At 39.6% G+C, this 72,089-nt stretch overlaps 2 protein-coding genes across 4 annotated transcripts; both read right to left on the minus strand.

Moving 5' to 3' along the window:
- Positions 1 to 4,204: 4,204 nt before the first annotated feature.
- On the minus strand, positions 4,205 to 7,298 carry LOC141468646 (uncharacterized). Its single transcript, XM_074153784.1, has 2 exons — positions 7,137 to 7,298; positions 4,205 to 6,177 (listed from the first exon to the last, which is right to left on the minus strand). The coding sequence occupies exon 2, from the start codon at positions 6,149 to 6,151 to the stop codon at positions 4,205 to 4,207; it is 1,947 nt and encodes a 648-aa protein (XP_074009885.1). The 5' UTR covers positions 6,152 to 6,177; positions 7,137 to 7,298.
- Positions 7,299 to 13,226: 5,928 nt separating this feature from the next.
- ATP13A3 (ATPase 13A3) lies at positions 13,227 to 48,264 on the minus strand. Of its 3 annotated transcripts, XM_074154060.1 has the most exons (32): positions 48,214 to 48,264; positions 46,068 to 46,241; positions 45,045 to 45,211; positions 44,656 to 44,748; positions 40,909 to 40,989; positions 39,219 to 39,288; positions 38,248 to 38,382; positions 37,396 to 37,468; positions 36,492 to 36,623; positions 35,362 to 35,541; positions 32,861 to 33,018; positions 32,012 to 32,200; positions 31,053 to 31,114; positions 30,326 to 30,476; positions 29,746 to 29,862; positions 28,685 to 28,702; positions 28,431 to 28,584; positions 28,224 to 28,344; positions 27,506 to 27,630; positions 26,419 to 26,597; positions 25,837 to 25,959; positions 25,674 to 25,753; positions 24,959 to 25,001; positions 24,752 to 24,861; positions 23,812 to 23,908; positions 22,865 to 22,937; positions 21,856 to 22,033; positions 20,657 to 20,850; positions 20,125 to 20,213; positions 19,846 to 19,926; positions 15,997 to 16,086; positions 13,227 to 14,479 (listed from the first exon to the last, which is right to left on the minus strand). In XM_074154060.1, exons 1-32 carry the CDS (start codon positions 48,262 to 48,264, stop codon positions 14,282 to 14,284), a joined length of 3,786 nt encoding a protein of 1,261 aa, XP_074010161.1. In that variant the 3' UTR covers positions 13,227 to 14,281. The 3 variants fall into 3 exon arrangements, with proteins under 3 accessions (XP_074010161.1, XP_074010162.1, XP_074010163.1); XM_074154061.1 differs by lacking the exon at positions 40,909 to 40,989 and having other exon boundaries at positions 14,282 to 14,479; XM_074154062.1 differs by lacking the exon at positions 15,997 to 16,086 and having other exon boundaries at positions 14,282 to 14,479.
- Positions 48,265 to 72,089: the final 23,825 nt, after the last annotated feature.

Below are 72,089 nucleotides of genomic sequence, written 5' to 3' on the forward strand. Positions count from 1 at the left end.
TGGCTCCCTGCCCTGGGCTTTTTTCATCCAGGCAGACACAAAGACACAGCTGGAAGCCTGGCATGCCGGGGGAAACACGACAGCCCTACAGCAGTGATTGCACAAGAGGTGGCAGGGTGTCTCCGGGTGCCGCTGGAGTGGCACTCACCCACCATGGCCCACAAGAGACTTTGCCAGGGCTTATCTGCCCAAAAACACCCAGGAGGGGAGGGGATGTGAACTCCAACTCCAGCTAGGAAAAAGGAAGCGTAATACCTCCATAGGTGGCCCGTCTCTGGACATAGCATGGACAAAGCAGGAGCTTCAGGCCTCCTGATCAGTTTGTAAACACTCACAACCCCAGTCTTGTCCCATGGGTACGTGCCTTTGGCTGCGTCTCCTCCCAGCTATTCTGTTATCCCTAGGAAATGCCGTGTTCCGATATCACGGCTGCTGAATCAGCTTCCCCAGGCGAGATGTGCTGGTTGGAGGCCCAGAGCAGACATGGCCAATGCTCTGTAAGGTCAGGCAGGGGATCCCAGAGCTCCTGCCTCGCAGCCAGCAGTCACACACGCTCCTGAACCATGGAGCGCTGCTGTGTGTCTTCTCTGAGCACATCTGCCATCACCAGGTTTCTCTTTGCCATGGGGAGAGGAAAGACCCGAGGTGCAGGCTCCGATCTTGCTGCTGGGTGCTGGAGGGCTGAGCTGCTTTAAGTAGGCACCTACCTGAGCTCTCTCCCCTCTGCAAGCAGCGACAAGGGCCCTCCAGCAGCTACTGGCCGCTTGTGGCAGAGGTGAGATGGAAAGGGCAGAGACACCAGGGACACAAGCACAGGACGTTGGTGCTGGAGGCTTCGAAGGGTCCTGCAGGCAGAGAGTTGCTGGCACTTATGGCAGCAGTTAATTCCCTCCTCGTCACCGCGCTCTTCAGGGACACTGGGCATTGAAGTCCTGACAAGCAAAGGAGAGTGGCACCTGCAGAGACATCAGGCTGGAAACACGCAGTGTTCTGCATGGTCTGGCACAGGGGGTCAGAGCTCCCACTGCTCCAGGATTTCCTAAAGCAGGGAGAGCAGGAGCATCTGCCACGGAAAGGAGCATGTGAGGGAACCGAGAGAGTTACAGAAGACCTTGGGCTCCGCTTTGTTGGCAACATACCCCAAGCACTCCCAACTAGGATGCGGCCCCAGGGGCATCTCCTAGACTCGGAGGTCTGGCTAACATGGAGGGCTGTTAACCAGGACTCTGCATCCTGTACAGGAGCCGAGGATGTGGAGCTGATCTCCTCAGCCACTGAGTGCAGAGATGCTTTGCATCCATCCTTTCCCCAGCAGCAGGGACCCCCAGGACGAGGGAGTAGACACCTCCAAGCTTTTCCAGCCCACTGTCCCACCAAGTCCAGCCTGGTGGTGAAGGTTGGGCAGTAGATCATGGAGGAGTGGTCTGCAGGGAGCGGGAAAACCTTTGCCAATAGAACTGGCAATGGCAAGCCATGGGTGCAGTGGGACAGCAGCAAGGCAATGCTGCCCAGAGAGGGTCCGAGGAGCCCTCCCCCACCGCCTCCCCACCTGCCACAGCCACCCTCACGCTGACCTGGAAGCACAGCAAAACGGAGACAGGGTATAAATAAGCACTTCCCTGGATTTCCCAGTCCAGGGAATTTTGCAGGAAGGGCTGAGCTCTGCTGGGCAACAAGCAATGAATCAGAGGCAGCTGAAAACAGGACACCTCAGAGGAAGAGTTAGTAAAACACCCCAGGCCCTTATTGCTCCAGCCTTTTGTTGTCTGCTGACTTCACTTCCCCGTCCGGTCTGGCTCAGCGCAGGGAAAGCCCGATGACAGCACGTAAAGACAGATCATCATCCTCCTCCTCCTCCCAGCTCTCGCCTGTGAGCAGCCGTGAGCCAAAGCCCCACGTGCCAGAGCTCGGCCGCTGCCCAAGGGGAGCCAAAGGAGCCGCACGGAGACCCAGCCAGCCCCAACGCGGGGCTGGGGCGGTCAAAGGAGGGCTCACGAAGATGGCAGCTGCTGCTCACCCTGTGCTCTTCCAGAGGTCGGGCATCAGGGTGTTGTATACCCATATGGCGACCAAACTGCTGATTTTTCTTACAAATCAGACAGCGTGCATTTGAGTGCCTGTAGCCACGAGACAATAGCCAGCTCTGTTTGTAAAACAATTCCCTCGTTAGGCCGGATTATACTTATCTCCTGCCTGCTGCAAGCAGATGCTTGCGTGGCACCGGTACGACGGCGCTGGAGCTGGCACAGCACTAAGTGGTCATTATAGCTCTCCAACCAAGAACCTAAATTTGTCATAACTGCCTCCTTTAAAGCACTAGCATGTAACAACCCAGAACCACCACCAAGAAAGCTTTGCGTTGGTTTTGTGCTTCTCTCTTAAATATATTAAAATAAATATTCTGGAGCTTCTGTTTATGAATCCAGTCCCAGTTTGCTTTGCACCAGCAGTAGTGACTTGTATTTCTCCTTCTTTAGAGATGGCTCTAATTACCATTTGGCCAGGCTTCCTTAATTTTGTTAAACCTCACCAGCAAGACAATGGCTATTTAACACCAGAGAAGCACATTGCCTCTTTTCACAGCCTAGAAAAGGAATTCAAGTTAAGCAGCAAGAGCACCCTGAAACAACGCAGTCCATAGTTTATTCTCATTGCCCAGAGTAGCCCACAGCAGGGAACACACCAAAAACCTGCAGCAAATGCAAGCTCTCTTCACCTCAGGCTTCTAAGGTGCCATTTTGAGGCCACCCAGAGAAGACCTTGATATTTAGAAAGTCAGTAAGGCTAAAAAAGGGCCCCTAGAGTATAGGGTCTCAGTATCTGAGCAGACAAGGAACCACATCCAGGGGCTCTTTAATCCAGCCTTAGGCTTCGAGCACATCAGAGCTTTTAAGAACAAAGTCAGTCATATAATTAAGATAAAAACTAACAGTTAAATTCAAGAGCTACCAAAGAAGCACATGCAGTCTCACAGCCACCAGTCGACTTACAAACTAAAACGCTCATATCATTCAAAACATTTAAAAACATTTCCGTATGAAGACCAAAAACCCACACGATTGCCTTGGAGCTGCATTCGCACACCAACACTTGAATGGGCTGGAAGTCAGGGAGACGTGCTATGGAATAAGGTAAAAAGTCCTGAGGCTGAATATGACCAAATATGATACTGCACACCAAAATTTGACAGAGATACATACGTTCCCCAGCCAACTTCAGAAAAGGTGGCAGCGCTTCAGGGCCCTTAGTTCAGGCAGGCTCCCTCCCACTGTGCTGCACGCCTGCGCTTTGCTGCAAGCCCAGGAGACACCATCCCCTTCTCTCCCAGCTCACTCGCGACCAGCTCTCAAACCAACAATGCTGTTCTGGAGCTAAGCTGTGCTCCGGGGCATCTGCCTGGTGCTGCGGGTCCAAGACTCGCTCCAACAGGCAGTGAGTAACACCTTGCTTTTCAGACCACTGGGCAAAGTTTAAGGATGAAAGTGTTTACTTAAAATTCAGAGTCGTAGTAATGTTACAAAGTTTCCAAAAAACCAAAACAAACAACAAAATACATCAAGATTATACTCCCTAGCCCAGCATCTTGCTTATCTTGCTCTAGTTAAGCTGAAGGAAAGCACTGTTAGGTTTAAATGGTTCTCCTTCCTCCTGCCATGTCCTGGAAAAGGGCTAAGAACAGAAAGCAAAAAGTAAGACACTTGCACCGTATCATTCTGCCCCCACCCCCATTTTAAAAGGTCTTTTCCAGCATCTCCTCCCGAAAATGCCATTTATTTTCTCCACGAGGAGACAAAACATTGCAGGCAGTATAAGGCATATCAGCATTTGGAGTGCTGTGGGCAACCTCTAAAGCAGGGTTGAAGCAGCTTTCCCGTGTAGGCTGCCCTGCGTCAGTGTCACTTCCACCCGAGGAGGTGGTGTCGGGAGGGACAGGGTTCCAGTCCAAAGCGGGAAACCAGCAGCACACGCGTAGAGGTGACCACAGATTTTCTTTTAGTTCTCCCTCTGGGTTCATGCACCAAGTGCTGCAGCAACACACAGTGATTACAACCACTGTTGGCAAACCCTATAAGGTACAGAAAAGCACATACTCTTTATGCTGTAAAGACAAGGTCTTTATGGTTCCTGCTGTAAAGATTTGTAATCCATATCCAAATCAAGTGTTGACTGCCCAAACGCTCAAAATGCATCCAAAGCGGTGCTTCTAATCCTCTCCTTGGCTGGTATTGTCTATCTTAAAATTTATCAGAACTACAGGCTGAGCAGGAACATTTCTGGAGTGCAAGAGTTGCCTGGTTTTACCCATCACACACAGACTGAGCACAATGGTTACAGTCTGGAGTGCTAAAATCAAACTGTGAAGGCACAAAAATAGCTGACAATAAGCAACCCTGGTATTAAAATAGGGGTTAGCAGTCCTGCGGGCTGGCAGCTCATCCCACTGGGGAAGAGTAATTAAATCTGTTCCTCTGACACTGTTGCTTTCTACTGTAAGACTGGGAGAAATTTGGGTTGGAACGTTTGAGAAATGAAAGCCAGGCTGTCCAACATCTTCAACGTGTGAATAGGTGTGATCTGGAGTTGCACGAGGAACTGATGTGGGTGTGCTGGTATCCGGGCCGGACACCGCTGCCACAGTAGTCTCCCAAGATGATGTTAAGTGCTCCTTCACAAGAGAAGTCAAAGTCGGCGGATCGGTTGAGCTGAACATCTGGTATGTAAAGGCTGTGGTTGGCAGGCAGTTCAGGTGGTCATCTGTTAGACCCACAAGGGAAATATTCTGTAGTGCCGGTGGGCTGTCACACCTTAGGGATGGTGTGTTTTTAACTATCTCCATGCTCTTCTGGAGCCACTCTTGGAAGCCAAGAATTTGGCAATCACATTTCCAAGGGTTGCCATCAAGGAAGACTTCTTGCAGCTCAGGTAAAGCAGTAAAAAAATCTCCAGGAAGAGACTGCAGCTTCGTACTATTGAGGTAAACTTTCTGAAGGAGCTTGAGATTACGAAAGAGGTTTCTAGGAAGAACCTCAAGCCTCGTATCATAAAGCGAAATGTTGTGCAGTTTCTGAAGGCTCAGGAAGATGCCCTCTGGCAGACTGGAAATATTATTTGTATGCAGAGAAAGGCCCTGCAGTTCATTCAGACCACTGAATACATTCTTCGGAAGAACACTGAGCTCTGGATTAAAGCTTAGCACAAGAAGCTCCAAATTTGTCAAGTTACTGAACACAAAATCTGGTATTGTTGAGAGCTTTGTGTGATACAGCCACAGGCTACCAAGACGCCTCATTTCTCCAAACAATACTTCTGGAAGAGACTTCAGTGGGTTCCTGTACAAGGTCAATTTAGACAGGTCATGCAAATGCAGAAAGAGTCCAGGAGGCAAAACTTCAAGCCTGTTTCTGGAGAGCGTGAGGATTCTCAGTTTACGAAGACAATGAAACGCATCAGGGGCAATAGCCTGGATGTTATTGGAATGCAGGAAGAGTTCCAGCAGCTCCTTCAGGCTATCAAACATACCAGACTCTATTGAAGACAGCCTGTTAAAATACAACATCAGCTTCTCAAGCCTGGCTAATGCACTAAATATATTTCTGGGAAGTGCTGCCAAACAATTTCTTGACAAGTTCAGTACTTTGAGTTTGGCAAGTTTCTTCAGCGCGCCACTAGGAAGTGCTGTTAGTTGGTTTTTGTTCAAGAAAAGATCCTCCAAGCTAGCTAGTTTGTCAAACAGATTTTCTCCAATGGATTTCAACCTGTTATTTTCAAGGATCAGCTGCTGAAGTTGTACCATGTCATCAAACACTCCTGGAGGAAGTTCAACCAGCTTATTATCTAGCAGCTTGAGGGCTTTTAGCCTTCTCAAGCCTTTAAAGGCCATTGGTGAAATCAGAGAGATGTTGTTTGAAGACAAGATAAGATGCTGCAGTTCCACCATCCCAGCAAAAACATCTTGCAAATATGTTACACTGGTGCCTGTTATGTGAATTTCTGCCATGTTACAAGGCAGATTTAGTGATTCCAGGTCTTTTATGTGGGGACCGGAGCAATGAATTGCATTTTTCGAAGAGCAGTTGCATTTCTCAGGACAAATAGATGCATCCAGCTGGAAGAAAAGCTTGATCATCACTGACAAACGGAATATCAACATCCTTGTTGAAGTGCCAGAAACATCAGCTGTTGCAAGAGATGATAAGAGAGAGTCAGGATTTGATCACAAGTAGTTAATAACTTAGCAGCCAAAGTTGTGTGAATATATCATAAAACCTGCAAACATACAAAACTTCTCTTGGCTCAAAAGCAAACTTTAAAATCTCTATTACTGTTGACTGAAAATATTTCTGAGGTGCTCAGTTTACACTGAGAAGTACAGATAAAGCTCTTTTGTAAATCAAGTATTCCTTATTTATATTTGTACTAGGTCAAGTATAATAAAAGCATATGAAAATCATGATGAAACTCTAAGTAGTTATAAGACATATTTGTTTGAACACAAAAACATTAAGTTACACACAAAGTCTTTTAAAAAAGAAATATCAAAAGGTCCTGCTCCAACAATATTTTTTTATTGTAGGTTATCTGAGGTTTAAAAATAAAGTTGAGCCTGCAAAAATAGACAACAGAGGTAAAAAGGGTGTCCTTTATTTTCAGTGGCCAAAAGCAAAACAGCACACAGTTCTGATAAATCATCTCTCAGCATTTCCAAGTGATCGCTTCTTGGAACAGCCCAAGAACACACAAGAAGCAACAGGCTATTTTTGACGCTGCCTGAAATAACATACAAGAGCTCATGTGGCACAGGGCAGGAGTGAGCCTCTGATAACCAACGCGTCTCACTTCAGCAGCTTAACACAATACTCGGTTAACAGTGGTATTAAAAATACGATGAAATGAGAGGAATGAAACGCCATGAGGTTTGCTAGAAAGAGGTACCTATAAAGGTAGATCTGAATGAAACGCACCACAAAGTTGGAAAGTCGTATAGATTTCCAAACAAAAAAGGAACAGGAAGGCAACGGTTGTAGCAATAATGATAATATTTAAAACAGCAAGTCAAAGAGAAATCCACAGTTTAGAAATACTTCCTCAGTGAAATCAACAAGTCCAAGCGTATCAGAAACCTGGAAGTCAAGCACCTGGCTGATGAGGAGAAGCAGCAGCTGGGACTGCTGGATTAGCTGGACAAATTCTGCAGACATAACTGCAATAGCCAACACCGTGTCTTCAGCACCCAGAACACTGGGGGAGAGGAGGACTCCATCCCAACGTGCCATTTTCCAGGGGCAAGGATGAAGCTCTCCCACATCACATCCCCTCCCTCCCCCCCCCCCCCCCCCCCCGACATGGGTACAAACCCCATCGCTTAAAAAAGAAACCAGGTGGGACAGCAGAGCTTCTCACATGCCTGAACTGCTGACACCAACATACCACCATGGATCAAAACCAGCTGCTGCATCAAAAAAAGCAAAAGGAAGTTCTTAAAAAAAAAAAAAAAAAAAACAAAAACACAACAACAAAAAAAACCCCAAAAAACACAAAAAAATTTCTTGGTTAGGTTCAGAGTAGTGAAGACTGGTAAAATCTGCATCCCTTCCTTCCTTGGGAAGGGAAGGACACAGCATCTAGTGGCATCAACCACCAGCAACGTGGTGTCACAAAGCAAGCTCTCACTGGGCTTACAGTTCAAAGAGCTGTAGAGTTGTAGAAAATTTAAAAAAAAAAAAAAAAAAAAAAAAAAAAGACTCTGAGATTCATCCTTCCAAACTACTTTTCCAAGTCAAACAAGAATCTCTCAGAGAACCCCCACCCTCCTTACTATGCCCCCTGTCCCTGATCCCACCTCTCCCCACCTCAGCACGCCAATGCGGAGCACTTTCCCGCACACCCAGGGCGCGTACCTGAGCCCAAGGCCCCACAGCACGCGGAGCAGGTGGCCAGTGAGCTGCTTCTGGGGGTGCTCCACGCATTTCTCCATCGAGAAATTTGTTTCAAGCCCTAACTGGCATTTCAACCTGCACCAACTCAGCCCAGGACCACGGCAGAACTACAGGATTCAGTGAGGCGAGAGAAATAAGGATCCAGAGAACCAAACGGGGAAAAAAAAAAAACAAAAAACCAACAAACCCCAAACTATTATAACTACAGATCACAAATGCAGGTCCCTCCGAGGGCTTGACTGCAGGCTGGAAAATAAGAAAGAGGCTAAGGCTAGACTGCCGATGGCCATTTTCCTGGTCTCACAACAAAAAGTAAGAGTATTCAATGAGGCAAGGTCAGACACTCGGAAGTGCTCACGAACAATGGAATGACAGAAATTCTTTGCGAGAGGCCACAAGCGTATAACTGGCACAGGAACTGGATAATCCTATGGATCTCAAACATCTACAGCTGCTAATGGTTTGGGGTTTTTTTGATTAAGAAATAATTTAAAACTTCCACAATTGAAGATTTTAATAGTAGAGAACACATCGAGAGCCAAGTAAGGACCATACTTGCTGATTGCCACGTATTAAAATTTTCTCAGACCCTTGTGTGAGGCACCTGGCATTCCAGAAAGGACATCAGCCTGCCTGCTCATTTACCATGTTCTGGTCTACAGCCTCTTTCACTTTCTACCACCCTCTGAATGTTTCTCAGACTACGAAAAGTTGCCAGAAGCAATACATTAATTCTGTTCATATATTAAAAGTCACAAATCAGTTTTGAACTGAGTGTCATAGAATCCTGAGCACACGTATCATTTACTATGGTGCTTAACGTTTTTTACTTTCTTGCAAGTTTCTAAACTCCTATGACCGTGAAAAAGGAATTTTGACCTGTACCTTAGGAACTTATCTGCTTTTTAGAGGAACTTACAGGGAGCATAGCAGGCAATCGGGCTTCACCATGACTCTGCACTTCACATGGGAAGTAAAACAGCAAAACGCATCCTCTAGATAACACTTTCACCCGTATTTGCATAACTACTGTGAAAGGCCAAAGAATATTTTCAGTTTCAGAGCAGATTTTGCCTGCATTAAGTTGTGCAAACAACCAGCTTCCAGAGGTTGTACACAACTCCAAAAGTAGAACCGGAGGCCACTCACAAGGAGAAAGCCTGAAGTCACATACACAATAGCACAAAACACAGTTGTAGCTTCTTTGACAGTGATATTAGAATATGTGCTTCAACCAACCCCCTGCAAATCTGCTTAGAGTCAAATCTACATTTCAACATGAATTATGACCAGAAAGAAATTTCAAATTTGTTAAGACAGTTTCACCGCAGTCTGCTAACACAGGCGCATTAGGTTTTGAAAGAGTGGACACATTTACTTCAAACCACCAAGTGACTGAGATGTACCTTCACGAGACTGCTCTGACTTTTATTTTCTTGCAGGATCGGAGTCAAAGCAATTTGAGCAAGGAATGAATCCACTGAACTCTCTGGCTAAGCAATCCAGGGCTGACCCATGTGGCTTCTGCTTTTTCTCTAAGTCTTCTGTAGTCACAGGCCAACAAAACCTAAAGCCGGAAAGATTCTGAAGAGAGAAAAGCTTTACGTTTTCAAAATATTAGCTTGAAACTAAAAGATTAAGTTTTTGTATTGAAGTAACCAAACATCTTATCTTCAAGTTTAAAATAATGTGCTCTGTCAACAAATGTTTAAACAGAAGGTGAGCTGCAGGATGGAAAAGACGTTTTCACTTGTGTGATTTTTCTGAAGACGACCGCAACAACAGTGCCAGCTCACAGCCAGGAACATTTGCCCAAGAGTCTTTGCATTATAATGCCTCCCATGCGTCAAAGAACAGAAGGAACATCTGGATAACAGAAGGTGGGAACAAGATGCTATCACATGTACAAGGTCTGGCTTTAAAACAGCTTCATCTCCATCTTCAAAAACACAGGGGCACCAAACGAGACACCCATGAAGTGTTCAAGGCCAGGCTGGATGGGGCTTTGAGCAACCTGGTCTAGTGGGAGGTGTCCCTGCCCAGGGCAGGGGGCTTGGAACTCGATCTTTACAGTCCCTTCCAACTCTACCCATTCTACGGCATCAGTGGGAGTAAGTCTGTATTCTTCAACAAGCTTTGGATCTAACTGTATAAAGAAGAATTAAAAACAATTTCATGAAACTAATGAAAAGAGTTAAAATATCTGTTCATTTTAATTTTATTTTCAAAGAGCTTCAGTCACAAAAATGATTTACAATTCTATTTACAATTCTATTGTACAGTTATTTATGTATGCCTCTTGACAACAGGGTACCATTCTAGAGCAGCAATACATATTTTAAATACAAAGATGTAATATCATTTCAGATTTAAAAACAAAAGGAAGCTGAGCTTCTAGAGAGCGCTGTAATGACAAACTTTTCAATCTGTGTTAGGCTTGAGGAATTCATGACAAACTGAGTAGTTTCACATAATTATCAAACAAGCTGCAGTTTGTTGAAAATAGCTTTAAAAACCTGAAGCTTTACTGTATAAAATCAACATATTCAAGACTCTAAAAATTGTCAAAAACCCACAGCTTTCCCTTAGACATACAAAAACCTAAGTTTACAATTCAGAATTTCATGGGAGAAATCCTACAGAACTTTAGCTCTCTCTTTTTGTGATGACCAACATAAGCATTAAAAATTTGCAGCATAAAAAGGACTCCACATCTGGTTAGTATTATACTGCATACACATACACAGTACAGGATTATTTACCCAATTTGGGATGGCTGTTCAGCACAACCTTCATGAAGAAAGAAAAAAAAATAAATAGAATTTTAAATCCAACAACTTTTTAAAAGTGCAACAGTAAGAGTCTCCAATTTAAAGTTATGATGAATATGGTCAGTTCTGTGGGTGTTTTAGCCACTTCTACTCAAGCATTATTCGCAGCATTTTTTTTTTACAGTAGATTTAGTTCTATAGTACATGGAACAAGAGTTACAGCTAATTAAATCTGAAGGGAAGAGAAAAAAAAACCCTTTAAAAATAACCCTGAGGGATATACAATTTAATGATCTTGCAATTTATTTCTAAAAAGTAATATTATTTAGCAATTGCTTTTCTGGGTAGACCAGTCCTTTAAGTATGTGCATAAATAATATTTAAAAATCAGTAATATTTACAAATCCTAATACATCAAAGTAAAATACGTACAGATTAAAGTCTGCATACACAAATAATTTAATAATAAATCAAACTCCTCAATGTAAGGCCAAAATATACAGCAGGAAGAAAATGTCTACCAAGTATCTAGTGGAGATCACTAAATTGGTCTGTTCACCTGAATTTAGACTTCCAAGATGAACATTAGAAGAGATTCTTTTCACTACAAACTGAATTTCATCTTACTTCAAAGCAGAAACTGAATATGCTAGTGCAGATCTAGTTTGCTGCATTTCTGAAAACCAGAAAAAATAAACTGCTCAAAATGAGAAAAATTATAGGTGGCCAAACTCAGCTCTTGGGCAGGAAGGCATAAATCCCAATAATTGCAGAAGATGCAAAAGCTTATTGTGTGGCTGAACTTGCAACAACAAGAAGGATTCTCAGAAAAGCAGATTTATTATTCTTGACTAAGTGTCAAATAGGTCAGAGCTCAAGCATGCAACCTCAAGAACATTTACTAACTCTGAATGCATACCTTGAGGAAACTGGCTCCCATTTGCAAAATACTCAAGTTTAAGAGACTCATGACCCATGAGTCACCCAATCAAGTGGAGACATTTGGCAATTTCAATTTTAGTAGGAGTTCCCTAAAATGCTTTCCAAAGACAAGCCCACCTTAATAAGCTGTCTCCTCCTTGCTTTTCTGGTAAGTCTAATAAATTACAATAAGACAAAAGACTAGCTTCAGAAACAAGAGAAACTGCAAGAAATTACCAGTTTAGAGAAAGTATTAAGCAAAAGCATGTAAAAGGGAAAGACACTAATATTTTCTTTCACTTCTGATGGTACAACCAAGCTAAAACAGTCAATGAAATGGAAAGCAAAAGCTTATGCGTTTAAGGATAAGTCACAGCTCCCAGGTCCAAGATGCATAGCTTCACAACATTTTTCAACTAAAATATTATTTTTCTTTAAAATTTGAGTACTACTTACGCAGCTAAGAATTATTCTTCATCGATTATTCCATGCTACAATGATTTCATAAAATCAACATTGACAGAAGTTAGCCAACTGACTCAAGCTCATGATTAAGTAGTTTATCCAAGTCCACAATTGCAGACCCCTTAAAAAGCTACCGATGTTGTTCGATGTTTATGACCATAAGAAGCCAGGATAATATGACTTTTACATTGCTCTGCTGAATGAATGCCAAGAAAACCACTTTCCTCTTCCTCCTGCTCCACCCCTCAAAAAACAACAACAAAAAAAAAATCAGGAAAAGAGTTGACAGCTGGACAGGAGATAGTACACCATACGCATACTATTTATGAGGAGCAAGTGTTAGTAACTTACAACCCCAAGTTCTAGGAAAAAGTCTTCCAAACCATTTAGCTCCATTTTTAAATTCCTCATTGGCACAGTACGTTCAACACTGCAGAAACCGTAATGTGAGCAGTGGGGAGACACTGCCCGTACTGCCTTACAGAGCAGCACAGGGGAATTAGGCCCAACCAGAAAAATTCCCCTTATTAAAACAATGCTGGAATGAAATCGTCTCCACAGGAATTTAAAAAAACCCTCCAAATTCCATCATCAGAATACAAACAAGTCACACTAATTCCAGCCGGTTGGGGAGTTTGGGATCCTCCTTCCACAACTACCCTAAAGGACCAGACTTCCTTCTCGAAAGGATCTCTACAGAATGGTGACTTCTCCAGATCCCCTCCCAAAGCCTGGAGGTGCCTGAACCAGTCAGCTGCAGACTAGACAAAAGTCACAATTTTTATTATCTTCCCAAAGACGCTAAAGAAGACTTTCCTGACAGCTTAGCAAGTTAAAGATGGTTTGGAGATAAGTGATTTGTGGTTAAAAAAAAAAAAAAAAAAAAAAGAAGATTTAAGCTTTACAGGTGAAGACGATGCCTGCCTCTACATCTTTGCAGTTCTACTCTTCTAGTGGCCTTGTGTTTTGACACCACCTAATGGCAAAATGATGTATCACTACCCCTAGTGCTTAAGCAGCGTTATTGTTGATACAAGCACTTTTTTTTTTTTTAATAAGTAAAATCCACATAAGCCTTATAGTTCTGCAGCAAGACGGATTTTAGCTCATCTATTTTCTCTTATTTTTGTTTCATACAGCTACATATAGTGCTTAAGAAAGTGGTAGACTCTTTGAAATGCGTATGTTCTTAACATGCACAAATCCCAAGCGTGGGCATGTGAAAATATTCCCCCCTCCTACCCCCATTTCCCTTGCAGCAGTAACTCTGGCCTTACTACTTCAAGGTACATAGGAAAATTATCTCAACATTTAGATGAAAACATGGTCTACAAAGGGATAATCCAATCCTTCTGCTACAAAAAGCAAGGTCTGTGGAGAAATGCATAGCTAAATGTAATAAAACATGAGACAGAAGAAAGTATTAAGATTCTCCAGCCTTCCTTCTCCAAAAACTTCAGAGTGTAGCCAAATGCCTCCCCTCCACTGGAGGCCACCTAAGTCCTTCCTTGGGGTTAGCTAGAAAGGAAGCTAAGAACCCACTTGAAAGCAATGTGCTTTCTTCTTAAGGACAGAGCATACTGCTTTTATAGCATTCCCAGTTCCTGCTGTGGCAGACTAAAGAATTAAAACTTAAAATCCAAACTTTACACCTGGAAACACTCTTTACTAGTAGGGACAAACTTAGAGGTACACACATCAAAACTTCAGAACCGTTCTGAGGCACAAAGCTTTTCAAGAGTATCAAAAAAAAAACAAAACCCAAAAGGCATGACAAGGTCATGATGTGCCTCTAATATTACCAGGAACCCATCACATCATAGGGCTTACACAAACATGTGCCCAGGTAAGCAGGTTAGAACAATGATTGAGATACTCCAGGCAAATAAAGTGAACTTCTTTTAACTGCCCTGCAGTTTAAACCTTCAAATACATCTCATTTAGGAGTAATGAAATTTGAAAGAAGGTGGAAGGAAACACAATCATGTTTGCTCTGCCTAAGGTAACCTACATTTTTAAAATGTATAGCCAGAAGATGTCTGGCTCTGAAATTTGTATTCAGAGAGACAAAACAGTTGGAAATATTTGCATTAAAATTTGACATTTAGTGTACTGTAATTTCAAATAAAGCCTTAAAATTACATTCTTCTGAATACTACTGAAGACACATGCCACCAAGATCCACTGTTACGTTACAGTGATGATTTGATATGATCCGTTTCCTTGGGGTGGTGCTTTAGCTTCTGTTGTTGTTCTGGGTTTTGGTGGCCATTCTGGATCAACCAGCAGTTCCTGAGCTAGATGCATATACTTGGCTTTTGGTGTCTTCTCTCTACAACCAAACAGGGAAGAAAGAAAAGAGACTCCACACCGATCCACAGCCTCCTGCAGAAGTGAACAGATTTGAAAATTTGATTACAATAAGAAAAAAAAAAAACCAGTAAATCGATAGAATAAAAACTATTTTGTTTTCTAGTTTGCTATGTCATTGTCACATTGGACCTAGAAAGTAGTAGTACAGAAACTCTTCTGTTGGGTTCTCTCTTCTATACTGTGGTAGCAATGATATTTAAAAAACATTAAGAAAACCCAAGTATTCTATATTATCATAACGTCTAAGGTCACCAACAGCTTTTATGCATATGTTATATTAGTGTCAATAAGCACAGGTAAAACAGGCACCATTAATTGATGCTACTATTGAAGAATAAAAGCCTGCTCTAGAAAAAGCAGTCAAATTCCCAGAGTCTCAAAACACTTTTTAACCAATGAATTAACTAAAGGCAGCCAGGCAGCCACAAGTGGCAGTATTTAACTTGCTGATACTGTGAAACCTAAGTCCTACAGGTATTAACAGTTATTAAAACAGACACAAATTATTGAACTTAAGCCTGCCTTCCTATTTTTCCTCTCCTTGTCCCAAACGCATGTAGCTTAACTAGCTGGAGTAGAGAAACACCATTCCTCATTCTCAAGACTGGACCCCTTTCCTGTCTCAGAGCACCTGTAGTTCTGCAGGGCTGATGTTTAATAGAGATAATATTCTGTGGTTTTCTTCATGCTCAAAATTTCTATCAATTGGTGAACTGAACCAAACATGAGCCTTAAGCACAACCACCATTCTTCAGTGAATACAAAGCAATGTTTTCTTCAACAGCCTCAAAACGACAAATGTAAATCTGAAGTGAATACATTTAATGAAATTTAGCACTGAGAAATGAACCATTGTAATTTTAACAAAGACAAATGTACAACCAGCTAAAAGTAATAAGCCAACAGGCTTAAAAAAGAAAAAGCTAACTTTTACAGGGTTCACATATATTTCCTTTATGTATTAAAGGCAGAGGGGCAGACCAAGATTCACAGTCACCTGAAAAGCGGAAGCTAAATCCTTCAGTCTCCTAAACCAACTGAAGTAGTAATAACATACTTTCATCTGACATTTGGTTTTGTTTCATTTATACATGCTGTAAATTATTGCTGTCACGAGACAGTGTTCTCAAACCCTAAAACAAATTAATCTAATAAAGAACTGGGTTAGACGCAGCATCAGTAATTCTGCTTCCAAGCAAATCAAGACGTTCTCCAGTCCTAGCATGCTAACTTGCGACAACACAAAATTTGCTAATGTGCAAACTGAAGATAAGGTGAGAAAAGTCTTAAAAGCAATCCTCTGGGTTTGCTTCGCAGTTCTTGTATACAGAGTTATATTCCTTAAGCGTCAACACGGAGAGAAATATAAAACCAGAAGCCTTTCCTTTTAATATTCAAGTTACAGAAATCTAATTTAAACAGTCCTAAGCTTAAGATAAGGCAACAGACAGTTACAGATCATAAAAAAAGACAAAACTGAATTAATCAGCATGCACTTAAATGATGACAGCAAAATACTAGTCTCCAACCTGAGGCGGCTGGGGTATGGTGAGGCGATATTCTCCTTGTTTGTCTCGATTGAACACAACCTTCCAAAGGATCATATCAAGGAGGACATTCTGTGAGACATTGCAGTGAGCGGGAAGAATTAAAGAAACTAATGATCATTTGTTGTTAGTGTGCATATTACAAATAAAACCCAAAATAGTGTGTTAGGCGTAACTAATTCACTGCCAGGCAAAATGGAGAGTTTACGTTATTTGTCAGCATACTTAAGTGATAAATATTTTCATTCTTGAAGTGCTCACATGACATTTAAGAATATGAACATGTACTTTAAATCAATAGCAATAATGACCAAAACTGCATCCATCGATACAGGTAAAAATCATAAATACAGATTCTTAATGTGTTTCAGTACTCCAATAAACCTCTCATAGCTTGTTTTAAACCAGTGACGTTCCCAGAAAAGCTTCAGTGGGGTGGCAAAGCTGAGCCACCAGCAGGAATTCTGAAGGAATTCTGTAGGAGCCGTTCCAGATTTTGGAAAAGAGGGCAGAACTTGAACAGTACGTTCAGTACAGCTGGTTATTTCCATAGTGCTGTGTGGGCGGACCCGAGCCTTGAACAAATCCGACAACACAGGTGTGAACCTGTATCTTCCATGGCCTTGAGCGTTCAGCTCTGCTCTTTGGACAGATTCCATTTCTCACATCTGACTAACCTCCGCCCTTGAGAAAGGGGAGCTGATTAGCCAGGCTTTTATAATAGATTTTATAATGCTCCTGATTTTATAATATACTAGAATTTTATATTGCTTTTATAAAGCTCATGCCAACAAATCTTCAGCTTGTTAGATGTTCATTTTTGAAGCCAGTCTGGTTTAAGTATGTCTATATCAGGCATCGGGGTAAGGAGGAACATCTGCTAGGATCTGCCTTTGTTGTGCAATGTTTTCTATCATCTGGCAGAAAGAACACGCGTGCTTTGTGAACCTAATCTGGCACCCACATGGAAGGAGCAAAAGCTTCACACAGCATTTCGGAAAACATCTTTGGGACAACCAGTCAGAAACCATTCCTGTTGTAGAAGCAATTAAGAAACTACATACCAGAGTAGTGTGACACAAGTGTCAAACTGGCAAGTGTGACAAAAGATTGATCCAATCGCTCTTGTATCTCATCATTATAAGACAGTTAAAGAGGTAATTATTGACGGATTAGTCTCAGCAGAATAAGCTCTAGGTGATATACCTACAGAGCACCTTGCTAAAAGAAGTAAGGATATGCTACCAGCAGCTTTTCCTAGATACTCAGAAGTTGACCTGTGGTACCCAGTAACTCTGTAGGGAAAAGTGCAGTGAGCAGAAAATCCAGCCAGGCACCCGAGGACAGAGGGCAATGAGCTGGACTGGAAGTGAAAATGAAACAGCCTGTCATTTCCACACAACCCACTGGACCCAGTGAGTTGGCACCACATGAAAAAGCTTCAGGGAGCTTTCAGACACGCACAGATCAAAAGGTGGGACAAAAGCAGGGTAAGGTTATGGAAGGAGAAGCATATTATCATAGAACAAGGTTTGGGATTTGAGGATCACTAGCAATGCTTCTGTTGGACACCTGCTGTACAGTAAGACAACTTAGGTCTAAAGAAAGCATTCAACTAACAGCAAAAGTGGAAGAAATAGGTTTTTAGACAAAGTAGAACGTCCTAAACAATGTCAAGAAAATTAAATTCTATAATTCTTTTCCACTCCTAAAGTATGGGCAACAAGATAAATAGGAAAGTCTGGCTAAAGGGAATGTGACAAATCATCCTACCCATTTTGGTAATGACAGTGAAGAGACTGAAGTGTTGAAAGATACTAATGCAGACCTGCACAGGAAAGAGAGGGAGGTGGGGCTTGAAATACTGGGTGAAAGTCAAATGCTCTACAGTAATTATATTGCTTAGGTTATGGTTACTAGAAACTCAGACGTTTACAGATTGACACGGCAACCAACAAGGCCCAGGAGTGGAACCTCATGAACATTTAAACCAGAGGAGAACCATTTGTCCTCGAGACACGCGCTGATGCGCCGACTGACACACTGCATGGACTTTCTACTAGAGCCCTTACGTTTCCAGAACAGAAACATCACCAGATTGTATAAAAGTTAGAAAGACCATGCAGAACAAAGTAATTTTTCAGCAGAAGCTAAGTTTAACTTCTTTCTCTCAATAAAGTTTATCAGCAGACTGAAAATTGTAACGACCACCTATTTACACTCCAGGTGTCAACACAAAGCTCATTCCCAAGGAATAATCTTAGCGCTTCAAAAAAGCTGATTTCCCAGAGATGGTAATAAAAACATCAATACTGATTAGAAAAAGTAAACAGGAAAAAGAATTTCTATCCATAAGGTTTGTTTTAAATTTATCATAAGATAAAAAAGCCACAATTCCACATCTTCAGAATAACTATTTTGTTTCAGTAGCAAAGACCACAATATACATAAAATTTAACTTTTAACAAAGAAAAAAAGGAGGCAAAAAAAGAAAACTATTAGAAGTTTGGTAGTAAAAAAAAAAAAAAGAAAGAATTAAAGGACATGAAGGAAACCTCAATCACAAGCAGGGTTAGAGTAAATATAGGGCAATGTAAGAAAGGCACAAGATCTTTACGAGAGGATAGACTTATTAATGACAGGGCAAAGGCCAAAAAAATTAATATTTACTGCCATGTTTTGGAAAAGATAAGTTATTACCTATCATGTGAAAACAACTGAAAAACATATTCCAATAGGCAGCAACAAAATAGCATATATTGCAAATTCTATTTGGAACAACATTTTGAACACAAAGCCTTGATAATTTTATTAAACTATCAAAAAAACCCAACTTTTGTTGATTTTATTTTTACTAAGTCGCAAATAAAAGGGAAAAAACTAGTCAACTGGAAAGAATATTAATGCTGTAGTAATCTTCAAAGGCCAAAATGGTACGATATAAGCAAACATTATCCTGGTTACCTTGATAACAATCCCTCACATAGTAATGGAAATACTGAGTAGAAGCTGCAGAAAATGTTATACAGTGAAAACAGATAATTGTAGTGTGCAAGCCCTAGATAATGTTGAAAGGCTGCTTCATCTAGCAGGAAAAAAAAATAGTGACTAACAGCTACAAGCAAAATCCAGATGTACTCAGGTTGAAAATAAGGCATCAATTTAACAGGAAGAAGAACTAACCACAGGAATAAGTGACTGGCTTTGAATGCATCTGTCAAACTCCAATTCTTGGAAGCAACAGAGAGGGACCTGGATGAAAGGTTGGGCATGTTTCTGCCCACATTAACTCCGGAATTACAGCAGAAGAAGAGGTCAATACCCAGAGTGACTGACTTTGGAGAAGCTCGGGGCTTGAAAAAGCAGATCTGCATGAACATCTCTACTTCCAGACTTGGATCAGATTAGATGAACAAGACCTGCATTATTCTGAACAATAAGCCATGTATATGATCCAACTGAATAAAGATGGGGTCCCCTAAGGATTTTATATAGTTTTTTATTATGTTGTTATTTTGAACTGAACTAACACAGCAAATAAATATGGAGAGTATTGTTCTATGAAACAGTCAAAATAATTGAAGTCTTTCAAGTTTTCACACTTTTTTTTTATTAATAAAGAAGCTTTTAAGATTATGCTTTTAAGACAGAAAACCTTGCTTAAATCTAGCCTACAAGGACATTTTTAGGAATACAAACGTAACAGGAAAACAGTGGCCACTTACACTGGCACACTGTGAAGAGAGGCCTTCTAAACAAAAGACAAACACATAACCTGGAAAAAAAGGCTCACTTAACAGACAAGCATTTTTTTCCATTTGAATTTCTTACCTCCGTCAGCACGGATACAATTGCATTAATAACAACAACGATGAGAATCCTTAGGCGCCACTCATATGGCACACACACGAGCTGTAAGAAAAAGTTGCCAGAGGTTAGCAACACACATATGAAGTAAACACACATTGAGAACAGGCTCAGCATTATAAATTCTCCCTTTCCCCCCATAGAGATGCAAAGTTAAGGCTCTAAAGGGGTCAAGCTTGCCCAAAAGGCAGCCAACCAGTTATCCCAGGAAGCACAGACACTTGCACATCTGCTGAATCTTACCTCAAGAAATGAATCAATAGATTCGACAGGATGCAACATGATGAAAAATATGAAGACATAAAGAACTATCACAGATATAACAAACAGAACTGTAAGAGAAGAAAATATTTTAATTGGACCATCTTACAAGCAGAGTTTTAGGCATTTTTTCCATGTATCATGTGTTCATTACCCCCTGGAAATAACCTCTTCCTCTAAACCCCTTCCAGGCAGAATTTGGTACTACAAGCTGTGCTGACAGCCGTGAAGAGACAGAAGGCCAGACTCAGTTTCTCACTGGCTCACTTATGGAGCCTAAGTGTATATACACATACACTTCTATAAACAAAGCAACTATTAACACAAATTTCTCCATACAGTTTAATACCTCCCTATCTCTACCTCTGATTATCAGAGAATAACTGCGCTATGTTCTCCTGGCAACACTATTACTGCTGATGTGGCACAGGATAACTGTAAGCGAGCCATGGATAAACAAGTACAGAGTCACTTGAGTTTTACTTGGAACTGTATATAGTAAGAAAGGACTTACAGTTTTTGTAGGATGGTTGTCTAAAGGGCTTTCCTTTAGAAAAGACAATTGCCACTATGAGGTACTGAAAACTGGATATAAAAAACAAAGTTGTGTTTTCATAATTTTTAATGTAATGTTCATCATAATCATGAAGAGTCTCATTCCCATGGTGTGCAGAGCTGGTGTTTGTGGCATCCGATAGATTACATGCACTACAACATAATAATAAAGAAACCATTTAACATCAAGTTAAGGAGACGATGCAAACAAGACCTACTTATTAACAAAATTAATGACAGAACAAATTGCTACAGTAGTAAACAAATCTTAACCTTGAAAACCAATTACAGGTAGTACGAAATAACTCAAAACTGCGGCAGGGAGGTAGCAATTTTTGTGACTTCTGAGCTTCAAGTTCTTTTATGCTTCCGGCTCGTAAATTCACTACACAAACTGTTTATAAACTATCACTCTGGATACACTTTGAAGACAAGTAAGAAAATATTGTAATCTTAAAAAAAAAAAAAGATTAAATCACCTCTTCATTTTCAGAAATATGAATTTGATTTACTGGAACTCTAACAGCAAAACAAAACTTTATAATATAGAAAAGTTAAAATATGTCTGAAACGCTAATTTCAAATTTCAATCTCAACTGTCACCAAGTTGAGGAGTCTTCAGACCCTGCAGTCTGGCTCTGACCCAGTTTTGAATTTCAGCCATCAGGTAACTCCTATATAGAATCATAGAATCATTCAGGTTGGAAAAGACCCTTGGGATCATCGAGTCCAACCATCTACCCTACTCTACAAAGTTTTTCCCTACACCATATCCCCCAACACCACATCTAAACGACTCTTAAACTCATCCAAGGATGGTGACTCAAACACCTCCCTGGGCAGCCCGTTCCAGTGTCTGATCACTCTTACTGTGAAGAACTTCTTCCTAATGTCTAGTCTAAACCTACCCTGTTGCAACTTGAAGCCATTCCCTCTTGTTCTATCGCTATTTGCTTGTGAGAAGAGACCAGCGCCAACCTTATTATAATACACTTATATTAGTGTGCTTTTCAGAAAAAAAGTCAGCAGACTAACAAGCTCCCATACAGAAGCTTTATTTACAAAGTCCCCAAAGGAGGTCAATAAAGAAGAGAGCAATTATTGCCTAGAGCTTCCCAATCGTTATCGTATCTTGCATGAAGCGACTGAAACACTTACTCAGATTCCTCTGTCCACGGCTCATACCAGGACTGCTGTTTGACCCAAAAAAACCCAAAGATTTGGAAAGCAAGGCAGATGATGATCTGAGACAAAACGGAACACAGAAGTGGACCTGAGATAAGACCTGATGGAGGCCTCCGTGCAACAAGCTCCTTCCAAGCAGGGTTCAGACTCACTGCAGAGAAAGGAAAACAAAGTACACATTACATCATTATGGTTTTCAAGAGTTACCCTGTTCACATTCTGTGGAATTAGAATAGCTTGCTCATGACATCACTTTAATAATTAGTCCAGAACTGCAAGGGTGAAACCACCTTGGAAATATTACACCCCAGTAGAATAATGCCACAGTGCCTTCTATAGGCTGGTTACCCCCAGCAGCACAGGGCAGCAGGGGACCATAACAGAAGCCATAAGATTTCAGAAATTAGTGGTGTCTGGCCAAATTCTCTTTGTCTGGCAAAAGGACTTAAAGCTTGTCTCCTCAGTTTTGGTCTGCCATTGCTTCCAAGAAGCAGTTTCTATTAAACTTGAAAATGGAATTCTACTGTTAGCTAGTAAACAGAGTGCTGGGTTTCTGTGTGGAATCAAACGCTTCACTAGATAATAATTTTTAAGTAAAACACTTTGTGGACAGAAGTTCAACTAAAAATGCAAGAAACCGTAACATTTGAGAAAGATGATATTGGAACAACTCCTGGTCTGATTCCAAAACCAGTTTCCTCATGTCAATAGAGATTTACGACTTCCTGTGCTGCAAAGAACTACTTTTCTAAGATCATGCCCACAAACTGCTTTTTGTATGACAACATTTCACAAACTTCAGATGAATAACTCAGTACACAGTGGTTTGGGTTTTTAATGCATATACTGTAGCAGTCGTAACATCCTAACTATATGTCACAGTGCTTACTCCAAACAGCCTGTAATTAAATATTAAAGAAAATTTGACCAAGCAAAAACTGCTTCATAGAAGCCAGCAGTAATAATTCAGCACATTACTTACTAGTGAAGACAACCACCAAAATGATTGCCAAATCAATGAAGAGAAACTGGAAATCTCCCAAATTGCTCAGGATCTAGACAGGAATCACAATTGAAACATTGGTAATTTCTTCACAACAAGAAACATCTTACAGTGACACTCCTACAGCATTAATTCTTTAAGTTTCACTCTATAATCTAGACGATCTCTTGTCAAACTGGCTTCCTTTATCTGCAGGAGTCTTGAATACTCTACAATTCACAGATCAGTTCCTGAAGTATCAAGGTATGAAACCATTTCAGTTTCAAGATGCATAAGCTATCTGTATTGGAAATTTGTTTGTAATCAAACTTCTATTACTGAATCTTACAAACCAACGAAATTACAGTTTAAGCCCACAGTTTTCTCTAAACACTATAACCTTACTATGTAGTTATGCAGTTGTCAAAATTTCCACCTGAAAGGTCCTTCAATACTTTGCATGTCTAATTTACTCAGAATACAAATTAAAATACAGGTTTTCTACCACATGCCATATTGTGAATCCAAACTTATTAACAAGAAATACTGCAATTTGCTTCCCCCCGCCCCCCCAACTCAATACTTGCAAGTTGCTCTCTTTCAATCCTTATATAAAAGGAATGCATTGCCCTTTATTTACAGTTAGGCTATTTGAAAAAGCTGACAGTTTAAGTAATGGAAAACTGTATTTTTGTTCAATTTATATGCTTTGTATTCTAGACTTTCTATTCACAGGCATTAGTTACTGCCTTTTTAAAATAGATACTACCACGTTTTTCATACATTTAATATAAAAAAAGCAAAAAAATACTAACAATACTTTTAGTCCAAAGACAGTTTTTAGAATGCGGGTGTTGTGTACTCAAAGAGACTTGCAACAATTTATATTAAATATCAATTTTCAAATCTCTGAATTACATTGTGCTTAAACACAATTATATACTTACAGAATATAGCAGAGTAACACTGATGTACTGGATAATGCTGTATAATGCCATGAACTTAAATACACAGAAGGAAGTTATTAAAGCAGCACGGCCTTCCCTGTCAAAACAAATGCAATCGTGTAACTAGAAAGCTTTCTGTGCCAGCAATTAAATTCTGCTTAGCAGAACATTAGCTGCAATTAAACATATCAGCAAACCCTTTGAGGGACATCAGGCTGAGACACACGGAGAAAAAGGGTAGAGAATGGTGCACTTTCAAGTACAAAGTTGTGAGCATGCCTTCTGAACTGAGCCATGGCCTTATTTCGGTCTTCTTTCGATTTTGTGGTTTTCCAACAGAGGTTTTAAAACGAAGGTCTGCTTCCAAAAGCATCTATGAAGCACTAGTTTACTACACAGATTGAACGAACATGCAGTCAGCCACAGAGCTGCTGACTTCAGAAATGTTTCTGACTATGCATTACTTCATTAGTTCCACACAGAATTAAGTACACTCTTCTCTGGTTGACCTTTATCCAAAATTATTACCTAAGTACCAATTCTAGAACCAAAAATTGGTCAAACCCTATTTAGAAAATTTGTTTTCTACTTTGTATGGTGCTGAGCAGTTATCTGAAGAATTTTAATGCTTGCAATTACACACAGCCTTTATGGAAACTAACACAGTCTCTACAGTATCAAATTAAATACTAACACATAGAAGGTCACTCACGCTCTAAAGAATTAACTTTACATGGAAAAAAGGCGTTTATAATAAAATACTAAATCATGCTACGGCAAGCCCTTGCTCAGAGTACCTTCAGTGAAGATGCAGAACTACTAAAAATGTATGACTTGTTCTTTAATTCCAGCTGGTTTCCTACAGCATCAAACATACACTAACACAGGGTATGCAAAACGACTTCCATGGACACATTTGAGTTTCCATAAGTGGCATTACCTGATCAGCTTTGGCACGCAGGAAATACTAGGTGTCCTGGAAGTGAATGGTGATGCCACAGAAGCCTCAAGTTCAGATAAAGATATACCACCATGTGCCCTTTTTAGCGCCTGCCAGTTAACATTGAAAAAGAGAACATTAAAACTTGCTTTCTGCTTTAAAATTTCACTGAACAGTTCTGTATGGAAGATAAAAAAATATACTTACACCACAGTCATTTGCTCCATCTCCACACATGCCCACATAGTAACTATAAAAGCCAAACAGATGTCAGCATTCTGGATCATTCCATAATCACAGCCCAGTTAGCTTATTTCATTAAATACTTCTATACTAATTGACTTGTTCACAGACTGCATAATAATGAGTGGTCATTAATGCTGAAAGCAATCACTGTTCCCATTATACATATAAGGAAGTAGACAGAAAAGTTAATGTGACATAGCCACGTCAATCAAACCAATAACGGTTATCAGCCGTCTGTCATTCCAAGGTGGTTTCTAAAGCACCTTTGCTCCAGGGAGAGACTTGTGCAGTTCACACAGCTGCACGGCCTGACACCAGCAAACAATACACTGACCACATCTGAACAGAAGTCATCCCATTAATACCTCTTTAATACACAGAAGACACTTGATGGATTTATTTATTAAGCCAAACAACTAGATTTATAAAATACATTAGTCAGTTTAGTTATTCATCATTTATAACTTCACGGAAAGTCTGAAACTTTCACAACTAGCCAGCAGATGGTACTACTCTCATTCCTGCTCAGCTAATAGGCTCATCTAACAACTCAAGGAAGTTTTATTAGCCCAGTCTTTTTCATTTGGCAAAACTGCTAGTGGCCCACACAATTATTTCTTCTATCACACCAAACACTGTCAGCCCTTCTGCTTTCTATGCTTAAGCAAATACTCACTCGACATTTTGTAAAGCTTCCACCAACTGAGTTTTCTGATCCGGCGCCATGCGAGCAAACACAGTGCCGTGTAACACAAGCTGGAAGACAGAAAATGTCTTAACGCTCACAGGACAATGTCTGTTCACCATCAAAAGTGCCCACACTCAAGTAAAATGCTCACCTTGGGTACCAGGTCCTGAAAATGCTCCAAAATCACTGCAAATGACTTTCCATTCATTGCGAAATGGTATTTGGTCATCTGGAGATCCTCGAGGCTTTCATGGACCAATTTAACTGGAATATCCTGTCAGAAGTAATTTAATAGTCTAGCTGTAGTGTATTTACACAGATACCCTGTCATTTCAAGCTAATACTCAGAAGGGTATTCCCAGACATCCCCACACTAGAGGAGGTTTCTTAGAATGTTACTTGAAAGAAAATCTCATACAATGAAAACAATTACTTAGTAATAAGAAAATGTGGTTTAATGTTTCAACTACCAGCAGCTAGAACACTCTTAACAGATTGAAATGCAGGGAAAAAACACACCTGTCTCCTGCACAACTAAAATGTTGAATGTCACATCAGTTAAAAAACTAGCTCCCCCAGCTGTTTTACCACACCCTGGTATTTTAAGATCTGAAAGTCAACTAGTACATCAATTTTGATTTGACACTTAACAGCAGATTTGCTACTTAATGGAATAAGATAAAAAGAAAGAAACTCAACAGTAAAACTAACTGCTTGCATTTTAAGGTATTACCTCTGAGTTTATGGCTGGTGATGAACTAGTGCATTTTGCGAGGGTATCTGCATAATGCCAGTTGATCCTGGCAGCCTGCCCATCCTTTGGAGGTAGTGCTTCAGCAATAATGACCTTATCCTGAGGTAGAATCATTCCACAGTCTCTGGCCACAGAGATAGCAGTTAACATGTTATCCCCTGTTAAACAATTGCATTTAGAAAGGTTTCAGTTAGAAAAGGATCAATAGCATATACTGATACTCCACATAAAAGAAAAGCCAGTTTTAAACTAGGAGGACAATGCCTAACGTACCAGTGACAGCCTGAGGGCAAACTAAGCCCACAGACAAAATTCAAAGCCCTCCCCTGGACTAATATCACTAGAAACTTTGTGTGCTTCTTTCAGCCATAAAGATCTCTTATTGACCAAATCTTAGTTTATATTGGAAGTCAGGCAGAAAACATGCAACCATTTAAATACCACTTTTCAAACACAGTCACAGAACGTGCAAACACTGAGTTGCGTTGCTAGCCTATCAAAACACAATTCCAAAGCTGCAATACCTGTGATTTAAAAAGCAACCACATGTTGCATGCAAAACACTGAGCACAGATAGCTAGCCAGCTTACGGGGATATAAGTCATGCTTATAAAAAAAAAATCCAATACAGAGTGACTTTTTATAATATAATTAAAAATGGTAGGGACCCTCAGGAGGTCCTTGCATCCACCCTCCTGCTCAAAGGAGGGTCAGTCATAAGAGTAGACAAGGACTTTCACTTTGTCTGATTTTGAAGACCTCTAAGGTTTTTTCATCCTTCCATTCAGTATAAAGTAACTTGTGCATGGAGGCAGGGAGACGAAACAACAGAGTAGAATTAATCCCCATACTGGTTTCTGATCTCTGACTTACCAAAGCAACTTTCACCCAAAAAGAAACACTGGTGCTTGAATATTCTCACAATAGTTTCTAAACTTCCCTCTTGCTATAAATACAGTGTAATCCCAACCTATTGACACTAAAATTTGGCTTCATACACTCTAATTAAAGTAAGACCAAAAAGAGATGGATTTTTATCTTTTAGTATGAATGTTTACATGCTAACCTGTAACCATGACAGTGCGAATGTTGGCTTTATGCAAGTCTTCAAGTACAGCAGGGGTTTCTTGCTTTAGCTTGTTTTGCATTATAATTAACCCCATAAAATCCATGTTGCTTTCAATAGCATCTCTGTAGGAAAAGTGACAATGAAAAAAAAATTTGAAAAATTACAATTATTAGATGTAGCCTAAAGAGTCTGATTTTCTGTTTATCAAAGTAAATGGACATGTTTATTTTTAACTGTGAAAATTAAAGAATTAGCTTTAGAAAAGTGACCCGAGAAATATCATCATTCACATTCAAGTATACTTATCTCCCTTGTTTTAGTTTAAAATCCACATGCACAGGAGGGCTTCCACTATGTGCCATTATCTTTAATAGATGATATGTTTAAGTAACAAAGTAACAAAAGAAATTTGATGAGGTTTTTCTGCCACGTTAGCATAAATTAAACACCATAAAGAATTATTATTACAGTTAATTTCAAGCTTAAAGATGTTCCTCAGAATTCACATTATTGCAGAAAAACTTCCTTAGGTTGAGTTTCTATGTATTGTCCAGGGTACAAATAAAGAATGCACAGAACTACGTATGCCAAGACAGAAGAGTAGTAGTAAACAAGAGTAGTAATTGATTTAAACAAAAATAAATTTTTCATAATTAATCCAAAGCATGTAGCTTTTAAAGCCCGTTACTTATTAACAAAATGAAGTCACTCTTACCTATTAATAGTCTGGACTTTGTGCCATGTAAGCTTAGACTCCAATTTTCTGTGAGCAAGAGCAATAACTCGGAAGCCCTGCTTAGTGTATTCTTCCAGGACACGCTCAAAGTCAACAGGAACTTTAAAAAGGTCAAGTTTAGAGTTATTAAAATTATTCATATTACAGCTGAACTACACAAGAAATAAAAGTAGTTTGTTCCTTTACCTGTTTCCTGCTTACACAAGCTGGCAATCACTTCAGGGGCACCTTTCATGTAAGCATCCATTCTCTTCTCCCCTAGAACTCTCGCTATTACACACATACGCTGCAAAACTGAAGAAAATGGAAACTGGCGCACAATTCCAATCTCATAACTGGTCTGTGTCATACAGGAAGGAAGGAAGGAAAGAAGGAAGAAAAGGGTTACATCCATATACATTTTGAAAAAAGTACATGCTTAATTGAAAAAGCATACTTACCGAAAGCTCAAACAATTCCTAAAAAAAGAAAAAACACATTTACTGTAAATATTTATTCTTAAGTATTTTTTCAGCTACAAACTATTTCAACATAAATCAGTAAATGAATCTACACAGCACTCTCTATATTAAGTCACATAGTATTTGCAACGGATTTCATAAAAGCTGACTATAAATATACTGCATCTGTTTAGTATCCTTTATTTCAATTGATAGAACTTTAGAGCTTGATTTCTTGATTAGAATTTGCAAGATCTTTCACATTCCAATCTCCGTTTAGCCTATGTAAATGATTACAGTACTATGGTATTTCAGAATGAGGCTATGATCATTACGTACATCCCCAAAAAATCATGTAGTAAGCTTCAAGAATGTTCACATGTCAACTGCTGCACAGGAATTACTGCTGTGCAGATACACCAAGTTCTGAACAAAAAAAGATGCTTCTGTCTACTAGAGTAAGACTCATACAGAGGAACCAACTTGCTATAGCCTCCCACTACCCTGTGTGTGATAATCTGAATATATAGACACATGCTTAAATTTCCCCTCCTGAAGTACTAAAAAAATACTTCAAAACACAGATAGAAGAAAATTTTAAATCTGCCAAGCACATGTTATTTTTAACTGGACACTTAATTAAAACATACATCTCTAAGGTACAACGGTGGCAAGAACTCTGTGCTGTGGAGTGACATTAACAAAAAGTTGTTTTAGCTGGAACAGCAAGGTGAGTACACCTAAGCACTTCATTAGCACACTAAGAATTTGGTAGTGATACCAATATTAAAATGCATAGGCTCAAAAAGCATTCGAGCACTTTATAACCAGTCCATAAGGGCAATAAATGCTGGCAATCAGTCTGCTCACCCTGAAAGCAGCGTATACTGAACCACTACCTTAAACAACGCTTTAAACCTGTCTTCTCGATCTTTGCCATCAAAAACCCCAGTTTTGATACTGTTTGGATTACATCAGCCAGAACCACAGCATATGGTAAAACGTATTTTTTAAACACGAAGGATTACTTTAACTGAAAGAATTGCTTTGAGTTTTTATACCATTTCTTGATTTGTTGCGTGCTTGCATTCTGGGAAAAGTTGTTTTGAAGGTCGAACCACTGTTGGCATGATTCGATTATGAAGGGCTGTTTCCTCCTCAGTTGCTTCCTCTAAAATCTGTATTAAAAATAATCAACTAATTTATACATTCATTAACTTTGATTTTCTCTTAATATAATTTTCAGGAAAAAAACAGCCTTGGAAACCAGCCCAAGGTGCAATGATCTTTCTAAACAAGATTTCCTGCGAGAATTAAGTGTCTTAATTTATCAGTTAACTTAAGATCCACTTTGCTATTTTTTACATGTTTATTATATACATTGAAACCTTGCCACACACATCAGAAAGCAGAAAGTTAACTCTTCAGATTCTTTCAGTTCTAGGAATTGTTGCACAGAACACATTTTAGGAACATTTTCATGTTAAGACTTGCTTTGACACACAAGCGTTTTCAAAAGCCCACTGTATTACAGTTACAGCTTGAAACAGCACATAATGCCTTATCTTGTATATAACAGCATAGGAAACTTAATCACTGATCTTAAAAAGATTTCTTCTCTTGAAACAAGCAGACACTTACCCATCCTATTGCTTCAAACATCTTCAAATCAAGCGGATCCCCAGAAAGCACCCCTTCAATTTTTGTGAGGGAATGACAAGTCGCCATGCAAGCCACAAACTCCGACTTCAGCAAGCTCTCACTGCAAGCACTCTCTTCCGGCAAAAGGAAACTAAAACAATGAAGTTATAATATACTTAGCATAATAGTTATTTATTATGAGCCAATTCAAAAGGTTTGTTTAGATTAACAGAAGAAAATGGACTGCACAAGTCAATGGTATTTTCACACATCAGAGAAAACAGATTAAGACTCTGGGCTGGAATCTTCAGAAACAGTCACAACTTCTGTCTCCCTCAAAAACTCTGTGTTAATTCACTGTCCAGTTTGATTCCTCATACTCTTATCACTTTGTACTTAACTCAGTTAGTTAAGCTAATTCATCTTAGCAACCCAAAGAAGTCATCACTTAGGAGGACAGGATTAAGGTTACATGCTATACTTTAACCGCATCATTTCCGCAGTATGAAGCTAACGAGGTCTCAGACTTAAACTAAATTCCACCTCAGCCTTGTAAGAGTTGTAACTTTCATTACACCTAAACGATATTTTTCAGTTGCATTCTTACAGCTCATTACAGAAATGCAAACAAATATGAGCTCACACTGAATTTTCTACTCTAATCCACTGAAGCTGCTAAAGCACCACAAAGTATCATATTTGCTGTCAGCTCTGAGCTTATCCTTACCGAGCATTTTCCACCCGTTGAATTCCCCAAAGGTCCAAGCCATCCTCAGTCAGTGTGCCCGTCTGCAAAATAAACCAAGGGGCATGGCAAGAAGAAAAAGACTTCAGAAACAAATTATCCTCAGGTAAACCAAAAATTAATATCTAATTAACCAAATTATACTTGAACAATGTATTTTATTTTGTTTTCACTTAAAAAAAAAAATCAAGATTTCAGAACAGGAAATGCAGTATCTCCCTTGATTTTTGCTAGTAACTAAGTTCCAACTCTGTTAAATAACCTAAAAAAAACATTCAAAGCAATCATGCCCCTCTTCAACACCTCTATATTCAGGGGCTGGGGACAACAGAAAAGAGGTACTAAACTCTTAGTGGTACTTTCTTACACCGCTAAAACAGCAACTAAAATATATTCACAAGGGAAATAATAAATTTAGTGTGGGTACTTCAGATTTTAGATTAAAATCTGATGAGGAAAATAAATTTTATTTAAGAATTAGCTAAAATCAAAATATTCTGGCTAGTTGCATTACTGTCTTTAATGTTAAGAAATAACAACAAAATATGCTGGTTTGGCTTTTCATTGAAATAAATGAAAATAAGAAACAAGAAAAATAAGAAACAAGTCTGACCTCACGCTTCAATTTTTCCAGAAGCCTGTGTACTAAATAAAACTCTTAATAGTCCCCAACTCTCACACTTCTGGAGTGCCAGTAGTAAGTTAGGACTTGGGAGTCTTGAGGTAATAAAGCAGCTCTGTATTATAACAAATTTTTAGAGCAGACTAAATTAAGTGAGTTAACAGGTGGTAAACACTGATGATGTGGAAGCTACCAGGGCAAAATGATCTAACTTAAACGAAAGCAATGAATTCTCCTGTAGTTGCTAGTCTATACAAATTCCTTTTAATAATACAATGCCTCTCCAGGTAGCAACACAAATTTTCAAAATTCACCTAACCTTATCAAAACACACAAGGTTCAGCTGGCCACAAATATTTATCCTTTGTGGGCTGATGCAGAAGATGCCAATTTTTTTCAGCCTTCTTTGTGCATAAACAATGCCAGCAGTCATAGCAGCCGGGAGCGCCGGAGGCACCGTGATGGTGATAATGTCCAGAGACTCAATGATAATGGTGTGAGCTGGAACCTGCAATAAAGGTCAGAGTTAATGAACAAGAACTCATTACCTAAAGATTCCCTATCCTACTGAAGCATTACATTACTGTTATCAAAAGTGAAATCCACACATTGCTTTCCCCAGTACAGGACGTTCTGGATTGTCCAGAAACCTAGTGCAATCTTCACCCACCATCAGCAACCACAGTAATCCAGTCCTAAATTATCCACAACCATAACCTCAAGTTTTCACTTTTTCACCTGCAAATGTATTACTTTCAAACAGTAACAGAATAAAGCAAATTTTTTGGAGAGAAAAAAAATTACAGTTATAAGTGTCTTGGTAAGGATTTTTTTTTGTCTGCAGCATGCTTTAAATGTGCTGTATCCTATTTATACCAACTGGGTATCAGTCAGATGGCAATCTTACTTGTAATAAAGATAGAAGTCTAGTAATTGGGTCAGTAGAAATTGAGGTAAATTCAAATTTCACTCTAATATATTCAAATTCTGCTTCTCTGCTGAATTTTGTTCTCAGTAAGCTTGTGTTTCTCATTCCATTAATAGAAAATAAAGCAAAGAAATTTTCACTTAAAATTGAGTTGTTTCTCATTATCTGTGAAGTGTGTTGGAAACAATGATCAAACCTTTTCTAAAACAAGGCTGTTCAGGACCAGAAATTAAAACATACCTCATTTAAGATGCTATTGACAACCGTGTAAAGAAACCCAATGCCTGCCACCACTACCAGAGACAGGAGAAACAAATAGGCATCTCTGTACAGTTTAAAATCAGTTGGCTTTGGATATAGTATGGAACGAACAAGCTGTCCTTTAGCAGTACTAAAGCCTAGAAATAAAAAGGAGTAAGTTATTAAAAGCACAAACAAGAGCAAAGCTATTCAGACATATTAAAAACCTCAATGAAGCCCTTAAGCTACTCATTTCAGTATGACTGTTTCTCAGTATACAGTAACAGATGTTTTGCAATACTGTAATTAAGGTGCTTCAAAAATGTATGTGCACTTCATACTAAGTGCTTCTCTCCTATGGCAAGGGCATGCAGCTGAGTCAAATGAATCCCCCTTCTACAGCAGCAGTAAACCCTCAAATAGTTTGGCCTGGAAGAGTTAGTTGTACTGCATTTTGTCCCTCACAGTGCAGAGCTAGCGGGTATATTTATTAGTTGTCTAATTAAGCCAGTCCTTGCAAAAAGAAAATGAAGTTATTTATAGAGTCCAACCTTAAGTAGTCAAACAGCAAGGCTCTGTAAGCTCCCCTGACAGCCAGAAAGAAAGGAAAAAAAACCTGCAGTGCAGAGTCACCTTTTGGAGAAACCCACCTCTTGATTGCTTTTTGACACCTAAACCAGGAGACAAGACCCCTAGGGGTCTTAGAGTCAGACAACCAGTAGACACCCCAAGATACTCCTTGATCCTTTGCCTCAACACATGAGGAGGCCGAGACACCAGTGCCCAATTTTGTATGCCCGAAACATTTCATATCTGCTTAGACTTCAAAGTCCATTACTACAACCTCAGTATCACTGTCAGATCTGCTGGCATTAGTGACAGCTCCTTGACAGCTTCTTGGTCTGCAAGCCATCACAGCTAAGGCTAAGCTCTCCCAGCAAAGGCTAACCCCTCCACGCTGATACAAGATGATACAAAATTCTTTTAAAGACTAAATTTTCTAGTATCTTCGATTTTGTGGAATCCACCTTCCTCAGATAACAGGATTTTTACTTTTATCTCACTAGGTAAGAATGACTTTAGTTCTTACTATCAGACATCTTAGGAGCAAGAAGCTGCAGGCACTGTGACATCTACCCAGTTCTGTGAGGTGGGAAACTCCCTACTTGCCTAAAAGCTGTCCCAATAAAACCAGACTGGAGAATAGAGAAGATTTTATATTCCTTTGCTCCTCTCTCTATATACATATATAGTCATAGCAGGAAAGCTGTACTTGTCCATACATAAAATCTGAACAAGGTCCACAAAGCTAAATTCATCCTGTTTACAACACAGGAGCTAACTCTGACCTGTCACGGGCAAAGAGCAGATTGAAAAAATGACTTCAGATGTCAGGGCAGTAAGAGTCAAGGTGTTGGAAGCAATTACAATTCTCCCTGTAAGAGTTCCAGATCATCATTTCCAACTTTAAAAAAAAAAAGGCATCATCCTTCCTGCAGAGAAGAAAAAATAAGTCTTCAGCAGTTCTTTTCTGTTCCTGTTTTGGACCTGTATATACACATCAGGCTGGGCACACAATTTTTTTATTTAAGAAATAAAAGAAGTTCAGATGGATATTATTAAAGGGGAGACATGTTCAAGGGAAAGGAAATATTTTTCTTTGAAAAAAAGACTAATAAAAGCCTCTATAAAGACATTAATGAGTTCGATAAAAAAATCAGAACACTGCTAAAACAAACTAACACAAGGTGAAGAGAAGACACCAGAGAGAGAAGAGGCTAATTAGGATGAAGTTACTTGTTGGAAAACTTGTTTTGAATAGTATTCTAGTCAAAGTAGTCAAATTTATTCTATTCAATTCTATTGTAGCTCGGATTATAGCTTACATCCATCTATTTTGTGGTGTTTTTCTTAAGATCATCTTTGTAAAGTTACAATTTGTAAAGCTCAACTACATTAGTCTGTGCAGTTGTTTTTAATAGAACATCTGTATTACCTAAACCCAAACCTTTAACGTGTTAGTATGAATAAGCACTTCTGTAGAAAGGGCTAGATCGAACACATTTTTTAAACAAATGTTATGTGCTTTGGTGAAATTATGGGCAAAGAAAAACATTTGACATTGCCAATGACTCCACTAAAATGAGCCGTTCCCCGCTACCCGCCCAATCCGATGGCATGCCAGACCTTTTCAAAGAGGCATATGTAGTTCAACCAATACACTGTAAGAGAGATCTAAAAGACCTGAAAATGCTTCAGATAAGTTTTAAATTGATGCTAAAGAATGATTCACTGTCTTGCTTGCCAATTGGTACTCCCCAGGCCATTATCTAATTCTACTATTGTTGTAAGACATTTCTCAAATTATTTGGGGAATACTTATTTATCCAAGCTTAGCAATATTCAACACAATACTCCAGTATTGTGGAGTAACTATCAGCTGACACACACCTACAAAAGTGAGCAGTATGTTAACAAGTGATAAACGTAATGATCAATACCTGTTCTCACTACTAGAGCTTTGACCAATTCTCCAGTATAAAAACGTGTTTGAATGACATTGGTTCCACAGAACAAAGTATGCCGTTTATGCACTTCTGGACTGTATATTTCATCTCCCATTGCTTTTGAATATTCTGAAGGATTTGGTAGATTAATCTTTGTGACAGGAACACTTTCACCTTAAACAGAAAAAGAGTCTCTAAGCAAGATCAAATAAGAATAGACACTTTTTTCCTTCAAAACTTCAGAACAGTAGAATCATATAATCTCACTTCATCAGCACAGAAGCAGACATGGAAAAAGTCATCTTCCTCTCAGCACATCATTAGGTAGTCTCTCACTTATTAGCCTCAGCTCAGCAGATTCCTTATCCTATTTAACCCTATTCATTATTTACCAATCCAGCCTTTGTGCCTCTTACTTCAAATCAGATAGGTGTAAAATACAGTTCATTGAAAAAAAAAAACAGGACAAGCTTCCTTCTCCTGCTGCAAGGCATCACCCCACCTTTACTCAGAAAAACTAGAGGGTTTTTACCAGTTGCTAGCAGCATCAAGAGGCTCAAGTATATTCAAAGAATTGAGCATGATAAAACACAATCTCTGAACTACAATTGTCTTAACGCTGCCAGTTGGGACAGATTATCCTAGGAATAACAAAAAGTCCATCCAATTTACTGAAGCTGTCCTTCAAATACATCAGGTCCCTGGTTTGAGAGTATGCAGGCACAACTTGAGATAATTTCTGTTTTTAAATACAGCAGAACATTCTACTCACTAGCTTCATTCTTGGAAACAGCTAAAAAGTTTGGGCAAAAATTTTCTGAAGAAACATACTGCAGAACTCAATCTGCACGGAGAACACCAAGTCAAGAGGCAGAAGACAAACTACGAAGAAGAAAGCTTTTCAACAAGAAACCATCACTCATTTTTGGAGTTGCCAAGCAGTACCAGAAAGCTGTTGCAGACAAACAGAGCACAAACATATAAGTACTTAGGAGCATAGGTAACTGCAAGAACATACACAATTCAAGCAAAATAAACATATGCACTTCCACTAGAGCATAGCGCAAGTTAAGCATGCACACACTAATGTTTAGCCACACAAAACTGTATCAAGTTTACTCTACCTGTTAACATGCTTTCATTTACGATGCAAGTACCACTGAGAAGTACTGCATCACAGGGCATAATTGTCCCATTAGATGGAATCAACATGATATCTCCAGGCACAAGGTCGGTGGAAAGGATTTCTTCTATTTCTGAGTGTTAAAACACAAACAAGTTTACCTGAAAATAGCCACCACCTACGAAACCTGATAAAGATCCTCACAGCTAAGATCCAGGTGGTGAAAATTCAGATTATACTTCATTTTATTAATGGCGTTATGAAAAGTTTTTGAAAAGATATAGGAAAAAGCCATCTATACACCCAATTCCACCACAGATTAAACTCTAGAGCACATGGATATAGTTCATCATAACAAATCAAAGGAATCAAGTTTGTACAAAAGATATTAACAATTAACTTCAGTATAAAGACAGAAGTCCAACACAAATGCATGTCCTACAAAACAGTATCACAAACCACACCACAACCTAACCATCTTCAACTTGTGGTATCCCAACGAGCAACAGTCCAGAAATCATTTGCAGCCCCTACTGTACAAAAAATTGTAATGGAAACCCAACACGTGTAAATCTTCAAACCAAGAAACAAACTACAACGACAATTACATATGTGGAGTGGTAGATAAAGAGAAACAGGAATAGCGCAAGCACCTCATCTAGAACAAACCTGATACTTGCTAAAAATACTATCTAGAAGGACAATCCTGAACAGATGATTATCCTATTTAAATTCCACTTCGCAACTTCTTGTTTTTCCATACAATTAAACAACATAAAAAAAATTCCATACAAAATGCAAACATTTTAAGTTGATCAAAGAAAGCATGGATGTACATCAACTTTACACTCACACATTTAACAAATAATTTAAATTCAGCCTTCTGAACCACCTGTGAAGCTTACCTTGGTTTCCTCTGCAGACAGAAACCCTGACAATGCTGTGAGCTGCTACCATGTCATGTAACATAACATATTGCTGCAAAGGGGAGAAAACAGATCACTATTTAAAAGCAAAGCTTACTGTCTTCTAAATGCACGTTCTATCTCTACAAGTAGAAGTGATGAGATTCTGTACTAACATTCTTTTACAACAAAGTGTTACTGAAAACATTCTTTTGAATGTAGGGAATCTATGGGCAAATAAATGTTGAGTGCATTAACCTGTACAGGTTCTTACTTTTAACAGCATTCTGAAAGCAAATACACACTGCCATGCAAAATGTTATAAAAACGTTTGGTCATTAGCACACATGAGAAAAAACTGCAGTAGTTGTACAAACTTGGATTAAGGTAAGAGGGGCTTTTTTTGTCTCTGGTCTAAGTTCAGAGATTGCAATTTAAGGATAATTACTACTTCGATTTCCACCAGCTACAGCCAAGTTTACAGAGAAAAGCACATAACCAATTTAACAATCCACACATTTGGCTGGTGCTCAATTCCACTGACTTTTGCAAATAGAAGATGGACTCAGTACTGCAAATACAACTTGGTACATAAACTTGTGCCCATTCTATTTAAGTGAGGTAGTGTTTCTGTTATCTGAGCTCAACCTAGTGACTCAACAGCATGGAAAGTCAGCAGAGAGGGTCTCAAAGAGAACTGTAAATCCAAATTCTTTCAGCTCAAAGAAGGAAAACCCAGAACAATATTCTACTTATATACCTCCGAAAAATTCTGAAAGATTTGCAGGCAATTCACATCAAAATAAACCAATCAAATAGCTGAAAAGATGCGTCTGTTTTCTTTGAACTTACCTTTCTAATGGTGTAGAGTGAGCTAACAATGGATATTACAGACATGATCACAATTGCTAATGCATAGTAGTGATATTCATCAGTGATCCACAATATCACACTGAACAACTGAAAAATGTAAAAAGGGTTGAGAACCTAGAAGAGTGACAGAACATTAAAGTTAAACCAAAAGGTTACACACATTCTCCATCAGAAGAATCAGAATCCTGCTCCTCCATGGAGGAGATAAATCTTTCAGTTCTTTACACCTGATTTTGCCAAACTGCTCCCTCTTTTTCACCACTTCCTCAGCCCCTCAAAAGCCCAGTTCCCACTAAAATGATAGATGAATACATACTTTTAAGACTGTGTGCATTTCCCCCCTTCACTCCCTTCACTTCAAAGCAAAATGATTGGGAACATCTGATGTGTTAATTTGGGTGTTATTATTTATTTCTTATTAATAAATGCACTGACACCTCAAGTTCTTACCCCCTTAGTTCAGGTTGGAGAGTTTTTTTGTTCAAAAGCTTTTATCACATGGATAACAAGTCAATCATTCAAATCCATGTGATACAGGGAAAATGGAACAAATCCAACAGAAGTATATGCAAGAACATGTTTGATTTGATTCATATGTTGTAATGTATAATCCCTGGGCCGATAACAGAAAACATAATTGGTGGCTTTATGTTTGAAATGAACAACAAAAAAAATACATAAGATGCACACCCTCTCAAAGAATTCTGACACATTTTCTAATGTCCTTGCTAAGGCACCAGGTTGTGAATTCTGAAGAGCTTACAGTTAAGGCCTTTAAAGTTTGGAGAGCTCAAAAATAGAAGTCCATATAATTTTGCTTTACAGTGCTGGACTCTGGGGGAAGTTTCTGTTTTACATTATTATTTGAAGACCAGTCCAATAGTCATTGTACTAAAAGTAATTTATAATGATACCTTTTTTTTTAAAATTTGTTACAGAAGAGATCTTACCTCCTTAATCAGAAGCTTAAAAATGGAAGGCACTTTCACAGCAATTTCATTTACTCCATAGAATGCTTTTCTGCATTAATAAAAGAAAAATATCAAAAGACAGTTAACACTTATTAGAAATCTTATGCACTTCAAAGTAACTCCATTAAAATGAGAAAGTACAAAATTTTATTTAATCTGTCACCCCTTTTATTTATCGCATTGTTTCAAAAGGCATTTATCAGAAAATATTTACCCAGTGAGATTTTTCAATACAAAGATAATTATTTTATATTTCAATTTAAGCTAACTTAATTTTTAGGTTCTTTCTAATAAGATTTCCCTGTAAACTATGTATAGGTCCAATGTTAGTAAATATGTCATTCTGAAAGCCAGTACGTGGCTCTCACTAACTTCAAGCTTGAAAAAGTGTTAAGTCTTACCCTGCGGTAAGAGACTGTTTTCATGGTTCTGTATCCTAATTTTATTCTTAGCATGAAAAAAGGCAAATCATGAAAGGGGGAGCAAGAACGACCCTCTGATGGGATCCGAGATGGTTAAATGACATGAAGAAGCCCTTAAAGGATGTTCTTAAGGAAAAGGCTTTTCTTGTAGCAAAAGACACAAATTGACAGAAAATTGACTAAATTGACAGAAAATGGAATGATGAGCAAGCAGGTGTTTCCATTATTTTAAACTCTAAGGAGATCTCATTTGCAAAAAAACAGCCCAGAATGTAACACAACCCAAACTATTCCAGTCTGGGTAGTCTTATCAATAAATTAGAACACCAATAATTAAGTACATATCTATATTTTCACAATAGATATTCCAGCTTCTTGTTCAAATTTGAGAACCAAGAAATCCCTGAACTATGTACCATTACAGTTACATTTTAAAGGGCTTTTTCCCCACACTAAGTTCTTCTCTACCCATGCACTTCAGTTGTGTCCCTTGACAAGCTTTTTTGCACAGTTAGAGTAAAATAGCATGTTAAAAAAGTATTATTTTTTCCCAGTTATTTCTTGCAAACCAGAATTAAAAGAAAAAGCGGGGAATGCATTTAGCCCCAACCAACCAGAGATAGACCCATGCAAGCTACGGGACACACCTCTTATACCAACTAAGCTTTTAAAATTCAAGCCAAAGTCCTGAGACCTGGAAATTTCAGCCTGATCTTCCTAAAAAAAAGAAAATAGTTACAGTTCAGGCCAAGTTTGTTGCTTCCTGGCATCCACTATTCTTTATCAGACATTTAGCACACTACCCCCTCTCTCAGTGACCATTACCCAAGGATGGGAAAGAAAACAAGCAGCAGAGCGTCTCCCTCAGCGTTCCCTTCCAGCCTTCAACAATCTGCAGCTTGAGACAAATGAGCATCCTTCCAGCTAAAGTGCCCTTGATGGACTTTTCCAATGTGAATCAGGCTATTTACCTCTGAACCCATACACGCCCTTCAAAAACGACAATATGTTATGGTAACATTTGTCAGTTAAAGGCAAGTTATTTGGAAACAAACAGCTACTTTGTTTCACATCAACTACTCAATGTATAGGAATGTAAAACAAGAATTTCCTATATCTAACAGCCTTCTTTGAAGGAGGTGTAAGAGCCTGTCTGTAATCATTAATCACTCAACTGTCTTCTAGTTTTGTTAACGCTTTAAGCACAGTTAATGGAACAATTTTTTCCTTAAATACTATAACATTACCTGTAGTCATGCATTTCCTTTGTCAGTCCTGTGCTGTGTTCGTTATGAATTGAAGAACAGAATGTAGATTCATCTAGACCACTAAGTAAAGGAAAAAGTCAATGAGTTATTTAAGAAACCTGATATTTCAAATGACGTATTCAGTAACTAAAAGAGCTAGGTCTTTGCCAAGAGTTACACTGTATTATAAAAAGACAAAGTCTACGGATTAATGTTTTTCTAGCAATTTTGTCACAACTGTAGATATCAATAAGATGTCAAAAGTGTTCCTCTTGTTGACACCTCTTACTCTGTGGGATAGTCATATCTATTTCAATCAAATGGAGATACGCTAAAAAAAAAAAAAAAAAAAAGAGTACAGCACTAGCATAACTACTATTCAAAGGCCTCTAAAAAGAAAAAATGAGCAAGTTTTACAAAATATATGACATCAATATGTTTTAGTATTTCTTCAAATAACCTTCATTTGTCTCTAAGTAGTAATAGAGGCATTTTAGAAACAATTATTAATCAATTTAACAAATAAATCTATACTGAAGCTGCTCTGCAGCACCTTGATATCAAAGTTTTATCCATGACTAGGTAAAGTACAGTCTACATTTTAAGTACTTCCTTATCACTGGAAGACTCATCTTCACGGGACATTTCTACATGCTGTGAAAGCAAATACAGTTTAGAAGACCTGCAGATAAGCAAGCACCCTTGAAACATCATTATGATTACAGCTACAGGATCATTTCAACTACCAAACTCAGTAGATCGCACATATCATGCCCAATATCCAGGTATTTTCTAGCAGACATACTTCGGATGCACAAGAAAACATCATTACCTTCCAAAAGGCTTTCGCAGATGACATGACAAAACCAGGACTATTCAACCCAAGTCTTTTTTATATTGGGCATCTATTAAGTTCTCTACTAACAAGAATTCAGAGTTGTCCCAGTGAAAACTGTTTACTGTGCATACATAGTGACAACTATTTCCATTCTCTACAACACAGGGAAAGCTTTAAACATCCTCACTACTGCAAAGGCTAGGACCCCGTTTCTGCCAACTTCTCGTAGAAGAACAGAAGGCGAAAATGTTAGTGTGTTAATCTGCCCACAGGTTTACGAGGTTTCCCTAAAATTTTTCAAGTACAAGGATTTTAAAATTATGCTTTTTAGGTGAAGAAATATACAATTCTCTGTTAATAACTGTGCTTTTCCTCCCATTCTGTCCCAAATGATTCAGTTTTTCTTTTTCTGGACAAAAAGGAATAGAACAGTGGGTTTAAGAAGAGCCCCTAAAACTAAGTGCTTTATATGCAAATATGCATATCTATGTAATGTCCATGCAAAGATAAACCTTGTAATAGGAAGTTATCTGCTTTTTACACTACCGAATTCCCAGGGCATTTAAAAAAAAAAAATCCCTGTGTCTACACAGTTTATTACTTAAAGCACTCATCAACTCACTCAGAGATTCAGTTGATACTAGCTAAAACAAAACAGACATACAAGGTCAAAGTTGCATCCTCTTTGGCTAGATGACCAAGTCTGATTTAGTTTAAGAACAAATACACTAGCATTTCCTGTGTTTAAAGAGTGATCTTAATATTACATTATTATAAAAAGAACAATAATATGAAACTCAAGCTCTCATAACCACATTAGTTGCCCAAGAAATCTTAATTTCCTTCCCTTCTGTATTGTGCTAAGTCTTTAATTATGTAATCAAACTGTTCTGTCTCTTGATACTTGGATAATTAACTGCACAGAGTGAATCTATCTTCATGATGTAGTATTGTTCTTAGATCACAACTGTTGCTTGCCTTATGATTGTACTATAAAGCCCTCAGTCTCACATCCCATCTCTTCACAAATATTAACTTGATTCTCTACCATGTTATTATCTGGTTTTTACAAAATTGAAGAGCAGATTAAGAAAAGGTATCTTGAGGAAGGACAAGCATTTAAGACTTCTTTTCAGAATATTTAGCATTCATCAGCTCAGCTATTATTTCAGAGGTGGTACCTAGTACTTCACTACATGATCACACCTAATTCACTTTAGAGAAAAGTTACAGCAAACTTCTTATTTGACCTTGTGCAAAAGTGACTTGGTACTCTGCCAGTATTGGGTATGTCTCAGACATGTCTCTTTATTATCCCATTGGTGAATAACAGTGTCCAGCTCTGCTACGGTACCTGACTAAACAAGTGGTCAGGCTCAGTCGTTGTCAATACATCAAACAAATGAAAGTTTGGCATATCAGCAAGAATGTGACTGACTAAATGCTCACATAACTTCACAGACATATCTGAGATTTTTCCAGGGCTTATAAATTGGCTGAGTTATCACAAGAACATCAAAAGGCACAGTCAAATAGCCAAAAAATGCCAAGTTTCAAGTCACCGCTTTAATTCTAAGGAACATTTTTCCCAAACATGGAGTCATATGTTTTTTCCCCCCCATATCAGTTCTTAGCATAAAAGTATAGTTTTGGGTTATTTTTCTAAATCTCATCTGTGGGAAATATTCCCTTTGAACAGTTTAAATTAGCAACACTATAGGCATAAAAACAGGACCTGGTAATGTAAAATGACAAGTGTCACTACCTGCACCACTGTAATTCACAGGAGGCTTAACATAAAAATTACATTAAAAGCTTTGAATCATTTACACTTGAAGTGAGACATTTCCACCCTCCCAGAGGAGGAGTGCTCAGGATTATAACTGCTTGTATTATGATAATTTCTTTAAATTGTTTCTTTATCATTGCTGATAAATTTCCATACTATTTGCACACGTGATTTTTTAAAACATAAGAAACATATGCTGAGTATGTTTCTTCTTACAGAAATTTTGGCTATTTTACTGTCCTTCAGTCACTGATCATTATTTTTTTCTATATGTAGTGCTTGAACTTTTCCATGTGATAGTTCAATGCACTGAACATTGATTTAAGCTAAGAAGAGGTTATATTTCTGATCTGAACTTCTTATTTTAGCAAGCAGTTGTCAAAAATGGAGAAGCCTGTGTTCATTTAACTTGCTAGCACTACGAGAAGGCCTTAGCAGTACCATCTGAGAAAAAAAAAAAGTTTTCTTCTTAAACTCTTAAGGATGAATTGCTACTGGATAAAAGAAAATACAGCACGTCACATTCAGTGAGCGCAGCTAGTATTGCCCACTAAAGGACATTTTCCATCAATGAGAGAAGAGACCTGTTTTTGTTCCTAAAGAGTAACAGAAGAGGGATCAAATTCAGCTCAAATGGACTAAAATGTAGCAGCACAGACCTACAAAACCGCAAGCAACAAGGTATTTGGTGAATTCTCCTCTTCCTAGATTCTACTTTAGGGTCTAGCTCAGCAGCAAACCAAAAAATAGAAGTTATTCCATCAGAAGGAAAGTTTTTAAGAGTTTATATAGAAGGGGAACTACGGTCTATAAACAGGTGCTCTGATTCTCAAATAACACTCCAAGAACAAGCAAAAATCCTGCAGAGGCATGCAGCCTGTCACCCTATAAGAATCATGCTCAATAAAGGTAGATTAAATAAATACCTTCCTTCCAAAGTCACATACGAGTTAAAAATCTCCCTGCTCTCACTATGGTTCAAACAAAGACTCAAATGAGCGAAAACAGCTGGTCAGAACATGATACCAGTTTTCATCATATTCTTAGGCATGCGATTGTGTTTTAAAAAAAAATGTAGTCTGAAGCACAACACACAAGACAAAAAAAAAAGTATTCTTACCGTAAAACATCAAAACTTTGAACTGAATCATTCCAGAAATACTTCACGCTGTGATGTGAGAAATAACGAATCTGCAAAGGCAGAGATGTTAAACTAGCACCACTTAACACCTCTTTTAATTGACTTCATTCTGAACCGCAATAGAAAGTGAATTTAAAAAAACTTCACTAAAGACATGAATAGTTGCCTTTCAAAATAGTATTTCAAGCATTCCACAATTTCCAGTAACAAGTTATTGAGAAAAAGATTTGTGCTCCACCCAAAGAATAAGTTAGCCTTTTAGACAAAAGCAGCAGCTCATGTGTACTGTACTGTGCGTGTTTACTCCAGACACTATTCGAGATAGTTTGAAAATCAGCAAGCATAGCATTGCAGGTTTACTTACAGGCAAATATTTTTTCAAATAATTTTTATTCTCTTCTGCAGCAGATTCACAGAAATGAACAGCATGGCCATTTGAAACCTTGTGTACAATGTGGTTAGGATTCTGTAAAGGGTTGGCTCCCAAAGAAGGCATAATGCGAACCTTTGCACAAAACCATATCTTGAATTCATCCTTAAAAAGAAAGAAAAAAATGAGTTAGTTGATACACCATTTAAACAGCATCTTACTACAACAGCAGTAGCCAAATGTGTCAAAAACAGATGACAGATTAGCAGAGCCCATACATAACTACAGAAGATATCCCCAAGTTAGTATCAGTTACCTTAAGAATACATTTTCTTTCCACAGTTCTAAAAGCGGGATTTTTCTGCACTTTTACTTTTTTGGGGGGGCTGATTTAAATTTTTTTTTAAGCAATGAGTCTTGGTACTTGAATTTTGACATCTTCAGCTCTTCACAATTTAATATAGTCATTCTGTAGGAGGAGGAACTATGGGATTCCTACGCATTTAGCTGCACCCACCTGGCAACTTCATGTAACTGAGGACAACATCATAACCAGGGACTGTAGACAGCAATTGTGGAGGAAGAAAATCACTTGAAATCAAACCCCACTTGGGTCCAACAGTTACACCTTAATTCAACAAATGTATCTTTCCTGAACAAGGGAGGAAAAACCTGAAAACTATGTTATCAGGTTATATAAACCAGGCATCTGTCTGAAACTTGTCATGACAACAGGATTCATATATTTAATTCTTAAAATCCAAAATCAAAGACTTTCTTTTTGCCGTGTCCCCTGCAAACAGCTGTCAGTCATCCCATATGGGCAGCGAAGTTATGTACAAGGAGCAGCAAAAGCTACAGGCAGCAAAACTATGGACAAGTACCAAAGAGCACAGTTCTGCAGGGCTGTAAAACAAAATCATATCTACATTGCAGACAAGGATTTGTGTATTTTAGTAAGCAGCCAGAGGGATGTGAAACAGCTGCAAACCGGGAGCAGCGCACGCTCCTATGGACTTACAGTTGTTCTCAGCAGAACCACTTCACAGTCTTTAAGCGTAGTCCTTCTGCACGTTGCTTTCACACGCCACTGAGGCATCCAGTAGAGGAGGAGGAGAAGAAAACCACCAGAACAGATCACTCCTACAATAACTAGCACCAACTTCCAACGACACAGTTCATAACCATAGATCTCCTGCATGGAAACAGAGAAACAAATAACAAACAATGACCCTTTTTAATTGCTCTGGCTTGGGAAGCCAACATTATTTTTTTCATAAAGTGCGGTATTTAAAGCAAATCAAATTTCAAAGCCATTTTCTCCTTTTTTTTTTTTTCCCCTTGGGGGAAGAAAGATTTAAAAAACTTAATACATGACAGGGAGGCAACAAAAAGGAGGACAAATATAAACATTGGTAAAAGCCTCAGAAAAGCAGAGCGCACACACACTGTTTAAAACATTTCATTACAGGACCTGTCTCCTCTCTGCACTGCTCCCTAGGGACTTTGGTTGCAACAAAAACTGCCTTAACTCTCAGTGAACAAATTTTTGACCACAACCATGACACAGTACAAGCCAAGCAAGAAGTTAGGAGTAAAAGCATATTTAGTTTTGTCAAATGCTGATTTTACCACATTAGCATTTGATTATCTAGCACAGCTCTGAATGCTAGCATAGCATTAGTTTTTGTTGCCAGCAGAATTTCATACTTTTTAAAGAAACATGTAAATATATTTGTCAAATGCTACTTTTAAGTAAAGAAACGGGCTTATTTTGCCTGCCATTTAACAATAAATGCTACCATGAAACATTTGACAGTACAGCTTGCAGTTTCTAAGGCTCTGTAACTTGCACCAGCTGGAAAAATCCTTTTCTCCCATTAAAAAACCCACGAAGTATTAAGTGTGCCTTGGTCAAAGGCAAGTACCAACTTAATCTGATGACAGCCTGGAACAGAAAATAATTCAGTGACTTACTAGATGCTGTGTTACATTCCTGAGTTTCACATTACATCATTAGATTATATTTCCTGCTGCAAAAGAGCAATGAAGTTTCCCATTGAGTCCCACCCACGTTGTTCATATTGACACCAACTTTTTGCAAATTCTTTTGTACTTTTCATTCAAGTGTATTATAAATTGTTTAAACTCCTTTCTTAAGAAAAGCCTTTTCAACAAGTTCATTTTGCAGCCTTCTCAGCTGACAAGCAGCAGAAACAAAACCCATTCTCTGTTATCCCCAAGACACCGAAGTCAGTATTCACTCCTTACCAATAAAAACAGGTGGGTGAATGATAGTGGGAAAGGTTAATGCTTTTTTTGGGGCAAAACAAAATTTTTTCTTCCCCAAAATGTTTATTTTTAGTGATCAGACTATAAGCATCTCAGTTTCATTTTTTGTTGAAAGGTGTATTTGCCTACTCTCTGCATTAGAGCCGGTCTAGTGAAGAGCAGCTTTTCCTAGCAGCGTGCACAAAGGAGGAACAAATACTTCAATTCACGGGAATCCATCATTGTTTAAAACAAAAATCCCCATATACCCTAAATATTTTCTGCTCTCTCTAGAATGGGCTAGAAATTTAAAGATCAGCTGCCACTATTTGCCTGTCAAAGCTAACTGCTGTGTCTTCCAGTACAAACGACGAGATATAATTGCTCTAGTAGGAAGCAAAGTATTATGTGCTACCAAATACCCACACAACTGCTCGCCATGCTTTAGGGAGTGGGTCTTATCTGCATAAATATGAATATGCAAGAGTATGCAGAGTACAGTCAGATTATGGAGCATTAACCTGCTTTAAAAGACAAGAAAAAAGCTGCAAGATTTGGAGAAAACAACAAAAAAAAAACCCAAAGCCAAACACTTTGCTTCCATTTTCCTTTAAAAAACATTAAAATGTTAAGTACCAAAATCTTTTATCTATTGGACTGCTGACCTCAATGTAGCCAACCCAGAACCTTTGCAAAGGCTTTCAACAAAAACATATCCTATCCCAAGACTAGATTTCTTAATACCAAAAAAGATTATCAAGGATAACCTTATAAAATTGCTAAAATCATTTAAACTGAAACAGTCCACTTCCTGACAAAATATGCCCCATGTAGAGGGGAAACCATGGAAGCGTGTTTCTTTCCCCGTATAAAAATAGACAAACAGAATTAATTACCATCTCATCCTCCTCTGCTTTATTGACAAATTTCTTTTCTTCTTTCTCCATGTTTAGTACGATATGGAACTTCTCAACTTGAGATATGGAAGACCTTTAACAACAAAAGAATTAAAAATTGAAACAACGTTACTGATTTTATAGCTAAATATTAGGTTGTTTTGAGTTCTCTTCAGTAAGCACAGACACATGAAACACACTGACATCATATCAATATAGATCTTAAATTTTCACTGTTACTAGTTTCCAGTAGTAATGGCCCAAGGAGCTCTAGTAAAGCTTTAAGACTGAACACTGGATGAATACAAGTGAAATACTGCAGAAACAGCAGGCTTTGAAGAAGAGAAAAGAGTATACACCAATTTAACTGGATTACATTCTATATGCAGCAAGCAGGTTTTGGTACATTCTACAAACTTCACGATGGAAATGTAAATTAAACCTGTAAAAAGAAAAAGCTTAAAAGTAGGTCAAGATTACGCTTTTCTATCATTCTATATTGAGGTAGCTCCAATCAGATGCTTTCAGAAGCCAGGCTGTGCTCCACAAGGAAATGCATTGTACCCCTGAGATGTGCATTTCTCATCTGAGAAGAAAAGTAAGCATGTGCTAAAAAACGTTTAGTTCCCAGTTTAATCTTTCTAAATCAAGACATGTTTAATGGCCAGTTAGTCTCTTCCCTTCTTTTCAATTCTTTTACCATTCAATTTGTATCAATGGGTTCATTTCTTATTGTAAATCTCTTATAGTTGCAAATCTTGAGGGATGCTTTGAGGATAAATTATCATCACAAGTTTCATGAATAGGTGAAGGCATGAAAAAATATGAACCTGTCTATGAGATGAACATATTGCACACAGATCCCTATTCCAAATAGGGAAGAACTACAAACAAAAAGCTACATACTATGAAGCTCATCACAAGTTTCAACATCACATAAACAAAGAAAATCAAAGATACTAAGTCAAAAAGCTAAAGTTTTGACATTAAAACTGCATCCAACCTTCATTTGGATACTCCTGTACATGTTAATTGTATAGAATTTATAATTAATGCACCCGTATCGTATTTCCACAGGACCACCTACCATAGATAACACTACTGAATAGCCAGTGCTAACCCGCCAAGGCATGGATTAACTATCATTCTCTGCACTGACATTGTACAGCCTCTGTTTTTATTTACTGCACATATGTAAATCACTCTGAAGACAATACTTACTACCACAGCATATAAGCAGTCCTCAAGTATTAAGGATTCACTGTAATTAAGGATTCACTGCACAAGTAGTTGTTGTAACTGTCATTTTTCAGACAGAATGCTGTTACTACAAAAAAAAAATCAAGGTGAAAGCCACCCACTTAACTTCATCCCAGCTGCCCACTGAAGACCAGGATGCCACTATTCAAAATATTTAGTATTAGGTGGCATTAGGATAAAAGCACAACCATTACCAAGTTCTTAGCTGTCATTAACTCCCCAACATTTTCACAAATCAAATCACCAGACTTGAAGTCAGGTCCTCTGAAAGCCAGCCCCTGGATCCACGCACTTACGTTCAGCAGCAATGCCAACTTCAGAAGGTCCTTCCTCCCAACTCCTCCAATTTATCAACATCATGACATCCTCATGTGTTTTCACCAAGCTACCACCTCCTTTCCAGTTAAGCCAACAAATGAAACAGGAACCCAACAGAAAAGATTTCTGTTTCTGCTCAGATCTGGGTCTCCTCAGAAATCTGCTGAATAAGGTCTTAGTGGAAGGAAACCCACACTCGAAGCAAAGAACTGCATCACAACGCAGGGCTCAGTTACAGGTGAAAAACAACTCGGAACCTTATAAATTGAGTGCTTGATACACTTTGTACTTTGTTCTGTATGGAAGGAAGCTAATTTGATAACAACTGTCTTCTCTGACAGGAACACCAACTCACATTTCTTGTTTTATTAAGATGAAAATTTTCTATTACTATCCAATACTGAACTATGAACACCTTTCTTACTCAGGTTAATTTGGAAATTAAGCCAAAAGATGTGCACCACTGATACTTCCTTATCTGTTACACAAGTTATGCAAGTTCTAAAACACATTTTTGTTTAAACTGCCACTTTTATTCACTAAACAGCTTTTTATCCTGGGAAAGATACACATATACATATGAAACCAGTTAAAATCTGTCCTAAACCTACACAGGATTGCTAAGAAATCTCCTGAGAACAATCTTTGAATTAGTAACATCAAACAACTTTATGTACACTGTACAAATCACATTTTCAATCAAGAAGTCATGCAGCCAGGAAAAGTTTTGTGTATTTACAGAATTATACTCTAATAGAGTTCACAGCTCCATGAGAGAATTATTAATTTATCATACTTGAGCTAGTTTGCTCTTAAAAAACAAACATGCGTTTCCCCCCTATAGTGTGCTGCAACATCAAAACCAGTGCCTGCAGGCAAGACTCCAACCTTGATGAACGCACCTAGCAACAACCCTACTTGATACAGGAAAGCACTAGGCAGCAAAACAAACACAAACAGCTTCAAGATCAATAAATCTCAACTGAGATTTCCATATGGCCAACACATCAGAACAGACACCTTATGGGACACGGCGGCAGCATGAGAGAAGTGCAATTGCTGTAATTTAGGGCCGATCCACAGCTAGGAAGGAGCATCAAGTCATCGCTCTGAAGAAGCATGAAGGGAAATCTCAGCACTGAGAGCAACAGAGATAATTCCTGTGATTCAATGAGTTCTTTGAACAGCTGGGTAGAATCACACAGGGAATACACGAGGAGCAGTAGGAGGTTATTTTTGACTCACATCATTAGCTCCATCTGCATTATTTCATACAGACTCATTTACTGAGCCACCTTCAACTAACACACACATATTCAGTACTTCACATACTGTCTGTAATTTTCCATATTAAACTCAAATTCAAATCTCTAAACTTCGAAAACATTAGAGATCTTTTCTTAGTTGATGGGTCATGAAAATCATTACTATTCAGCAATGAAGAACAGCACTCTTTCTCCAATCTTACCCTTTTGGCACATCATCAGCCCAAGCTCATCATCCAGACTTCAAACCTGTAACTGCTTTGGGTTTGTTTCTCTGACAGCTGGGGTTGAACACCACCACCATGGGCTCCAAGGGTTGCCCTCTTTGGAGGTGACTGCTGGGGCAGACTGAAGAAATAAGTAGCAGCACCTCATCAATTCAGGAGAGACTTTAGCAATCTGCATTTGATCTTTACTTCCTTCCTTCTGTAACATGGTGGGAAATTAAACATTTCAGTATCTTAATATTGAATTAAATATTTAAATGTAAGCCTTGGACTTTTCAGACTACAAGGAAGTATGACATTTTACTAGTACTTGAATTGAAGTGAGGTCGAAATCCACTCACAAGTAACATGGACTTAGGAATATTCAAATATAAGGTGCCTCTGATGCAAGGGCTGCCACTCAGCCTCTCCCTGCCACGAGTTCCCTGGAGTGAACAGAGAAGTCCTTTCCCCCTTTAACAAACTGAATATAGCAACCAAAAACAACTATCTATTCCTTTCAAAGAAAGTGGCCAAAAACAATGGAAACAGTGAAAGTTGCTGTCACTCCACTTACATAATTTTTACTCACTAAGCTACTATTGTATAGTTAAGCATATTCAGAAAAGGTCTGTAAAAGAAATGCCATTTGCCACTGAGACTAAGAGAATGAAATCACTTGCAACATTTTAGAACAACATGGGTATAAATTTAAAGGGTACAGCATTCAGCTGAACAGTGTCTGAACTGTAAGTATTTCTAAGAGCATATATATGAATCACAAGCTTAAACAGAAAAGCTGCAACTTTGTTAAAAAAAGTATATCAAAATTAAGTTAAACTGCATTTGCCATTTGCCTCTGTCCTGAACAGTCTGTAGCTGTAAGCAGGACAGCACCTGCAGTTTCAAATTTAAGTGAATATTACCTTGGAGCTAAAGCAGATTACTGCTTTAAATTGGATCACTGGAGGAATTACAGCAGTGTACAGACCTTAAAGCCACATGCATCCCCCACAGTGAAGAAAATGTTGCACCTTTTCTGAATTACACCACCGATATCTATTTGTTGATCTATCCTGACTAAACCACCCGGATACCAAGCAGTTCTACCAAAATATTTATAGGCAATAAACATTTGTAGCAACAGTATAAAAGCTGCAAGTGAACTCATGGCATATTTATTAAGGAAAATGTTGAAAAAGAACTACAGTAAATCTCAATGAGTATGGCCTGAACAGTTCTGCAAGCTACGCTTTCAAAGGACCACTAGCTTATCTGGTCAGTTTTCTAATAGCTGGCATAATTAACAAACTCCTTCAGTGCAAACTTTACCTTCAAGTTTGATTTGGGGAGTGGGAAGCAAAGAGATCTTCCCCTCTTTTCTCCTCAACACTTGTCCCAAGTCCATAATTCTTAAAAATTAATTCTGCTTTAGCATACATACATCGTTGCCGTGAGTTTATTCTTCTGGTTTTCAAGTTTAATTAGAAGTTTCATCATTTCAAGAGAAAATTTCCTAGGTCTGGAAAGACTAGAGCTACAAAAGAAGAAACTTTTGAGATCTGCAGTCACTGGGTAATTTAAATACCGAGTTTCTCAGGTGAAAATGTAATTTTGACAGCTCAACTCTTCAATAAAATCCATGTATGGATATACATAAAAAAGTTATCAGAAGTTGCTACATACGCTTACGCTCTGTCATCGTTTGTCTGCTTAAAATACACAAGTAAATAAACTTACAAACTCGTATCTTAAACATTCCCTAGTTTCTTCTTTTCAGATATTTGTAAAAATCCCGAGATAACTGAAAGGAGTTTCTCTTACCAGCAAGCAGTCCAGCAGCTGTCCTCTGCACTTGCTTTTGTTACCATGAGGTAGCGAGGCAGTTCTTAATAACTGAGACCCTATCTACAAGGGAAGTCCTGACAAATGAACTATTTTGTCTAAAATCTAAAAAAAGTCTCCAAGGGCTTTTCAAACTGTTATCAAAAGATTAACATATCAAAGAAAATTTGGCACTGCTTGGAAGGAATGCTGCTGCTTTTTTTTTTTTTCCCTCTTCCCTCCAGTGTGGCGGAACAATGCAGGCCTGTGCCGGGCTCCAGCTCCTGCTATTCCAGCCCCAAGCGCCTCTCCGGGAGCCTGCAGACGGCTTCAGGTCTGTGCACAGCTCCTGGCACCACCCGCCCAGCCAAAACCAGATGTGCTTCTGGGCAAACCCTTCCCCGGATTTACAGCTGTTGCGAGTGAAGACAGCAACGCTCGTTTTGAGGAGGGAATAGATGATAAATGCGGCAGTTAATACATACACACATTTCTCACTCTCAGCATTTTACAGTTTATCACAGAGGATAATGAAGCAATCACATACACCAAATTAGACAACTTTTAGAGATCAAGTGCTACAGAGCTAAAAAAGCGAACTCGATCACCATCTGAACACTGCAGAAACAAGTTACTTTTCTGTACAAGACAGGGATCACCCAGCTCTGCTTCAGTAAGAACACACAGGGCAAAGGAAAAGATCTAGCGAGGCAGGCAGGGAAAGCAGGAGACACGCACAAGAGGGGCCAAGTTTAAAAACCATCTATGTGCAAAGATTAATGCAAGTCAATCTTCCTCAGCTCCCTACATAATCACTGTCATTAAATAAGCCAAGCACCATATAACCTTCTAGGAAGGTTAATTCTCTTCCAGGAAGATAATTAAGACCAAGAAAACCAACTGACCTGTCTAGAAAAAGATCATGGTATAGATCAAACACGAATCAAATTCCTGAAATCTGATCTAGTGTCTTACTAAGTGACTGTCTGGCTCTCCTGGGTACCTTGGTATCTGTGAGGGTATAAATGGCATTATGGTATCTTTAAGGCCTGCTGAAAGACTAAAAATCCTTTTCCAGAAGTTATTACAACAAATATATCCTCCATTAAGAGACACTTTACAGCTCTGGAGTTGAAAATTAAGTTTCTAAATAGCTTGATGTTATTACAAGTCTTTCAGGTTTCTGAATTAAAAAATACCTTGAACAGTTATTCTTAACTGCAGAGAGTGCCTGCTGCATAGCAGACAGACATCGTCTTCAACTGTATCCTGACTAGCTGTCAAAACACAGAAAAACCATGTTTTGTTTTGAAACTAGAAAGCCAAATATTACTTCAGTCACTCAGAAATTAAATATTTCTGCACTTTAGAGTGCAGAATCCTTTACCACAAGAAGGAATCTACCTCACAAGGTAACAGACCTTACAAAGGCCCTGTTTACCGCCTGGGCTTATTCTTGTTCCAGTAACACACAATTCCCACACACTTCATTTTTTTTTGCACATTATGGTTAAAATTTTCGGCATTCATGGAATGGACGTACAGGAGGTAAGCAAGTTGCTTACTTATTTTACATATACAAAATGCCAACTAATGCTCAATCTCTGCCATGCTGGCAGTTATGAAATTAAAAATTGAAGAAGTACTCAAACTAGATGAGCAGTAACCGGCCAGGAAGAGATACAAATATATCTTCTCGGAATATATTCAATTTCAAAATACATCCGATGTCTTACAAAAGATGAAAACACAGCCTGGGCTACAGCTGACCATCAGCAGAAGAGGATGGCAGTTAATTTTACAAAGGAACTGACAGAGGAAATGTGTATTCTTTTGCCCTGCCACAGAAGCCAGCTTTTCACATCACCCTACAAGGGCTGTGCATCAGGTGCTGCATGGGAGCACTTGGTACATCCAAGGAGATGGTACTTTGGAAGACAGTTCTGTGCTCATACCTCAGGCCCAATGCCAAAAGTTGCTTGAAATATTAAATGTATTTCAAAATTTGAATGTTATAATCTGTCCATATGCATATAAAACAAAGTACCTCTTATCTAACTACCAGCAATAAAAAAAACAATGAAAATGCTTCTTCAAAATTATTCCAGAAAGATTAAGAATTTTTTTTCGGCAGGAAAAAAAAAAAAAAAAAAGGATAAAAATCTGTTCTTGACCCAAGATCTCCTTTGCCATCCTGCTAATGAGACCTCCTTGTCTACACAAAACTTGGCAGCACTGACCATGCAAAGTTGCATTCAATACATCCCTTTCAACGTGTACGTAATATTTAACCTGATGTCAGAATTGCCAGCAGCCAAGGAAAGAAGTTCTAGGTATAGCTTAAGCAACTACGCTCTAGAAAAAGCACACTTTTAAATGGAGCTATAAAAATAGAAGGAAAAGTCTTATCAGCTATTACTACTTGAGCTTGCAGCTCCTGCCCATGCCAACTGCCAATGAGTTCCTCATACAATACCTGAAAAGCTGAATCTAAAAATTGACTTCATTTAAAATGTACTGTATCAATAAAAAAAACGGACAAGGAGACAAAGGTAAGAAGACGTAAGGATCAGAAAAAAATAAAGAAGATTTAGGAGCACGTTCTTCTCAAACCATATCACATAACACACTGCACATGTCAAAAATCAATCACCAAAAAAATAGCAAACTTGAACAGAACATTTTAAGCTTTTAAGAGCTGAAACCAAAGCTTCTGCCCACAGTGTCTTGGACATAAGTCCCATATGTACTTTCCAGTTCTTCTCCTTTATGTGAGAGATCCTATTTCAGCATCTATAAAAATAATGTACTATTTTCCAAAATTTCTCCACTGGCTACTTTTGAAACAGATTGGCAGAACCTGCAGCCACTCAAAATGAAAAAATGACCATTTTTAAATAGACTTGCAATTAAAAAAGCCAGGAGTCTATTTTAAAGGCTATAAGAACACTTTGCTAAAATCCACATCATAACATCTTGTCTCCAAACAGTCTGTTATCAGGATTCACCACCCCTCACTCATTAGTCTCGATACCTCCTCAAAGGAAAGGGTTTCCAAAGTTCCTTTTTATGGATTCTCACAGTCTTCAAGGAGCTTCTGTACACAAGTGTGCCTGAACTCGGCATTTTTGCTTCTCTGATGTGGACCACTGCTGCAGTGACAACTTCCACTTGGTATCTAGGACCAGAGCCATGGTTTGTGGCAGATGGGATTACACTACACCCTGGACTCGAGGGATCCATCCATCCAAGCTGCAGCACCACGCCAGAGACCTCTCACACCACCTGGCAAGCTGGACACCATGTGCGAGAGCCGGTCTTTGCCTGCCCCCAAAACACAAAAACCATCTCACTCAAAGACCACTTCAAAACTGAAACAGATCGCTCTATACCTGATACATAACTTAGCCAAAAGTCTGGGGATATCACATTTTTGTGAGCATAAAAAAAACAAAGGTTACCACGTTTTACTTCAACATACACTACAATGAGCTTACATGTGTAATTCAAATTTATTTGTAAAGCTTTCGGTATTATTTTAACATATTGATATTTTTACAAATTTGTAGTCCACATTACAAACACAAAAGATAACTCTCCTCGAGAGGCACCCTCAAACTGAGAAACACACCTTACATGAATGGAAGCTGATGCAATTTACAGTTCTCCAGTAGCTTGTGGCTGAACCCTTAAACACAAAGTTACCCAAACATTTATTGTATATTATGTGGATAAGACATACAAGCTAAAAGAACTATGGAAGATCAAAAATTCTCCAGCTACATTTTGAAAGGAGTTAAGGTTATAATTTGTACTACAAACAAAGCTTAACACTTTAGTCAACTCACCAAGCTCTAACAATAAGAATGACATAATAGTTTAATGAATACATGGAAATTTTACAAGTACACGAGCTAAATTTTAACAAAGCCCTCCACTCAATACCTATTTTATCACTTCCCATCTTGGGCTTTCTGTTATAATACAAGCTTTTGTTTCTGTGTTTAGGCTTAAGGAAGACCATTGTATCCAACAATCACCAAACCAAAATTGTATTTACATTTGTAGAGTGTATTCTTTGTAAAGTATACTTTTTGCAGGCTGTAATAGCAATTGCAATGTTTATAGTAGAAAACATGCTACATTAAGGAAAGATAATTCTACGTTTAACAATAAACTCAGTATCACAATTCATCATGATAACAAAATACTATAGTCAATACTATGCTCAAAACTTACGTTCTAACTAAAAATTTGTTATTTATGTAACAGCACATGCACAAGTTGCAAGACATGTTAGAAGCAAATTTAGGAAAGCAGTCGGTCATATCAAGGACAACTAGTCAAGCACTTCACCACCTCACCTTCCCGGCATCTCATTTATCTTACTTCAAGCAGCAGCTATTTAATTAATGAAGATTTTCAAATGATAAATCAAGCACCAAAAGTCAAAATTACCCAAAGCTCGTTCCCGCTCTCAGCCACACAAAAATACAATCGTTCCTTGTTTCCTTTTTAGTTTTCTGGATCTCCTACCTCGCTGCCATGAGGGAAAGAAGACCTGTTCCACAGTAAGGGAATCCAAAAAAGTATACATTTATTTTAGATGCTTATTGTTTCTGTCCTCTCTTGGAAGAGTATACCAGACATTTGGGTTAGAATTCACAGACTTTGACAACAGGGACAATTAAATGTTTTATTTATTCTTGGAAGAGAAAGTTAAACCGTTTCAAATACCTTGGGTAAGGCACAGCGCCATTACACCCAGCGTGAATTTTCAATAGCTGAGCATCAAAGCTGTTTCCAAGAAGACGTTCCTTTCTCACATGGGGCATGAACTTTACTCAGTCCTTCTATTTGATTAAATAACCAGGACTATTGTGGTTAGATAATGGAGATGGCAAAGATGCCCCATCCCAGCACCAAGAGAACCACAAGTATTCTAGCCGAGAACTGGGAGTCTGAAGACCCAGATCCAGCAACAATGGGTCCTTTCAAGGAAGCATTTCCCCTCAGGGGCTGTGCCAAGAGCCCAACCTTTCCTGTGTGGCTGCCGCCTTATTGTGTGATGTAGAGTATCTGCTTCCTGGGATATATTTGCTTTTGTAGTATGGATGCTCAGTGAAAGGAGGCAATGACTTTTTTTCCTCTTCCTCTAAATTCTTGGAAAATATTTTTGAGGTTAACACAAGAACATTTGAATCAAATTTCTGTTCGCCTACAAGGAGATCATCAGCACAACCACACTAATCACAAGAGATGAACTTTCCTCTGAAGTTTAGACATTTAACTTTTGGTTCCTCAAAAGCACACATAGCTGGCATACAGCTACGATTACAGACAACCAGTCATACTCATCATAAGCAAGCTATCTGCTTGAGCATCTTTCTTTTCTTTCTCATTGTAAGTATGACTTAAGACCTTTCGTTGCTTTAAGCCGAGCATTCTGAGACACAGCAGCAGTATTTATTCACACTTTTCTGAAGCCACGATGAAGAACTTAGATTCTTAAAGTTCAACTATGCGACTGCTAAACGCACACACATCAGGTATCTTCCAGATTAACAGAAATAGCACCAAATTTTACTCACTTCTAAAAATTTGCTCTGTAAGAAGGTCTATACATGCAAGTAGACTCAGCACTTAAACCTGGGTTTCCTAATGTTTACTGAAAGTATAATTTTTTTAGGCAGTCATAATAAATTGATACAAAGCTTTAAGTATGTGGCACATTCACTTTACTTATATCAGAAACACTTCAAGGAAAGAGCTCTTCTTGTGTGCAACCTCCCCACCAACCAATAGTAATACTATGCATGGCAGAAATTATTAAAACTCTAAATACCATATAACAACACTAAAAATTGAAGTTAAGAGGTTGTATCAAAGAATTAAGCACAATTTAAGACGTCAAGCAGGACAATTTATTTGCCTTGATCAAATTCTATTAACTGAAGTAAGTAACAGAAAAGTCTGCAAACAAGTTCCATTCAGAGATGAGACTGTTGTAGAAGACGATTTTCTTACGCACAGGAATTTATACAACCTGACAGCTTAGCTCCTGAAAATGATTCATTTACTCTCACAACTACCATATGAGGTAAGATGAGAAAACCAAGGGGGAAAAGTTCCACTTTCCATGGCCATGAACAGAAGTTTGACAAAGCCAAGAAGAGAACACACGTTCAGGATGGTAGCATTTAACTCAATGCCTCCACGCCTGTAATGTAAACCTTGGCCCCCATCCATCTAGCTACTATGTCCCAATCATTCAGAACAGGCCTACAAACCCAGAAGAGCTTCAGTAATTTAGTAAACAGTTATCCCTAAGAGAAGGACTTCCACAGTCCATGAAATTAAATGAACTCACAGCAGCCTGCTACAATACATTTCATCATTGCCTGAAATAGCTCAGCCCAAATGATCCTTCACAGCGCTTCTGTACCTCTTGGGAGTGATTTGCACAGCATCAGCAGTGGAAGACAGCTTCAGGAGAATGGAAATAGACTCTGCAAAAATCTGACACATGATCTCCCTTCAACCGCTGCAATCTTCTCAGCGCTGATAGGTCAGGAAAGGTCTTCGGGCTCTCTTCTTCCAGTAAGCATTAGCTTTTGGCTATCACTCCATTTATAGTTAATATTCATTTTGTAAACTTGACTAAAAGGAGAAAGTCTCCTTTACCATATCACGTCTAGCACAATATTTACAGCATTTGAGCTACCATTTTTAGAATTATTTTTTTTCTTTCCTAGCCTATAAACATTTTTAAAGTGGTAGTAAGAGATTTAACTGTATCTGTCTTCTTTGAGAGGAAAGTTGGTTTTCTTAAAACCAAGACTGAAATGTCGTTAAGTAAGTACATTAAACATATCAAGGAGCACTCTTTCCCCAAGTCTTGACCTCAATAACTGGTATACCACCGTCTAGCCAAATATTCAGAAATAGCCTCTTCTTAGATACCTTTGGTCCAGATGCTCTGGTCAGATTTCCACATCTGCCTTGTTTTTTCTTAAATGTTAGGCGAAAATAGAGGTCAGCTTTCTAAAGCACCGTTAAGGACTGCCACCATCCTCCACATACATTACATGCATTAAGTAGCTTTTACACTGTACCCTTTGAATGGAAGTAATCGAAGAATAGAAAGCCTGGCTGAAGGCTAATAGAGCCAAAGTCCCCAAAAAGGTCAGATCAAATGTACGCTTAAGCCCAGCATCCTGAAGAGCAGCAGTCAAGGAGACATCACGACTAGAGCTGTATAATACTTCCCAGTAGATTCTCTCCAATCCCAGTGACTTGCAGTCCACGGGTTTCGTTATTTAACGTTATTTAACACGAAGTGGATTTTTCTTTTTTTTTTATTTTTAATTATTTTGGGGCACATTTTAAGCTTGCCAACACCCCTTCATGGGGAAGGACTTTCTTCCCCCCCCCCTTATTTTGACCCTCCATTTACTAGTTTCAGCTGAAGCCTCCTACTTCTTCTATTTGAAGGGACAGTGAAGTCCTGCTTTATTTACTCCTCTCAGCCACGTGTGATTCTTTTATAAACTGCTTTATCCCCCACCCTTCAGTCCCCTCCTGGCCATGCAGAAATGACTAACAGCATCCCTTAGAGAGGTCATTTCATACTTCTTATCATCCTTGTCAGCACTTCTCAGTTCTGCAATGTATCTTTCTTACTACATCTCGTCCCCCATAAGAATTTGCATATGGCCAATAACAGACTAATGCCACAAATAAATTAGAAAATAATACACTACAAAAATAGCTAATTAAGATCAGCTAAAAATCATTTTTCAAGAGCAGAAGTGTCTGTTTTCTCTCATACATGCTCAGTCTTTACAGGCAAGTAGAAGAGAAGTCACATGTTCCTAGAAGCACCTGCTGGTTACATTAAGTGCTGATGTTTGAAAAAAAAAAATCACCTGTGGAATAGAAGCATTAAATACCATTACATATATTACAAAAAAATATATTCCGTGTGGACATGGTTCTGGCCAACTGGCTCCAGGCGGCCCTGCCTGAGCAGGGGGGATGGACAAGATGACCTCCAGAGGGCCCTCCCAACCTCAACTATACTGTGAGTCTGTGATTCCACTCACCATACACAAAGTACGTTTTCATGAAAGAACATTCAAACAATGGTGGCTTGCAAGATGAGAGATGTAACAAACATCTCTGTTGTAAACAATGTTTACATGTAAAATGTTGTAAACAAACATTTTAATGACTTTTCATAAGTCATCAAGTAATTAAACTGACAATTACATAGGCACCGAATACCTCATCATTAAGTCCCAGATCCCTGAAACATCTGTAGAACACGAAAAGCTCGCACCAGGACTATCCATCCCCACTTGCCATTTCTGATGAGCAGGAATCTTTCTGGATTTCTGGTTTATAGGATGAAGCTAACTCTTCTATTCCAGATGGTGCCTCAGCATTCAAATCCCCAGCCTGTCTTACACTTCAAACCCCACAGTAAAGGGATCAAGGGTAGAACACAGAATATACCTGAAAACATTTACAAACACAAAGTAAGCATTGGGTTTTTAGCCTGCCTTTCTACACAAAGGAACATTCACAATTTACATTAAAGTAACCACAGGACAGCTCTGTCAAAATTGACACCTAACCCTGAAGCTTCAAGGGGATCATAAGACTTAAGAATAAATGGAACCCCTCACAGAGGCTCTGCAGAGTCCCAAATGTGTATGCTCCTTACAGAAACCACAGCAGAGTAGCCTGATTCCAGATGCAGAAGGCTTTATCCAAGATACCTAGCAAACCAGTGTGATTAATACAGTTAGAAATCCACATGTGCAAATTACTGACAGACATTAACTTAACTCCCATCTTACCTGCAAGCATACCAACCACCTCACAGAGTTGTTAAAAATGCTTCTGTTTATCAAGGTATAACAAAAGAACTTAGGAAATACCCAACTTAAACACTGTCATAACTCACTGTATGAATATGCACTTTGGTTTCTCCTTGGCCACAGCACTCCGGAAAGGAAATTCACAAGCAATGACTTTATCTGAATGAAAGCAAAACAATCAAAAAAGTTTTGAAAAAGACTGAAGGCCTGAACATTACCTTATTTCTATGGAACATTAAGAAGGAAATCAGCCACAAGTTACTGTATTTTTACTATCTTTCAAGCTGATGTTACAGCTATCAAGCCCATTTTCATTGCTGTTTTTAATAGATACACTACCACACTTTCAAAATTAAGAAATATTAACTTAGCTAAAATCAAAACTAGCATCCAAGGAATAAGGATGTTTCCTGATTGAGGAAAGCATAGATATAAAACACATACTTCAGGAATCTAGCAAAGATAAGATGGGAGGATACAGTGAAACACTGAGCAGATGATTCACCACAAAATACTGCCCCATGAACTCAGCTGCCTAGGTATAATTCAATATCCAAAATATCAAAAATTAGTCTCCAAGGAAAATGAGCTTTACAGGAGGTGAAACTACTCCAATTTCGCAGTAAGTCAACAGAAAGCATTTTCTCAGGGTGCACACCAAAATATTCTCAACTTGACACAGCTTCTGTTGACAGTAGCTAATCAACCAGCACAATTACTGTCTGACTATAGTCTATGTAAGTTCTCCTACCACACCTACCAAAGTTACATATAACAAGTGTTACTCAACTTCAGCTGGACAGCTACGGCATTTAATATTCTATTGCTTCCCAGACATTTATGCTATAGGAGGATAACAGCAAGCAGAAGAAGCGGAGGCACTCTACGTCTGTTCCACATGCAAGATGCAGACTAGGCAAATCCAAATTACTTGCACTGGAACATGAGCGAAACGCTCCTATGATCCATTCCACCAATGGAAGATACGCAGACCAGCAATGTCAAGCAAAGAGACAGCAGCAATTAAACACACCGTATAATCACTACTGAAAGGAACATAGGGTAAGAACTGGTGTTACAAATACTACTAGCACACCGGTACCAGCTTGAGGCACAAAAATATCCTTCATAACGCATGCTCAGGATGCAATTATGCCAACGGTCTCGCTACTGACAAAAGCTGTCCCTCTGGGGAAGGAGTGTTGCTGGATAAAGGAAAGGGTGGCAGAGGGAAGAGCGTTACAAGGATACCCGCATTTGCGTGCTACAGAGTAAGGACATTGCTGACAAGACTGTAAGTTACTTCCCAATGTGCTCTCCCCCTACAAAAGGCATACAATTTGTGTGGTGAAACATTTTTGCCTGTTTATTACTATAGTAAAGCTATTTCTGCTGGAAAAGACACGGTCATAAGAAAATGCAATTTATATTTCAAACAAACAAAAAAATTTGTAGATAAGCTAATGAAACTCAGGAAGTCAGGAGCACAAGTACATTTTCAACCAACAGAGATGGCACAACAGGGTTTTTCCAAGTGCTTCTGTTCACTCGGACACATTACACCTGCCTCTGCTCCAGACACATGCCCTTCACCACAGGCTGATCTCACCCAAGCACTAGATAACTGTCGCAGCAGTACAATTGTACAGAATGACAAATAGGCAGAAACTGTGTTTCATCCATACACTGTTGGCATTTAAAGTCTGGCTGTCCAAACTGTAGTCAACACCATTACTCCTTTTCACACCACAGGTCTTCGGTATTGCCAGTATCAAGGCTCAGTAGATTGGCTCTAGCAATAAAGCATGGCTACGATGCAGAAGACTAATGTCAAGACCCTCTCTTGAAACACTACTTAACTTTTTTTAGTCCTTGCCAAATGGACCAACTGAAGATAGGGTTAATCCAAAGAATGCACTCTGCAAGACTGCACATTTGACAGCCCTTTTATGTTCCTGTTTGAATTACCAGTCGGTCTGAAAAGAACTTTTTGCTGGCTTGTCAGATCTGGAGTACAGCACCCTCAGCCAAAGACTGCTCAAGCCAATGGAACAACCCTTTGAATTCACTGGGCTTTGGATCAAGCCTTCGCAATTTAGTGACAATGGCAGATATGTTAAGATTCCTCTACTCCTCTAAAATAAAAAAAGTTCCTCTTTGAGAAACAGAGGTAAGAGAAACTATCCTTCTGCTCAGAGAAAAAATTCTCTTTCAACAGTAAAAGGACTTTTCAGGAAATTCATCTATACTCAAAAGTTACACAGTTCAATAAATACTATTATGGGGTGAAGGTAAAGTCAGGCAGGTAATGCAGCATAACTGCCAACACATCGTATAATCTCCATATTGGAGGTCAACTCTTATCTACATCACTGAACTTTCATCTCCTGCTATCTACTACTGCATTAAATGTGTCCTCCTGAAGATAAGCTCTTGCTATTGTTGACGTTAAATGCTGTGGCAGATCTGAAGGCCAGAGTTCACAAGGGTTACTGTACTTTTCTTCATTGATTTGGAGACACGGTATGACAGCAAAATGCACAGGATTAATTCAAATGTTTCCACACATTCCAGTTATCTTACAAACCAATCACTGAAATAGAAGGAATGGCTGGATCCTTTGTTTTATCATGCAGTCTACTGCAGGCAAACAAAGCAATTATAAGAGTGCATGAAAATAACGATACATAAAATAGCACAGCTATACTTGCAGTTGGACTTGCCACTTTGAAATCTATCCATCCTCACTTAGGCTCCCTGTACTCATGAACATACCCTGTGTCCTTCAAAAAGATCTTCAAAGCCAAAGGTGGACCTTTCTAAGTATGGATCAGAAGCATTAGGATTACCAACTGAGTCTAAAGGAGTAATCTGAAGCTACTAAGACTACTGAAATGATTGAAAACTCTTCGGTGCGGCTGAGCACAGAGGTTACACACACACCCCTTGCCATCCTGTAGTACCTCCACCACGGAGGTTTACAACTTCCCCGCAGCACAACAGAAGTTGTTCCACCTGCAAGAGGCAACATCCAAAACACTGTATGTTTCCAAAGTGATAGAAGCACCACAGTCCAGTGATTTGAACCTGTGCAAGGTCTAAACTTGCATGATATGACCATGCAATAGACAAAAAGAATCCTCTGTATTTCCTCCTCCTTGGCTCAAACTTGACACAACCTAGAACTAGAATCCTATAAAATGGAATGAAAGGGACATCAATACAGAATGCAGCCTATTCCCCAACCTAAACCAACTATTCTTGTCTTTCTCAACACAAGAATTTGGTCTTAATAGCCACTAATAAAAGACTTCTTAAAGTGCCATTTTTACTGGGAGAAAGTTAAAAGCTTAATTGGTGTTTTCCTTGATGAAACTTAATCCCATCTCAACCTGCCCATCATGGTCATTGAAAACAGCATTTCTTTCTTACAAGTCTTTTAAATATTTGAAATGTCTTACATTCCCCTTAACCCCCTCATCTCTTGCCAAAATAACTCGGATTTTCTTCCATCTTTATGAAGTTGTTTCCTCAAACTCTGATCATTTGCATTTCTCTCCTCTGAACTCTTTCCAAGTGGTCCAAATTCTTCTCGAATTTTGGCACCCAAACTAGATGCTGTCTGCACATTGAAAGTATACCAACAGCAGATAAAGCCGATGGATTTAAACTTTACATCTCACAGACAATACTCCCGTTTAAACATCCCAGTAAGATATTTGCCTTTTCTGCAAACAGCATGACACTGACTCATGTTCAACTTGTGATCCAGTACACCCCCAGGTCCTTTTTCTAGTACCTAACCAGTTATTCCTCACCCTGCATTCGCACAGCTGATAATTCCTGCCTAAGTGCAGTACTCCGCATCTGTCCCTACTGAATGTCAATCTACTCAGGTCATTCTGAACTCTCATAATGTCCTCCAACACATCGTCCCTGAGAATTTAATAAGCACATTTAATCAGCCAGTTGACTGATGTTTTCATTAAAGGCAACCATACCCAGGACAGAACCCTTCAACATAACCTTTCATTTCAACACCGAATCATTAATTACTGTTGCCTGAATAGGATCATCTACCCAATTTTGCACGTTTCCTAGACTACTTTCCCCAGATCATGTCTCCATCTACTTATGAGGCCATTAAAACATAGAAAACCTTATTAAATAAATAAATCAATCAATCAGGAGACAAGACCTCCCCTGCTCCTGGAATAGGCACAAAGCATTCTGCTCTGCAGTAAAAAGGTATTAGACTTTGGACACAATTAGTTTTCCCACAAATCACTTCATGCTCTTATTCTTCTCGTAGTTATCTTCCAAGCACTTGAAAATAGAATGTTTGCTTATTAATCTCAACTGATGGAAAAAACTGAGATAAAGTGACCTGTCAGACTTCAACTCCTCTTCCTCAGCTCTCTTCCATTATAACTCTCTGAAAACTCATCTTTTGCCAGTCTTCTAGTACTTCTGACTATCTCTAGATAATAATTTTGCTGTTTTGAGAATAGCACAGTGAAGCTTGTCAGGGCCAGCTGATACAGGAACATCTAGTAGAAGAACACTCTAGTGTAAAATACTACCGTATCACAAGTATTAATAACATTAAGCACCTGCACCATGTTAGAGAAGGCAAGCAAAAGAGGCACTGAGCATTTTAAATCTTCTGTGGATACATATGTTCTTCACTGAATCAAGTGAGACATTTCCTAATCTCCCCCCTGCTATTAACCTACTTCTACAGGAACCTTGCTAGTTGCAATTCCATTTGCACTTTGGCCTTTCCAATACCTGCCTCCACTATTCTTTTATACGTGTTGATCTTAATGTGACTTGCAAGCTCTACATATTTTTTTCCTGCATCCAAAGTCAGCAAAAACTTGCGATATAAGTTGGACTTACTACTTTATCTATTTCTCAAAAGACTCCCCATTTTGCGGTTCTATCCTGTGTTGTCCTATCCTTTATAAGGATCACAAGCTCTGATTTCAGAGCCATTGCCATTTATCACCTTTCATTTTGACATCCTCTAGCTGGAATAAAATCTAAAGGAGTTGCCATTTTTGTTGCTGTATGTACCCTCTAAACTGAAAATGTCACCATCACATAACTTTGATAAAGGTCAAAAAAGAAAGAGTTAGGCATTTTGATTTTGAAGGATGGGTCTTTTGGTCTTAAATACCACATAAAATCTCAATTCAACTAAAGAAGTAATGGACTTGCTACCATTTCCAGTACCTGGTCCTCTTCCAAAGAGCTGCTTTGAAATGAACAATGCAATGCCACAATTCTAATAAACCAGAACGACAAAAAAAGAGCTAAACTCCTTCAAAGGGAAAATACAGAACGAATGCAAAATGCAGCTAATTCTGGTAGGACTGATAGGATTACAAACATGACTGACATTGCACCACTTCAGGGCACGCAACTAGACTCCATGGCCATGGAGACCCCTTCTCAATCCCAGCCCATGCACAGAGCTCCAGGCACATGGTGCTGAAGTTACGCATTTTAGAAAAGGAGCAGCAACATACAGCACTCAGATTCTTGTGCAGACCACATCCTTAGCTCCTGAACAGTAACACTGTGAATTATCTATCCTTTATTTATTTAAGTCTGCCTTTCAGCTACCAAATATTCAAGTTTATTTCAATCAGGAATAAAGGTGTCAGACTTGAGGTTACAATACAACTACAGTTTACTACAAACTGAACTTTTGTTCTCTGCTAAGCAGATTATTTAACAAAGGAAGTTGCTTTTTTTATGAATGAAAACTATTTTTAGCTCATTGTGTAACAGTGAAAGGGACACATTTTAGCATTACTGTTGGTTTTTTTGGTTTTGTTTTTTTTTTTTTAATGTCTAATTGGAAAATGAGGATTTTTGAACTAGGATTTGTTTTGTATGAACTCTCCCATGCTAAACATAACCAGATGCAAGCAATAGTCGTAATGTTGGGTTTTTTTCACCGCTGAAAGAACACAAAATCTACTACTTTGCACAATACCATGCATACTAACCCAAAGCAGGCATGGCCATACTGGATGCCATGCTGTGGAGACCAGTAAGCCCTGCTGAAAAAAGCATACACTTACATACACACTCAGTTCTCCAATGCAAGTTGTTACAACATTCAAAAGGTGAGTCTAAACGTACACTGAAGAAGCATACATTTTCACATTATGCTGATACTGGTTGGGCATTAAGAAAATTAAACCTAAGGAAATTTCCAAAACCCACAGTTTTAGAAGAATTAACTAAAGGACTTTGTTTCACAAGGTATTAAAGGAATGCAACCTCTTCCCTCCATGGCAGCTACCATCAAGTTCCACCTGGTCCCACTCAACTCAGACATTTTTCACACCAGAAGTAATAATTCCTACAACAGACCTTGGACAAGCTAAATCAGAGTAATCCACTGTTGGTATTTTACAGAAGTAAAGCAAACAGTATCTGAAGGTTCCCAGAAAAAGGAACAAAGGTGTAATAGTTAAGATCCTTGATGAAAACCTAGCCTTTCCATGTCAGCCCCCAGTTCTAGTACAGATTTCTTCTATGACCTGGGCAACCCACTTGGACCTGGCTTTAACAATAAAAATTCTCCCAAAGAATAAACAGAATTTGTCTCCATACCACTGAAAATCTGCATGTTGTTGACTGATTTATACTCCACACAGAAGACAGTGAGAATACTACCTCCTCAAGGCAAATGAGAAAAATTAATCCGCGGGCTCCATGTCAACACCGTTTTTTTTTTATATTATTATTTCTTTTTAAAAATAATTTATTAGGACCACAGCAAAACAGCTTGTCTGATGCACCATGCCTGTCACATGGCACACAAGCAGAAGAGGACTGAATCACCAAGTTTCTCAACCATACTCAGCCATCATGATGCAACTTCCCTCCCTGCTAGGCAGCCCCCACACTCCCCTGCCAGGAATCGCATGCTGCCTGACCAGGCAGCTAGGACCTTTCATCCCTCTCTCTTCAGGTTAGGGATGAATTAGTGCCCGCCCGAGCCATCACACCCTTCCTAGAGGAGAAAGAGATGAATGAAAAAAAAATTTAAAAATCTAGGAACAGATACTTGATTCTAGAAGACAACTAACAAAAAAAATAAGGGGTGAGAGCATATTGAGCCGGAAGTCTAAACAGCACCACTGGAACAGACCAAAAGAAGCACCTAGAACAGCACCACTGCTCATGGAGATGTTGAGGAAGGCAGCAGCTGCTGCCCAGAGGCTCCCCTGGATACAAAGTCTGCAGAACTGCTCAGATTCCTTTCACTGCTTCTTCCTCCTTGTGGCACAGACAGTCAGCTTTGGCCAAAACCAGAGTTAACAAGACCTCTCTTATCCATTTTCTGAAACACTTTAAAAGCTGAGTATTTAGGAGCACGTCAGTCTTTCCTGTCTGACCTAGGCACTCACACTGGAACGTTCCATCCTGCCAGAAGGCAGTGTTCTTCCTTGCAGGGGACTACACCAACAATATACATCATTTTTAGTTCACCAAGCCACTGCATCAATAGGCTTCTTAGAAGTCAGGAGAGTTAAGTCAGTTTCCAAGTCAATGATACAGTTCAAAGATTACATAGTACATCTTCTTTAAACTTCCTAAAGCTGTTTTTGTAATTAGCCATTAAGAAAAAGTAGCTAACAAAACTAGCAATATGTGGCCCCTACTGTCACACTACCTACCAAGACAAACATTCTCAATGCAAATGCAGTCAAGATCTATTGCTGTCACCAATGACACTGCTACATGGACATTAAGTTTATGAGGGCCTGACTCATACCATAGAGTATATTTAAATGATGCCAAGAAAAGCTGTTTCTCCACAGGTTCAAGAACATCAGTATTCTACAGGAGATAATAATGTTGTACAAAAGCCAGTTTTACTTTAATAAAAGGTAAAAGAAGCAACTCTTTCAGATATGATGGAAGTGATGGCAGAAAAATATAGCTAACCTGTCTGAAGAGCCAGTGTGTGGACAAATCCCATACATACAATGGCTGAGTCACCTACAATAAAAAAAAAATACAGTCAGAGGAATGAATAGGCTAAATGAAACTTAAGCTTAATTGCCCTAGCTAAGAAAATACTGTACAGTTCTAGTTAGTGCACAGAGCAGAGAAAACATATTAATGAGTTCTAAAACTGGAACTAAATTCTCAGGAAGCCCAGATGAAGAGGAAGCAGTGTGGACAGACAACTATCAGCGCTCATGTTAGAACAGTTTGGAGTTAACCATCTCCCATCACTGCAGGCTACACTATCTCAGCTGGGGGAGACAACAGCTTCTTGCAGGGCTTCAAAAGGCTCCTCCAACCACAGCACCTGCAGGGACACACAGATCCTGGCCTGCAAGCCGGAGCAGTAGTGGCCAGAGTGAGCTTTTAGAAACAATGCTGCAGATACTTAAGTTCTTCCTCTTTACCTTAAGTGTCAACGCAGTTTTTAATTGAACAATTCTGTTACAATTCTCGGTGCTTAATTCACTTAACAGTAGCTTATCCCTGGAGCAAGCACAAACAAGCCCCTCTTTGGGAGGAACGGTGCAGTGGGGGGTCACCATCCCTGCACTCAGCTGATAGAAGAGGGCTCTATAACCTTTGCCAACAGCAGCACAACACACTGACTCATCTGCTGAAAAATGGATGAGAGGCAGCCAGCCCTGGTCTCGTGCTCCGCCGGGACGGTTTCCCTCCGTCACACCAGCGCGAACATTTCCCTCCGACCCCAACGCTACGACACGGAGTGACGTGTGCCCAAGCACCCAAACGCTCGACGCGCCGGGGTTCGGTAACCAGAACCGAAAGCCGGGCAGAGCGGGCGGAAGAAGCGCTGTGGGGCTTCTGCCCGAGCCGCTGAAGGCGCCACCGAGAGCCCGGGAGGGGGGCAGAGGGGCGCTGCGGGAACCCCCGGGACGGCGCCGCACGTGTCCGGAGACCGGCGGACCCTGGGAGCCGCGCAGGCTGCGCACACGCTCACGGCCGCAGGCCCGCCCCTTCCCCGGGCGGCGGAACCGGCTCCGGGCAAGGCGAGGGGCCGCCACTCACAGCGGCGGCCCCGCCACGACCCCCGCGCTCGGGCCGCGCCGCCCCGCGGACGGAGAAGAGGCTGGCGCGGCTGAAGGACGCTGCGGGCGGCCGCGCCGAGCCTGAGGGCGCCGCCGGAGGCCTGGCTCGACCCTGCCCGGCGCGGCGCGGCCCGCGGCCCCTCCCTCACCTGCCGGGCCGGGCCGGGCCGGGCCCGCCACCCCGCGGCCCCACTCACCGGCGGCGCCCTCAGCTGAGCCCCATGGCGGCGGGGCGGGCGCGGGACCGGAGCGGGACCGGCTCTCCCCCGCCCCACCCCGCCCGCCCGGCGGCGCGACCGCGGCTGCCTCGTGAGGCGCGACCGGATCCGCCGCCAACCGGCTGCACGCGCCGGCCGCGCTGGGCGGGGGCAGGGAGGGGCGCGGAAGTGACGTCGCCGTGACACCGCCCCCTCCCCCCCCCCCTCCGCCGGAAGACCGAGGTGCAGCGCGGCTGCGGGGTTGGGTGGGGCAGGCGGGGGGCGGGGCCTCGCGTGGGCAGGGGGCGGGGCTTGGGCAGGGGCGGGGTCATCTGGGGACAGAGGGGGGACACGGAGGGGGCATAGCTATGGGGGGCATGGCTGTGGGTAGACATGGCTATAAGGGACATGGCTGTGGGGAACGCAGCTGTGGGGGGACATGGCTATGAGGGACATGGCCGTGGGGGGACATGGCGAGGGGGGCACATGGATGTGTGGGACGTGGCCATAGGGGGACATGGCCATGGGGAACATGGCTAGGGGGGCACGTGGCTGTGGGGGGCTCTGTGGGGCAGCACAGGGGTCTCTGGGGGGTGGTTTGGGCAGGGTGGGAGCCCTGCGGGAGCGGGCCTGGGCTCCCTGGGGACCCACAGGCTGTTCCAAGGGTCTGACCGGGGATGGCATTGGACCACGCTCCAGGGTGGGAGCAGAGGCTCGGGGGGGTCCTTGGCCACAAGTGCTGGCTGCAGGGTGTCCTGCAGGCGCTGGGGCTGGACATTACCCTGAAAGCCACAGGGCAGAGATCCCCGTGGGGTCGGGACCAGCTCCTCGAGTC

This window comes from Numenius arquata, chromosome 9 (assembly GCF_964106895.1).
Source record: "Numenius arquata chromosome 9, bNumArq3.hap1.1, whole genome shotgun sequence".
NCBI classification, from domain to species: Eukaryota; Metazoa; Chordata; class Aves; order Charadriiformes; family Scolopacidae; genus Numenius; species Numenius arquata.

Bases quoted from the DNA above. Each gene is read 5' to 3' on its own strand.
- ATP13A3 (XM_074154060.1), bottom strand. From the start codon at position 48,264: ATGGAGAAAGAAGAAAAGAAATTTGTCAATAAAGCAGAGGAGGATGAG. The intron at 38,383-39,218 runs GTAAGATCTCTT...TCACTCTTCTAG, and splicing joins TTAAGCTTCTGATTAAGGAG to GTTCTCAACCCTTTTTACAT. The intron at 16,087-19,845 runs GTAAGAAATTCA...AATGTCTCACAG, and splicing joins TTGTATCCGTGCTGACGGAG to AATGTCCTCCTTGATATGAT.
- LOC141468646 (XM_074153784.1), bottom strand. From the start codon at position 6,151: ATGTTGATATTCCGTTTGTCAGTGATGATCAAGCTTTTCTTCCAGCTG.